General features: G+C 38.7%; 1 long non-coding RNA gene and 3 pseudogenes across 1 annotated transcript; 3 read left to right on the plus strand and 1 right to left on the minus strand.

Annotated features, from left to right (window-relative positions):
* Positions 1–8,150: 8,150 nt before the first annotated feature.
* LOC148001899 (vomeronasal type-2 receptor 116-like) lies at positions 8,151–26,420 on the minus strand (annotated as a pseudogene).
* Positions 26,421–41,299: 14,879 nt separating this feature from the next.
* On the plus strand, positions 41,300–41,490 carry LOC148001900 (thioredoxin-like protein 4A pseudogene; annotated as a pseudogene).
* A 101-nt stretch (positions 41,491–41,591) lies between these two features.
* LOC148001901 (N-alpha-acetyltransferase 11-like) lies at positions 41,592–42,249 on the plus strand (annotated as a pseudogene).
* Positions 42,250–49,929: 7,680 nt separating this feature from the next.
* LOC148001902 (uncharacterized) lies at positions 49,930–51,836 on the plus strand. The gene is made up of 2 exons (XR_015634180.1): positions 49,930–50,112; positions 50,307–51,836. It is a non-coding gene; the product is annotated as an uncharacterized LOC148001902 (long non-coding RNA).
* The last annotated feature ends 20,253 nt before the right edge of the window (positions 51,837–72,089 follow it).

Consider the following 72,089-nt stretch of genomic DNA (forward strand, 5'->3'; position numbering starts at 1 on the left):
CCACAGTTAAGAAGTCACGGGATTGTTGGACAGAGGCCTCTCCCATGTATTTACGGCACAGGAAGAAAAGACCAAGTAGTAAACACCCAGTGTCTCCACTGCATGACCTCTGCTGAGCCCGGCAGATGCATGTGGAACTGACACACCTGGACCACACCTGGGTGGTGGTCAATTTACTTCTGCCTTTTACTTCCAGAGCCTTTATCCTTGAGATTTAGGCTGGTCTTCTTGGATTTCTCCCTAATTAATTCAGGTCTCCTAGTCCGTCTTTTGTTACCAAAGTCATGAGCCAGGTAGTCACGAGCCAGGGTTTCCCACTGTGCTTCCCAGTTATTTTCTACCTGGAGACTTGGGTATATAAGTGGTGAATAAAGCTACAGGAGTCTCTCACTCTTCTTCCTCACTCTCTCTCTCTCTCTCTCTCTCTCTCTCTGTCTCTCTCTCTGTCTCTCTCTCTGTCTCTCTCTCTGTCTCTGTCTCTGTCTCTCTCTCTCTCTCTCTCTTTCCCTCTCTATTTTGTGACTGACTATATGGTGAATTTTGGAGAAGCTACCACGAGGTCCTAAGAAGAATGTGTGTGTGTGTTTGTGTGTATGTGTGTGTGTGTGTGTGTGTGTGTGTGTGTGTGTGTGTGTGTGTATGTGTATGTTTGTTTTAGGATGAAATGTTCTATAAATATTTGTTAAATCCATTTGGTGCTTGACTTTTGGTAGTTTCTCTATGTGTCTGTTTTGTTTCTGTTTCCATGATCTGTCCATTGATGAGAGTGTGGTGTGGAAATCTCTTACTATTATCGTGTGAGATGCAATGTGTTCTTTCATCTTTAGTAAGGTTTCTTTTATGAATATAGGTACCCTTGCATTTAGAGCATAGATATTGAGGATTGAGAGTTCATGGTCGTAGATTGTTCCTTTGATGAATGTGAAGTGTCCTTCCTAATTTTTATTGATATCTTTTGGTTGAGGGTTAATATTATTTGATATTAGAATGAATATTGTAGCCTCTTTCTTTGAACCATTTGATTGGAAAATTGTTTTCCATCCTTCCACTCTGAAGTACCGTCTGTCTTTCACACTGAGAAGAGTTTCCTGTATTCAGCAAAATGTTGGGTCCTCTTTACATATCTATTCTGTTGTTAGTCTATATCTTTTCACTGGGAAATTGAGTCCATTAATGTTGAGAGATATTGGAGAGCAATGATTGTTGTTTGCCATTATTTTTGTTGTTAGAGCTGGAGTTATGTTTGTGTAGCTATCTTATTTTGGGTCAGTCGAAATTACTTTCCTGAGGTTTTGGGTGTATTTTCTCACCTTGTGTTGGAGTTTTCCATCTACTATCCTTTGTAGAACGGTATTGTGTAAATTTTGTTTTGTCATGCAATATCTTTGTTTCTCCATCTATGGTATTTGAGAGTTTTGCTGAATAAAGTAGACTGATTTGGCATTTGTTTTCTCTCAGGGTTTTTTGTCATATCTGCACAGGATCCTCTGACTTTCATTTTTCTGGTACGAAATCCGTTGCCACACTGATAGTTCTCCCTTTATATTTTCCTTGACCCTTTTCTCTTACTGCTTTTAATATTTGTTCTTTGCTGTCTGTATTTGGTGTTTTGACTATTATATGAGAGGAGGACTTTGTTTTCTTCTCCAATCTATTTGGAGTTCTGTATAATTCTTTTAATATTTACAGGCCATTTCTTACTTTAGGGTCTGGAAGTTTTCTTCCATAATTTTGCTGAATATATTTACTGGCCCTTTAACTTGATAACCCTCCCTCTCTTCTATACTTACTATCCTTAGGTTTGATTCTGTCGTTGTACCTCAGATTTACTGGATGTTTTGGGTTAGGAGCCTTTTGTGTTTCACATTATCTTTCATGGTTGTTTCAATGTATTCTACGGTGTCTTCTGACCTTAACATTTACTCTTTAATCTCTTGTATTCTTTGGGTATTGCTTGTGTCTATGACTTTTCTTCTCTTCCCTAGATTTTCTATTTCTAGGGTTGTCTCCCTTTGTGCCTTTTTATTGTTTCAATTTCCATTTTTATGTCCTGGATTATTTTGTCCATTTCCTTCACCTGTTTCGTTTTGTTTTCCTGTAATTCTTTAAGGAATTATTGTGTTTCCTTTTAAAGGGCCTCTATTTGTTTTCCTGTGTTGTCTGTATTTCTCTAAGGGTATTATTTATGTCCTTAAAGACCTCTAACACCACCATGAGCTGTGATTTTAAATCAAAATCTTGCTTTTCCAGTGTGCTGATCCGCATCCAGGGTTCGTTGTGGTGTGGGAACTTGGTTCTGATTATGTCAAGTGTCCTTGGATTCTGCTTGTTACTTTCTTAACCTTGCCTCTCGCCATTGGTTTATCTGTGGTGTTAGCTTGTATTGCTGTCTCTGACAGTGGTTTGAGACTCCTGTAAGTCTGCCTGTGGGCACTCTGGAGACTGTTTTTTTCCCAGTGGGATTTGTGTGTGAGAGAGACCTGTGTCAGAGGGTCAGCTCTTGGCAAAGGCGGAAACCAGACAGATCCTGTCCTGGAGTGCTCATAGGTTCCTTTGTCCAGTGGGCTCCAGGCAGGTTTTTCTTGGGCTAGGATTGTGAGCAGAAGTGGTGGTCTCCACTGTGCTCTCAGGATTGTTTGCACTCTGGGAATCCCACTCTCCTGCCATGTGATGTTTTTCTTTTTTCATTCATTCTTTAAGTAACTAACTAACTAAATAAGTAATGTATGTATGTATGTATGTATGTATGTATGTATGTATGTATGTATGTATTGATTTATACACTTTACATCATAGTTGCTTCCCCCTCTTGGAGTTCTCCTTTCATATATTCCTTTTAAAAATATTTATTTATTTATTTATTTATTTATTTATTTATTTATTTTTACACTCCAGATTTTATACCCCTTCTGTTCTATTCCCATAGTGTCTAAACCCTATCCACCCCACCAGACCTCTAAACTTCCTGGAGTTTCCAGTGTCTTGAGGGTTAGGAGCATTTTCTGCTCTCCACATTTCCTCCATCATCTTACGAAATGGTAGAATGCCCTCCGAATATACAATCACTTTGATACATCAAAATTCTGTAGGGCTAGCCACTTCCTATCCCACTGAATACAAATAACATAGCCCAGTCAGGGGATGGTGCAAGGGTTGCAGCATTAGGAAGATTGAGAATCACTTCTTTTATTTAACCACAGATAGGTACAGCTACCAACATCCAAATACAGCTGCATCACAGCTACTTCATCTTTGACTCACGGAACCTAATTGAGGATGCAGTGGAAAAAATACCAGGTCATCTACTGTAAATCATCGTCCCCTAGAAAATGAAAAAAGAGACAAAAGCAAAAACTGTAATATCAATGTACTTATGAACATGAAAAGGGAGAAATTTTATGCAGCTCCATGTTCACACCCCCACATAAAGCAAAAAACTACTAAGAATTAGGGACAGTGGAAAATTGACCTATCCTTCAGAATCAGAGGGTTATTTACTGGCTGTAGAATGCAATGCGTTCAACCTTGAAATCAAACACACACCAATAAGTATTTGTCATTTTAGAGCAGTGGTTCTCCATCTTCCTAATGCATTAATATTTAATACAATTCCTATATTCTGATGAGTGCCACCAAGAAATTTTCAGTTTCTCCTTCAGAACTGTAATTTTGCCCTGAATGACCTGCCCAACATGGGATCCATCCAAAACGGCCACCAAAGCCTGACACTATTATTGATGCCTTGTTGTGCTTGCAGACAGGAGACTATCATGGCTGTCTCTTGTGAGTCTACATCCACAGCTGACTGAGATACTTATAGTCAATCATTGGACTGAGACACAGATCACTGCCAAAGAGTTAGAGAAAGGATTGAAGGAGATGAAGGGTATGGAAACCCCATAGGAAGAAAAACAGTGTCAACTAACCTAGATCACTGAGAGCTACCAAAAACTAATACACAATCCAAAGAAGATTAATGGGGTGGTCTGTTCCCCCAGCACACATGTTTCAGAGGAGGACATTGTTTGTCCCCAGTGAGAGAAGATGTGCCAAATTCTGTAGAGACTTTATGTTACAGGGAAAATTGTTGCGGGGGAGGGTGAGGAGTGTGTCATTGATGAGCGTCAGAAACATTTGGGGGAATACACTGTCAAGGCATATGCTAGAGGTGATGGTGAAAAACTCCAAAAAGGGGACCATGGAGAGCATAGTTTGGAATTTAAGTAAATGAAATAATTTAATGAAAAATTTCACCCTGGTGTCCTAGCCCCAGGTTGACAATTTTTCTTTTAAAGCCTTTTGTCAAAACTTAGAATCTAGTCTGACATTGTAGAAGAGAATTAACAATTTAGAGATATGCTATAAAGAAGAAAGATTGAAACAAAAAATATAGAAGTTAATTTTTTAAATGGAAACCTCTAGGGTTTTTTTTTATTTATTTAATTCCAATACAAGTGCACATGACTGGCGGAACAAGTGATGGTGTTGGTTCGAGAAGATTCCAGAAGCCACCAAACTTTCTAATCAATATTGACTATAGGAAAATGAAGTTTTCAAAGTTGAGAAAATCTTTGTTTTTACCTGTAAGATATTCTCTAATCTCTCATGTTAGTCATATGTTCACTGTTTAGCAGAAGATTTTTTTTTAAATTTTTTTTATTTATTCATTTATTATATATAAGTACACTGTAGCTGTCTTCAGATACACCAGAAGAGGGCATCAGATCTCCTTACAGATGGTTGTGAGCCACCATGTGGTTGCTGGGAATTGAACTCATGACCTCTGGAAGAGCAGTCGGGTGCTCTTAACCGCTGAGCCATCTCTCCAGCCCCAGAAGATTTTTTTTTTGATGAACTTGCAGGCCTCCAATATGCCTTGTTTTTACAGAGAATACAGGAATTTGGCAGCAACTCCACCCAGCTTCCTAGAGAACACTTATGTAGTTGTGGCTGCTGCTTTTTTCTTCTTATGTGATTTATATGTGGTATTGTTTGTTCACATTAGGAAGTACACCTGTGCAGTGTGCAGTTTCAGGCCAGAATCCCTTAGGGATGCTTGGGCAGAAAAATTGAATGTTCAAGATTAGTATGGGTTCTTGAATTTGAGCCTAAATTTGAATAGTAGAACTTCACTTTGGAGAAAAAAGAAGTAAATCAGAGAACTTATTCATAGAATTTTGGTTGTCTTTTTATTTGTTTTGTTTTCCCTATAGTTTTAAATCATGTATAAGTGCTGGAGAGAGACTCATATGTCCATGGGTGCATGAGGATAAAAGTGGGAAATGATAACTAAGAGGTGTACTAATAGAATCTTGTGAGCCCGCGAACACAATTCCCTTCATTGCCAAACTATCTCCCCAATCCAAAAAAAATATTTGAAAATATTTCTATTCATATTAAAAGTACAGATGCTCACAATTACTAAAGGGATCTAGCATCACTGAGCTCGATTTTGACTTTGTTTCTCATAACCCATCCTTGCCTCATTCTTCCAATTGAGAGAATTTTGATCAAGTACTGCCATGCCTCCAGTGATCATTAGGCTTCAATTAAAAAGAAACTACTTAAGAAAACACTTCAATCATATTATTTTGTGCTTAAGACTCAGTCCTTAATTTGAGTCAAATTTGCCAGCAAGTTTGAAATCAATTTCTGTCACTGTGCTAAAACACTAACCAAAGCAATTTGGGGAATTTTAGGGTTCATTTGGCTTCCTACTTATAATCTGATGTAGGGAAAAATTAAGCAGGAACTAAATAGTACTGTGGAGGAATAAAGTTACTGGCTTGCTCAGCCTGCTCTTCTATACTGTCCAGGGCTGATGGACTAAGGGGAGGGGGGCATTACTCACATTTGGTTGTTTCCTGCTGCATTGATCTTTGATCAAAGAAATACCCTAAAATCATGTTCCCATTCCCTCCTCTCAATTGACTCTAATTTGTATCAAGGTGAAAAAATTAACCAACATAATATTTTGTGTATGCTTTCTCAAAGGAACCTGTGTGGATACATGATGTGAAATTCATAAAGAAGAAATAAAAAGGTAAAAAGTTAAATTAAATTCAATGAAAAAAAAAGAACTTGGTGGAAAAGACCCCTGAGGAAGAGACATTTGGATAGACTTAAAAAACGGGCAAATGATTTGAAAATACTTGAATCCCGTGTGAATGTTCATCAAAAGTTGAATTTGGTGACAATATGCTCAATGATTAAGTACAATTCCCCAGGAAGTTATTTAACACTTTTGGATCAGACTAAGAAACTTACTTCACAGCCAGGGACATGTGACAGTGGGCAGAAAATGGGGACTACATGTTTTATATCTGTATTGTAGAAGTTGTGTTAGTCCCCAACTAGAAGCTTTAGCTCTAAAGACTAGAATTGAAGTTGCTAGAAATTATATTACATGCTACTAGAGGAAAGGTGAAGGGAATAAAGATGGATGTATCCTCTTAAAAGTTTTTCCCTCTCCCAAGGGACAGGGAAAAGTGCAAAAGTTAAAGGAAAAGATCTTGAAAATCAAAGGATGAGGAAGTTGGCTGTGAACACAAATATTCTGAAAGGAGCAAAGGTAAAACAAAAAGCTTTGGGAATATGTCTCTAAAAGTACAATCCGATGAATAAACATTACACTGTGTATGCCAGTATGGAAGGTAGTAAGCTTAAAAAACTTTTACCTTAAATAACAATTAACAGGATAGTATATATAGATGCATGGGAGTATTTGTCACTGCAAAGGAAAGGAACAAAGATTTTTTTCATGTAGTACCAAGTAATGAGTCATCAGAATATAAATGTATGCAAATTTAGATGGAATCTACAGTTTATATTTCAAAATGTATATGTATATAAAATACATATATGCATTCAGTAATATTGATATAAGAGCACATGTGCATTTCAGGAGTGCAGGGAGGGATACAAATGATTTGTTGGAATCAGGAAATATAACAAAAAAAGCAATTAAATTACAGTCTCAAAAATAAACTATCAAATCAGAGTGAAAAATAACGGAAGAAGCAATATTTTGTGAATATTTCACCAAATAATGTTGGCAAATAGCAATGAGTATGTGTTTGTATTTACTTCTTTGTGTATGTAATATTAAACTGAATAATATTTTGTTTCTCCTATTTTGACAAAATGTGTAATGAGATTCATCATCAAAAGTGATTTGTTCCTCGACTTTGGTGACCTAATTGTGAAAAGATATTGTGCTTTACATTATTTTCATTATTGTTTTTCTCACTGAAAGAAACACATTTCATAATGAAATGCTGTTTTCATATAACATTCAAGAGCCTTATAGAGCAGACATAATCTGAACCCCACAGTACTTTTCATATACTGTACTCTTCTTAGTATGTTATTGGATATTCTGAATATCTTCATACTACATTATAAGCCATTCCAGTATGTCAGGGCTCTGTGATATCCATAAAGAATATTCAATGCTGTAACTGTGCTCCACACTCTACTATGATTCAATCTTCTTTCTCTTTTCAAATCAATGCCTTTTATTGCATCAGTGATCTAAGATACTCCTATTCCCATATAAGCCAAATTATCAATTTGCTGATGTCTTAGGTTCTGATGCTGTAACAAAACACCACGGTTAAAAGGAATATATGAGACAAGTGTTATTTCCCTCTGTCTCTTGGTCACACATAATTGAATAATGCCAAGATAAGAACATGGATGCAAAGACTCAACAAGCGTCCATGGAATAATGCTGATTACTGGTTTTATGTCCATCCTATCTACGGTCTTCTTCCTTATAACCCCCAGAACAACTTGCTTAGAGTTGGCATTACCCAGAGGCAGCAGGGTCACCGTATACTAATACTTAATTAAGAACATTCCTTAAACACACACCTACAAGTCAAAGTGGTGGTAGTTCTTCCTCATTTGAGGTTTCCTGTTCTCAATATGTTTACATTTGTGAGAGATAATTTGCCACCAAAACTTACTAATTGGTATTATTTTAAGCAATACTGCCCTGCGGTGTAAATACTATCTGTAGGTATACTGCTTAAACTTTTTTTTTTTATGATTAAGGAATACCTTTGTTAAGACAAAGTAAAACAGATAAGTTGAGTATCATCTAATATTTTGAAAGTATCAAACTTTTAATAAAGCAATTTATCTTTTTATTTCTTTAGAAAATTTAAATCTGGTCGAACTAAAAGAACATAACATTTTGGGACAAAGATACACCCTAGTAACCCTGCACTAGAAGCCAAGATAGAGAAAACCTCCACAATTATCATAACCTTCCCCCTCGTGCATGGTAGACAGGGAGGAAGGTGATCCATACACTGTAGAACACCAACATACTGAACGTTAGGAACTTGGCTTCATTGAATCTGTCAGGAAGGTTCCTAGCCAAGAAAGCCACAGTGAAACTCCCCAGACCCAAGGAGCCCAAATATCCCAGGACAAAGTAGAAGGCAATGATTGAGCCTTTGTTGCAAATAATGATGACCTTCCCATGTTCTGATTGTATATCTCTGTCAATAAAGGGATGAGATGTCACCAACCAGATTCCACAGAGAACAAGTTGGATTAGAGTACAAATGGGAATGAGAAAGTTAATTGCGCCGTTTATCATCATCCTTCTTATCTTTCTCCCTGGAGTAGTGAGCTTGAAAGCTGTAACCACAGTTATGGTTTTGGCCAACATGGTAGAAATAACCACTGTGAAAAATACTCCAAATGTGGTCTGCTGCAGGACGCAGGTGGCCTGGTTGGGATGTCCAATGAAGAGCAATGAGCAGAGAAAACAGAAGGTTAGAGTGATGAGCAGGATGTAGCTGAGAATGCGGTTATTGGCTTTCACAATGGGAGTGTCCTTCTATTTCACAAAAGTGACTAGGACTAGAATTGTGATGGCTGAGAAGGACAGGGCCATGCAGCCTAGAGCCATGCCCAGTGGATCTTCATAAGCCAGAAATGACACAGTTCTTTGGAGGCACTGTGTTTGCTCTAAGTTGACATATGAATCATCTGGACATCTCACACACTGCTCCATATCTGCTGGCAAAGAACAATAAACCCTTATAAAATATCATATTTCTGTAGTTAATTTCTTATTTGTATTATTCAGAGGATATGTAAATAAATAATTTGATGTTCAGTATCTATTACATTTCTTATTGCTCTAGCGACCATTAACTTAAGATTGCTTTCTATTCACCTATGCTTTGAGATGGAAAAAATCATCATCACAGGGAATGGAACAAAAATAACTTATTAAACCAAGAAGAAAGAAAATGTGATTAATAATACTTATATTCTCAGGTTATTTTATTCCTCAAATCATAAATTTACTACAAACAGACAAAGGTAATGTGCAGATATAGTTGTTGATGCCATTGCATGAAAGACACTATATACTTTGTTTGCTTTGAGAGTTGTGCACTGTGTCTATACCTATACATAGGCACTAGAGCATATAATTAATTTTGCAAAGACCATTCACATAAGGGAATATTGTCCTTCTTGAAGAAATATGCCTCATAGATCTGTGCATATCCCTCTTGTTGTATAATCTCTTTTTTCCCAAGTACACATTCCAAGGTTATGGATATTGAAGGTTATGGCGTGAAGGTTATGGATATTGACATTCATCCTTCTTTGCTTAGGTAGACAGTGATTAGTGATAAGCACTGTCCCATCTGTTGCTGCATTCTTGAAATTTTCACCCTTGTTCAAACTTTTAGAAGAAACTCTTAATCCTTTAAGCCATGTAAGGCATTAACGTTCATTTCATTAAAGAACAACTGTTATCCTGAGCATCTGGTGTTTGTCAGGCACTAAGCTGTGTTATAGAGGGAAAGACTGTGGACTGATAATGTAGTCAAGATTCTTTGTACAAAGGATCAAAGAAGAATAAACATCTGCAAAGATTATGGTTAAAATTATTGTTTTTAAAAGTGTTACACATGTATGTTACTGTAAACATTTTCTGCATAATATAAAATCAGTAGCCACTATATTGTGAGAGACATGAGTTGTTTGTAGAAGAAATTACAGTTTATTTCCTTGAGTGCAAAAGATGTTGACATTATTCCATCATTAAATTCTGATACACGGAGATTTTAGGTCTTCAGTTTCCATCTAGGCCATATCATATTTCTAGTTTTGAAATAGAAGATATTTTTATTCAACAATTTTCTCCTTCATGCAATCATGTACCTGTATCGTTGGAAAACTCATTTTCTGGGCACTGGACACAATCAAAGCAGCAGTCTGCTGTTCCTTTCCAATGGATTTTCCTGAATCCAGCAGTACATGTCACACTACACATGGAGGAGGGAACCTGAGGTAATACACACACACACACACACACACACACACACACACGCACGCATGCACGCGGACACACACCCACACAAAAACGTGTGAGTCAGTGTAGTTCATGTATATATAATATATACAATGACCCATAGATTGATATATGTGACATTATCTGACTTGGCTATAAATATTCCCTTGATAATTTATTATTATATATCACCTTGCAGTGCACTGAAATTTACACAATATTTACTATATCATGTAATATTATATATGTAGCATGTCAGTTATAGCAATTTAAAATTTTTCTTCTTAAACTTATTGATCAAATGGGAAGGCTTATGTGGCATCAGTTTCTATCTCAAGATTTATAAGTGAAAAAAAAATTAGACCAGTGAGTTGCATGGAGAGGATACACCAAGTAAGAGCTGTTCAAATGAATAAGAACAAAGTATGTTATGTAAGACTCTCATACAATTAATGAACTTTTCCTAAGTTTATAAGAAAACCTTGAATCTCCACCCCATTCACCCTCCCTCTGCTTTTATGAGGGAGCTTCCCCACCAACCTTCCCACTTTGGCATCGCTACTCTAACATTCCCCTATGCTAGGGCATCCAACTTCCACAAGATCCCTCCCACTGATTACAGAAACGGCAATCTTGTGCAGAGGAGGAGAAACCGGGAGTGGGGATAACATTTAAAATATAATAAAATATAATAAATATTAAAAATATATAAATTAAAAAAGCATTTGGTCTTCATCTCATGGTTATTATTTCAGTGCCTCATGTTTTAAATTTATGTATATTGAAAAAAATAACACTTGTGGCATACCTCCAATGTTCCTCCTGTGGCCCATTCCAACTCTTCAGATATATGAAGTTGTTGACTCTGTGTGAAATAAGGAAAATAGCTTCCTATTTTGACTTTTAATCCAAGGCCTTGTGGAAAATTCCAAATGATGAAAATGTCATATTCTACACACTGATTTTCCCTGTGATTCATGTTTACCAGTTCTCCAACAGGGTTAGTAAATACCCTGGTTTTCACCAAAGAAGCCACCTAAATGAGATGCGTCATTAGATGATTACATATGCATATCAATGTAGGCAATGCTTAATTGAGAATGTACCATATTTTTAAATGTCTTTCCAACAAGACAGGTGTATGAAAGTTATCAAATGTAGTAAAATACATAATACCTCCTGAAAAACTAAAAATTAATATACTTCATATTAATGTTTGATTGTAAAACATGCTAGAAAAAATAATTACCAGAAAACAAGTAACATGGTGTCTGTTTGTATGTGTGTGTGTGTTTGTGTGTGTGTGTGTGTGCATGTTTGTCAAAATAGTATTTAAGAACTGAAGCCACATATGTAAGAATTAAGTAGAAGTCTAAAATTCGGGAAGCTGTGGACATAAAGAATGGTAGTAGGTATTTTATATACGTACTGTATACATATATGAAATAAACATAAACTTAATAAAATGCATAATCTTAATCATTTGTGATTTTATAAATAATCATTAATTTAAATGAATAATTATTAATCAAAGCACATGTACTGATTCTTGAGAAACTATTCTTGAGAAAAATTTTCTATCCTTGTCAACACTTAAGATTTTTTCCTCCTGGCTCCTTTTTTAAATTTGAAATCATGTGGCAAAACGTTGAAACACATTTTCACAAAATTCACTGATATTCATAAAAATATATTGTCTCCTATTAAAAGTTATCACTGTGCATGATATACATACATGTAAAAGATTTATTTGAGAGGTTTGCAGTGTAGAGATCTTTAGACTAATAGAATAATCTCTAAACTGTATGTGAGCGTCTCAGGGACATGAAAGATCACATTGATATATCTAAGTATAGTGAAATATATGAAGCTTTACCTGCTGACAGTCAATGAATACTCCTTTGGCTTTTGCCAGTTTCTGAGTCTCTACTTGTTGTAAAATGAGTTCATGGTAGGTGTGGGCCACAGCATACACAGCATTATACAAATTGTAACCTTCTTCGCTCTGGACCATGTCAAATGTGTGCTGTGCTAACCATTCCAATGGGTTGTTGAAAGTAAAAGAATCCATTTTGCTATTGTTCTTCGAGATTGAACAGTTAAAATGATTCCACCCAGCATAGACTGCGAAATGTCTACTGGATACTTAGAAGGGTTTATTGTTTGCATAAAATTTCTGAGTTCAGCAATTTCTCTGTGGTGGTGTTCAAAAGTGACAGTCCCGTGGAAGAAATCAAGGCTGAAATCTTTTATATTTGTGATAACATCCCATTGCGAGGTTGTGATCCAGATTCTCTGCACACCTAAGTTTCCCCATCTCCTAAAGCTGACTTCTAGAGTAGAGTTCATTTCACCATAAATGATAACAACTTTTGCTGTAGATGTCATAAGTTGTTGGTCATAAATCTTAACCCTTGACATGTATAGCTGCATGTTTTCTGGGATCGTATTCACAAAAGCTAAACAAATCGCATACCTTTGCATTTCTTCTCTCAAGTCTAAGAGAAACTGAATACCTTCGTCATCATCTGTAATGGCCAGTCCTATCCAAGTCCATTTAAAATGAAGCATCAAGGATGCCATGCCATGGGACAAACACGTGTCCTTGGATGCCACCTGATGGACATAGGGAAACTGGTCACGGTCACTCAGGTTAGGGTTAAATGGTCCAAAGAAGATCTGGAGAGTGTTTAAGAGAGGACGAAATATCCCCATGAGGAATATGATTGTTAGGATGTTTGGAGTCATATAGAAGTAATGTTACTCACCATTCATAACTCAGTTTAAGGATAGAATGATTATACTACAAATATTCTATATTTTCCTTTTATATTCTAGACTATTCTCTACAAGTCTGAGTATTCAGTTTTGCCTGTTAGACCAGTAATTTAAATATACATATATATATATACATATATATGTGTGTGTGTGTGTATGTGTGTGTGTGTTTATGTGTGTGTGTGTGTGTGTGTGTGTGTGTGTGTAACAGTATACTAAGAAATTATGGGTCTAAGTTTTCTTGTAGGCACATGTAAAGGTAGTTTAAACGTTGTTAATTCATACAGTGTCTCACATTCTTACCTTTGGACCTTTGGATTTAATTGCCAGTTTTAAGGATATTTTCCATAATGGTCCTGTAAGCTGTACATTACAAGTTGGCTCCATTCCACAGATAAAATTAGTAAAATCCAAACCTTTGCTTGATTGTGAATATTCTTCATCCACAATTCCCAATGTATCTTCACACATGCCAAAAATGATGGAAAATAGCAAAGACATGTTGGATAAAAGATAAGGATTCTTGTTGATCTCATCAGTTGCAAAAAACATAACCAGAAAAAACTCGAGTTTCCTTGCTGGTATTCTAAAACCAAGCATAGTGATGATTAAAGGAGGTGTTCAAAACATAAAATTTCAATTGCAGTTAAGTTTGTACTATAAGAAGTACATTTGTCCTCCTAGATTTTCTCTAATGTTACATTTATTCAAATAGTAAAAGGAAGAGTAAACATCAATCTCATACTGTCAATAAGTTTAATATGTGACTGGGTATTTGCATGACTAGACCAGAAAGTATTCTGGTAAAATAGTATGAAGCCCAGTAGGCTTTTTCCATATTCAGTGACAACTCCAGAATGGCAGGAGGGGCTCATTTAAAGAGTATTTTAAAAAGCAAAGATATATGTATATTCACAAGTGTGTATGCAATAATAATACTATGTGGAATAAAGTATAGTAGACCTCCCTCCCTTCTGCACATATATATTTCAGTATATGAATTTATGCACAACTTTTAGAGACCAAAATAAGATAAGCTTTTTAGAGGGGTCTTTGATGCACGCGCAGACAGGAATCATTGACAGACATTGGAGGATAGGCAGTGGTGCAGTCTCATCGCACTGAAATTTTGCCTAAAGTGGGAAATGCGATTTCAAGGCAAATGAGAACACATATTTCACCATATGTTATGTACAAAGAGTCAACAGATATCTCATTTTCCAGCTTTGTGAACTAGAACGCAGTGTAGTAAAGCTCAGCTAAACTGTGACATATTTGAAAGTATTAAAATAGTGATCGATGTTATAATTAATTTTCAGTTGTTCCTAAAGTTACAGGGAGAAAAACACAACTGAACCTGACAATTTTTGTCAGAGCTATATATTTCAAATTCATGACATTGAAAGAGAGAATAATGTTAATGACTTACCTAAAATTAATGTAATTAAGAAGTTTACTATAAAAATTTTCTTCAATAGGTCCCTCGATTGTACAAAGGATAAAACCACAGTCATTTTGCAAATGTCCATCATTATCTTCACTATTCTTTATCCTCCAAAAGCAACTGGGTTCAGTCAAACTGCACAAGATGAGAAAAAACAACAGGAAGCAAAAGGCAACAGTGAAAGCACACAGCTTCCTCCTGTCTGCCAGGATCTAGCCTGGAGCAGCTCTGAAACCTGTTTTTATTCAGACAAACATAACACACACGCATTTACACCTATGTGTATATTTTAAGACTTCTGCTGTCTGGAGATTCACTTAATTATATTCATCAGCTCCTTTCCATTCATCCTATGTTCTCCCTGGATACAATAGGAGAATTCTGGCCTCAAGCTCTACATCTGAGGTCTGAAAACTTTTGATCAAAACATTTCCAAAACATGTTTTGAAGATCATGTTCTCCATCTACAACTGCCATGACACAAATCCTCCAAGGGGCAATGTTCTTTTGGACATCTTGAACCAGATCACGTGTAAACAGCCATATGTGTGAACCCAGTAGATTTCAACAGAACTTCTATAGTAAGACTAGAGTTGAGAAGTTATAAATGATCCACATCATTCAGGCTTTGAGTTGAATCATGGGACATTTTGTCTTCCATTTTCTATTGAAGGGAAGCACAGTCTCACAGGCAACATTGAGTCAGGAGTTGAGCATTTTCTCTGTTCATATCCTATTGTATGAAAGTCATGTTTACAAAATCTCCTCAATCTTCCTATGATTCCTTTTATCTGGAGAAGGTGTAATTATGTTAAATCCAATGATGCATGGAATTATACAGATTCAATACCCATGCTGTCCGATATCTGTTCCAATGCAGACATTTAATGAGTTATAATGCTGATCGATTGCCTGATAATCAGTCCTTGGCAGTCAATGCCATTTGATAAAATATTTTTTGGTTGAGTTTGTTCATACCTCATTAAGATGAATGAGTACAATTGCATGTGTTCTATTTGAAGGAATGAAACAATTCATGTATCATTTATGAGAGAGAATTTTATTGCTAATGTTAATATATACTTTATATTATTTTTATTTTTTCTAGTTGGTATTTGTTTTGATATAGAACTGTCTCGGACTACATTGCAATGACACAGATGTATGTCTGATATGCTCATATATGTAACTTGTTTACATTACAATGAGTGACACGGAGGGAGCATTGAATGTGATTTATAATTTTTGAACTACCTTATTCTTATGTCCATAAGGGCCACACTGATTTCTATTCCAATAGAAATAAAGTGGAAATTTTCCTCTATTTTCAGGATAATTGGTACTTCCCTGGCTTATCATAAAATCTTGCTATGGGGTTTATGAGTTTTCCTACTTACTGTGGATTAGAATTTGTTCCATATTTTGGTTAAATTATGTCTTCGACAGTGTAAGTATGTTTTCAGTACTTTTGCACACCTAAAAATGGGTAGAGTGTCCTAAGGCGAATTCCTATCCTTTTCTATACTTTATGGTAATGCCATATCAAATGATTTGGGAACATGCATGGAGGCTGACTGTTCACTCTGTTGTGCCTGCAATTAAAATGCCATCCTGAGCTGTGTGAGTCTTTTGGAAGATATTTGGTGCTCATATGCATTGGACTGAGGTCCATACTGTACTCATTATTTCAAGCATACAGGTGAAACATGCAGATCCTTCAGTAATGTCGAATTTGCTTTTGTCAAGTTTGAGAGGTGAGGCTCCATATTGTTTTCACAAGAGACAATCACTATGTTATTTGGAACACAAATAGTACTTCGGAACTCTCTTTCTCTTTTTGCCTAAATCACATGTTATAGGCTTGATATGATGAAAAGAATGCACATCATGCACTACAGCGTCTCCCTTTAAGTTATTCTGTAGGATGGCCATCTTAACATTTGAACAGTAATATTCGATGGGTATATAAAATAAAAATTTGCTTTCATGTTTAACAGAGAATATTCCATTGTCTCCTAGTTTGTTGTCCCTTGTTTGTTGTGGAATTTTATATCTGATTTCTTGTTATGTTACATGAAACATGTGATAACTCTATTCCATTTCATTTCATAGAATAATATTACAAGTATTGGTGTTGTGCTTTCATTAAATGTTTGATATCATTCATTAGAAAGATGTTCTTTTGATGCATGTTGTCCATTAATCATATGCTGATTTTTGTTTCTTCAATCACTTAAAACTTAGTTTGATATATTTCTGACATAAGAGGTAGTCAAACATTGAAGTAGTTATGAATATCTGAACTAAATACTCTACATGGATGAAAAGGCTTCTTCTTTCATGACCAAAATATGAAATAACAAAGACCTCATTGATTAAGCACAGATATTTGCAAGGCACTGTGATGTCCCTTGTATATCCATGCATAAATACAACCTTGTATATCCATGTATAAATACAACCTCAGTATCTTCATTACAGTGGAATTAATTATAATTAATCTAATTTATGTAGGAAATAAACATTCCATTTAGTTTGATGAAACAAAATCTAACTGGTTATTACTTGATTATAAATAAGATTTTTAACACAATGGATCATAACTGACAGGACATATTACTTCTGTAAACTAAAAGTACATAGATAGGCAGATTTCTGCTGCTGATTTTCAAGTTGTCCCATTATAACCTTTCATTTTAAAATTTTTTTAATGATTTTTCCATTTCTTATTGGTTATATTATTTACTCATATTTTCCCTCCATCTTAATTAAATTGGGTATTTCCTAATTACATTTCAATTGTTATTCATTTTCCTGGATTCCAGGCCAACATCCCCCTAACACCTCACCCCTTCACCTTCCTTTCTCTATGGGTGTTCCCCTTCCCATCCTCCCCCAATTATCACCCTCCCCCCAACAATCCCGTTCACTGGGGGTTCAGCCTTAGCAGGACCAAGGGCTTCCCCTTCCACTGGTGCTCTTACTAGGATATTCATTGCTACCTATGGGGACAGAGTCCAGGGTCAGTCCATGTAAAGTCTTTGGTTAGTGGCTTAGTCCCTGGAAGCTCTGGTTGCTTGGCATTGTTGTTCATAAGGGGTCTCGAGCCCCTTCAAGCTCTTCCAGTTCTTTCTCTGATTCCTTCAACGGGGGTCCCGTTCTCAGTTCAGTGGTTTGCTGCTGGCATTCGCCTCTGTGTTTGCTGTATTCTGGCTGTGTCTCTCAGGAGCGATCTACATCCAGCTCCTGTCGGCCTGCACTTCTTTGTTTCATCCATCTTGTCTAATTGGGTGGCTGTATATGTATGGACCACATGTGGGGCAGGCTCTGAATGGGTGTTCCTTCAGTCTCTGTTTTAATCTTTGCCTCTCTATTTCCTGCCAAGGGTATTCTTGTTCCCCTTTTAAAGAAGGAGTGAAGGTATGCATATATTCTTAAACCACATACTCACAGGAACACACACACACACACACACACACAGAGAAAGGGGGAGAGAGTGAGAGAGACAGAGAGAGAGAGAGAGAGACAGAGAGAGAGACAGAATGTGAGCATAGAACATTCAAAGAAAAGTAAAGCTTCTGATATTATTTTGGATATTTGAAAACATCTGTGTAATTTTATGACAACAAAGTTTTATTATAAAAAATTCTGTACATGAGATATACTAATAAGTCACATAAGACTTTAATTCACATTATTGTTAAATATTTTGTTTTCAGGGCATTAGCAACATATTAATGCCTAATTAATGATTGGAAAGATCTGTCCATCTCTTCCTAATATTGATTTTGTTTATAAGACAGATTTCAAGACAATTCAAATTTTTAAATAAAATATTTCTACAAATAACTTTTCTAAAGCATGAAAATTAAAATAGAACTGGTAGTTTATTGTATATGTTAAAATATTTCTTGACTCTTGATGAACCACAGAAATATAAGCAATTCTTAATAGAGAAGATCAACCTTACAATAGCTCACATGTGCTTCTATGAGGAATAAAATGTTTTAATTGTTCAAAGATAAATAATAAAATGTTTAACGTAAATATATTTAACTATATCTTCAGATAGAAATAATAACTGTAAATATTGAAATTACATATTAATAGACTAAATGTGCAACAGTGAGGTGATACAATCACTAACCAGGTATTAATTTTAAAACAGATTACTAAAGTCATGGAGGCATGTAGTAAAATGCTGTCCCCCAGCCACGGCATAAACATTGACTCATGAGGACAGTGCAGTTGTTTTCTATACGATGCTAAGGCCAAAAGTCGATATTTTATACATTGGTAATTATTGAAGTCAATAGAAGGAAACAACATGAATTTAGTGAAAGGTTTGGGACTTCCTTTTTAAAAAATTGTTTAGTCTTCATGATGGCTGTGACTTTGAGTTTTATGATTATATTATTACTCTGGGAGACAGTGCAAGATACAAGCTTTTCTGGTTACAGACTTAGGAACACAGTATTTTGGGAGAAAGATTTTGTCTTTGTGTTTTTAAAAAGTGTGATTAGGCTCTGGAAACCTCGCAGAGTCATACTGATCAGATTTCATAGCGTTAGACCGCCTGAAAAATTTATACAGGAGAATCAGACAAAAAGATATCTCGATTTTAACTTTTGTCTTGAGAGTTGTATTTTACAGTGTGTGACTACTTGGATTCCTGGTCTCAAGCACTTTCAGCTGGGTCCAGTCAGGACACATTGGCTACAGCATTTCCTTCATTCTTCCTACCACCTACCACCAAGGATATCTCAACCCCCATGTGCAGCTTGAAGAAGTTATGGGGAGTCGTCGCCCCAGTTCCCTGGACTTTGGGGGGCTGAAATTGGTTATTCTAAGTTGTTTTTATCAGGAATTTAGAAATGGTTGTAATTTAACAGGGGGATATGAGTAGTATGAGTTATACAGTTGTAATCTCATTTGTTAACTAAGCTAAAATCATAACTCTGCTTTGATACAGAATTTATTTGTTAAAAAGAGTTTAAAAGTACAAGGTTTAGAGCCAGTCCTTCTATTGATGTCATTACAAACTTCTGAGTTGATTACACATGTGAGTTAAGGGCCAAGTAGCAAACATATTGTGGGAGTACGTTCAAGATATTAAGATATGGGAACAACAGTCCAGATTGTCTTACATAGATAGATGGTTTTCAAAAACATCAGAAATCCACAAAATTTGAGATTTAAAGTTATTTATCTTTTGTTGAGACATATCTGCTCCTACCATTTCCCCTTTGGTGGATTTAACGACGAATTTGAACATCTCTACATCCAGGTGAGGCAATACTTTGTGGCTAGGCAGACACTGGACAAAACTGCCTGTTTCATCTGCAGACTGATACTGTCCAGAAAAGGACAAATTTTGCAGAATACTTGACTGATAAACCCTGCCAAGACAGGGTGATCAGCCCTTCAAAATCTGCATTTTAAGAGTCTGGCAGTTGATTTTGGGCCAGAAGGCTGAAGACTTGAACTCACATGCTGCTAACAGGGGACTGTGCTAGTGGAGATTTGTCTCTACAACCTGTCAGTTCTGGAAGCCCTGTCAGGCTTCCTATGTGTATAAATATTTGGTCATTCCAAGATTTCTGACGGGGTTGAAGACTGATTATAGTCTCATAGCCTATCAGGCTGTATAACTCTGAATATACATATTTTATTGGATAGTTATCAGATACTATACAAGCTATGCAAGATATAATATAGATTTTAAGCCTTTCTTAGGTTGGAATGGATAACTAAATGTTCTGTTTAACTGATATAGTGATGGACTGGGTGTTGAGAATATCATATGCTTTATAAATTGTAGAATGGTAATAATTGTACTCAATTTATATATAAGTGAAAAGGCATTTTAACTGGACAAAAAGGGGGAAATGTTGTGGTTTGTCTTGAAGTTATCTGTATTTTGATGCTAATTCCAGTGCCGCAAGGACAGCTGCTTAGTCACATACTCAGGAATCAGGTGACTTCACCAGAACCTTGCCATTGAATTTGTAAAGTACAGGTGAGGGGCAGGTACAGGATAGAAGGAGACCTGTCATTGGAGGAGAAGGAAGGATGGGCGGGAGAGAAGTTTGAAGGAAGAGGAGAGAGAGGAGAAGACAGGAGACAGAGAGAAGGGAGAAGCCATGGCAGGGGATGTTAAGATTCTGCTCTGTGTATTTACAGGTTGTTGTCAATGTCCTTAAGGGATGGATGGTACCGGACTTTGTATGTTTAAGTGGGCAATTATATCTTATCAACTGGGTAAAAAAAAAGAAATATCCAATGTAAAAAAGCAATAACATTTGCTAAAAAATGCAAATAAATGAGAGAAATAAAAGAAAAGAAAACTGCCAGCTAATCTCATCTACTGACTCAGAAATCTAAAGGGTCACTGTCAGGGAATAGGAGTCAGAGTAATACTAGTGAAAAGACTGAAATGATGAAGTCTCAACTAGAAGCACCTCTCTCTCCCAGATATCCGTGTCAGACGCAAACTGCAGTATAGGAATCCAAAGCATGGAGGGGTTTACTCTGAGCTGAGGACACAATACTTGTCTTTCCCTTCATCCTAAGGAACTGTTTCTTCTGCGCAAAAAGAATAAAAGTCCTGAGCTCTCATGAAAACAGCTGTGCCCTTCCCAACATCTGGATTTGGAATAAAAAAATAATGATATAGACTCTCTGACTTCCAGGAACCATAACAAGCAGGGAAGGCCAGATGCTAGTGAGAGGCTCCCAGCTCCTGATTCCCAGATGTGGAAGGTTCAGATCAAGGCTATCTCTGCAGCGAACACACCCATCCCCTACTCAGGTTTCACTGAACTTTCCCATGTACCATGAAATTCTTCCTTTTTTAACACCAAGACAGAAGGCCAGCTTCCTTCTCCCCATCTCTGATCTCTTCATCCTCCTTTTCTCCTTCCAAAATGGTTTTCACTCTGAATTAGAGGCCACTTAGTAACCCCTAGAGGTACTGAAGGAATATCTGAGAGGCCGTTGCTGTCACAACAACACTTGTGACATCACAGAAGGAGCTAGGGCTCTCCAGGATACAACAGATTTATCAGGGAGGCCTAATGATGATGTCACTGTGAATGGCCATGGCCTACCTGCTGAACAGCTTTCCTTACATTGACCAGATTCAAGGGTGCCCTTTCCAGGAGTGTCTCCTGTGACATAGTGGAAACCTTTATGTCCTACATCTCTGTAAAGCTAGAGACTTCTCTTTTCTTCAGTAGTGGTTACATGCTCTGAATGGAGAAAGTTAGTCAGGGGATTGTCATGGGCAGAAAAGACCAAGGAACATGGAGTGGAGGAGATTCTTCTAGATAATAATTTTATTCTCAGGTCCATTCCTCTGACATACAGTTCAATTTCCTACATATTCTCGGTTTCCCAAAGGGAAGTATTTTCCCTACAGACCTTTAATTAGGTCAATATATTATTACATTTTCTTATTGTTCATTCCTTAATCGGGGTCTATATATATATTCCTGAATGTGTACTCAAAAATTCTGTTTTCCAATGCATTTTTTTGCAGTGATTTTGGCAACAAAGGGTGCCCAGCTATAGAGTGAATATAACAGTGTAACTATTGCTTACCTACTTCAAATGTTAAACTCCCAAATCCTTATTTTATCCAAATATTAACAGACATCAGTAAAGCAAAGAAAAACATGGAGTATAGAATGCGGTTTTGTAGTTCCATTAGATATCATTTCTCTAATATCTACCTTGCTCTGTTCCTAGGGACAGATTGAGGGTTTTGGATGTTTTTCCATGATTCTTTCTTCAGGCCAAACATAACATTCAGGAGGATGGGCAGGGAGAGGAGTGGATTGAGTTCCAGTGCATCCTCAGCTTCAATAATTTCATAAAAACAGGAGGGAGTCTATTTGGCATTTTCTTTTGTGGATTCTACATTCTTGACCTAGTTGCACAGAATACATGTTAAAAATCCACCTAACATAATAGCTGTAGGTGGCACCAATGCATATATATATATAGAGAGAAGAGTGAAGAAGCTAAGAAGTACATGCTGCCAGGAACCGGATATAGATCCTTCCTGAGAGACACAGCTAAGGCATATCAAAGACAGAGGTGAATGCTAGTGGCAAACCAGTGAACTGAAAATGGACCTCTTTTTGGTAGATTTTGAGAAAGGATTACAAGAGTTGAAGGTGCTTTCAACCCCATAAGTACAACAATGCCAACGAACCAGAGCTTTCACATACTCAACTAATATTCAAAGTCTGTACATGGACAGACCTATGGCTGCAACTGCATATGTAGTAGAGTATGGCCTTGTTGGGCATCAATCAAGGGAGAATAACGTGGTCCTCCTAGGTTTGACTCCCGGTTCAAGGGAATTTCAAGTGATGGTAAGGGGGTTATAGAAGAAGGGGAGGCAGACTGGCTAGGTATCCTATGAACAGGAACCTGTGAAAGGAAATAATATTTGAAATGTAAATATAGAAATATCCAATTATAAAAAGCAATAAAATTTGGTTTAAAAATAAAAAAATAGGGGTTGGGGATTTAGCTCAGTGGTAGAGCATTTGCCTAGCAAGTGCAAGGCCCTGGGTTCAGTCCCTAGCTCCAAAAAAAAGTAAAAAGAAAAAAATTAAAAAATGGAAGAAAAAAAAAAAAGAAAACTGCCAGCTAATCTCACCCATTGACTCAGAAATCTAAAGGGTCACTGTCAGGGAATGGTAGAGTCATACTAGTTGAAAGACAGAGATCATGAAGTTTCAACTAGAAGCACTTCTCTCTCCCAGATATCAGTGTCAGAAACAAAATGCATTATAGGAATCCAAAGCATGGAGGAGTTTACGCTGAGCGGAGGATACAATACTTGTCTTTCCCTTCTTTCTTAGGAACTTTTTCTTCTGGGCAAAAAGCATAAAAGCCATTAGCTCTCAGGAAAACAACTGTGCCCTTCCCAACACTTGGCTTTTGGAATAAAGAAATTAATGATATAAAGTCTCTGACTTACAGGAAACATAATAAGCAGGGAAGTCAAGATGCTTCTGAGAAGCTCTGAGCTCCTGATTCCCATATGTGGAAGGCTCAGATCAACGCTATCTTTTCAGCAAACCCACTCACCCACTACCAAGAACTCATTGAGTTTCTCATGGACCACATATTTCTTTGTTTTTAATACCAAGACAGAAGGCCAGCTTCATTCTCCTCATCTCTCACCTCTTCATCCCTTTTGTTCTCCCTCCCAAATGCCTGTTTACTCTGAATTAGAGGCCAATTAGTAAACCCTAGAGGTACTGAAGGAATATCCATGAGGCTGATGCTGTCACGACAACACTTGTGACTTCACAGAAGGAGCTAGGGCTCTCCAGGATACAAGAGATTTTTCAGGGAGAGGCTAATGATGATGTCACTGAGAACGGTCATGTCCTACCTGCTGAACAGATTTCCTTACATTGAGCAGATATGAGGGTGCCCTTTCCAAAAGTGTCTCCTGTGACACAGTGGAAACTGTTACATACTACATCTCTCTAAAGCTAGACACTTCTCTTTGATTCATTAGTGGTTACATGCTCTGAAGGGAGGTTACTCAGGGGCTGGCATGTGTAGAAAAGATCTAAGAACAAGGAGTGGAGGAGAGATTCTTTTGGATAATAATTCTAATCCAAGTTCCATTCCTGTGACATACAGTTCAATTTCCTAGGTTTTCTCTGTTTCCCAAAGGCCAGTATTTTCCCTTCAGACCTTTAATTGAGTGAATATTGTATTACTTTTTCTTATTGTACATTCCTTGATAGGATATATATATATATATATATATATATATATATATATTCCTGAATGTGTACTCAAAAATTTTGTTTTCTAATTCCATTTTTTTGGATTGATTTTGGCAACAAATGAGTCACAGCTAGAGAGTGAATATAACAGTGTAAATATTGTGTACCTACTTCAAATGATAAACTCCCAAATCCTTTTTTTAATCCAAAAAGTACCAGAGGTCAGTAACGCAAAGTAAAACAAGAACTATTGAATGTGGTTCTGTGGTTCCATTATAAATCAGTTTCCTTTTTTTTTTCTTTTTTTCTTTTTCTTCGGAGCTGGGGACCAAACCCAGGGCCTTGCGCTTGCTAGGCAAGCGCTCTACCACTGAGCTAAATCCCCAACCCCATAAATCAGTTTTCTAATATCTACCTTCCTGTGTTCCCAGGGCCATTGTTGAGGGTTTTTGAATGTTTTACCCTGATTCTTTCTTCAGAGCAAACATAAGATTCAGGAGGATGGGCAGGGAGTGGAATTGGTTGAGGTCCTGTGAAACCTCAACTTCAGTGGATTCATAAGAACCGGAGGGAGTCTATTTGGCATTGTCCTTTGTGTATTCTTCATTCCTGACCTAGTTGCCCAGAATCTGTGTTAAAATTCCACCTAACACCATAAGTGTAGGAGCCACAAAAAGTATATATATATATTTATTTATTTATTCAGCCACCAAAACTAGATAAGATTGATTAGGCTAAAAAGTGCATGCTGCAGGTACTGGTATAGGTCTTTCCTGAGAGACACAGCTAGAGCATGTCAAATACAGAAGTGAGTGCTAGTGGAAAACCAGTGAACTGAAAATTGACCTCTTGTTAGATATTGAGAAAGGATTACAAGAGCTAAAGGGGATTTCAACCCCATTAGAACAACAATGCAAATGAACCAGAGCTTTCTGGTAGTAAACCCATATTTAAAGACTGTACATGGACAGACCTATGGCTCCAACTACATATGTAGCAGAGGATGGCCTTGTTGGTCAAAAATGGAAGGAGGAGTCCTTGGTCCTCCTTAGGTTTGACAGCCGGTTCAAGTTAATGTCAAGGAGCAGTAAACGGGGTAATAGAAGAATGTGAGGGGGACCATTTAGGGATCTTATGAACAAGAACCTGGGAAAGGAAATAATAATTGAGATGAAAATATAGAAATATACAATAAAAAATCAATAAAAATTGCTGAAAAATAAAAAAAATTGGAAGAAATAAAAGAAAAGAGGATAGCCAGCTAATCACATCTATTGACTCAGAAGTATAAAGGTCAATGTCAGGGAATGTTAGTCAGAGTAATACTAGTTGGAAGACTGAGATGATGACGTCTCCACTAGATGCACTTCTCTCTCCCAGATATCAGTGTCAGACACAAACTGTACTATAGGAATGCAAAGCCTGTTTGAGATTCCTCTCAGTTGAGGACACAATATTGTCTTTCCCTTCTTCCTTAGCACCTTTTTCATCTGGGCAAAAAGAATAAAAGCCATGACCTCTCAGGAAAACAACTGTGCCCTTCCCAACACCTGACTTTTGGAATAAAGAAATTAATGATATAAACTCTCTGACTTACAGGAACCATAACATGCAGGGAAGTCCAGATGTTTCTGAGAGGCTGCCAGCTCCTGATTCGCATATGTGGAAGGCTCAGATCAAGGCTATCCCTTCAGGCAACTGACTCAACCCATACCCAGGACACACTGAGCTTTCCCATGGACCAGGTACTTCTTCATTTTTTATACCAAGACAGAAGGCCAGCTTCCTTCTCCCCATCTTTGATCTCTTCATCCTTTTTGTTCTCCCCCCCAAATGGTTCTTTCCTCTGAATTAGAGGCCAATTAGTAAACCCTAGAGGTACTGAAGGAATATCTGAAAGGCCGTTGCTGTCACGACAACACTTGTGACATCACAGAAGGAGCTAGGGCTCTCCAGGATACAAGAGATTTATCAGGGAGGCCTATTGATGATGTCACAGAGAACGGCCATGGCCTACCTGCTGAACAGCTTTCCTTATATTGACCAAATTCAAGGGAGCCTTTTCCAGGAGTGTCTCCTGTGACACAGTGGAAACCTTTACGTACTGCATCTCTCTAAAGCCAGAGACTTCTCTTTGCTTCACTAGTGGTTACATGCTCTGAATGGAGAAAGTTAGTCAGGGGCTTGGCATGGGTAAAAAAGATCAAGGAACATGGAGTGGAGGACATTCTCCTGGATCATAATTTTATTCCCAAGTCCATTCCTGTGACATACAGTTCAATTTCCTAGGTTTTCTCCTTTTCCCAAAGGGCAGTATTTCCCCTACAGACCTTTAATTAGGTGAATATTGTATTACATTTTCTTATTGTACATTATTTGATAGGAGACTTTATATATATTCCTGAATGTGTACTCAAAAATTCCGTTTAACAATTCAAGGTTTTTGCAATGATATTCGCAAAAAAGGGGGCCCAGCTGTAGAGTGAATATAACAGTGTAAATATTGTGTACCTACTTCAAATGATAAACACCCAAATCCTTATTTTATCCAAAACTTACCAGGCATCAGATAGAAAATGACAACATGGAGTATAGAATGTGCTTCTGTAGTCTCATTAGATATCAATTCTCTAATATCTATCTTCCTGTTTTACCAGGGCCAGACATGAGGGTTGTGGATATTTTACCATGATTCTTTCTGCAGGCCGAACATAAAATTCAGGAGAAGGGGCACGGAGAGGAGTGGCTTGACGTCCAGTGAATCCTCAACTTCAATAGGTTCATAAGAAGAGGAGGGAGTCTATTTGGCATTGTCATTTGTGGATTCTACATTCCTAGGTAGTTGTGCAGAATCCATGTTAAAATTCCTCCTAACCTCATAGCTTTAGGGGCCACCAAAATTTGATATATATATATATATATATATATATATATATATATACACACATATATATATATATATATACACATACCACCAAAATTAGATAAGAGTGATGAAGCTAAGTAGTACATGCTGCCAGGTCTGGATATAGATCTTTCCTGAGTGACACACCTAGAGCATGTCAAATACAGAAGTGAAATCTAGTGGCAAACTAGTGAACTGAAAACGGGTCTCTTTTTCGTAGATTTTCAGAAAGGATTACAAGTGCTGACGGGGCTTTCAAACCCATAAGAAAAACAATGCCAACGATCTAGATCTTTCTGGTACTAACCAAATATTCAAAGACTGTACGTGAACAGACCTATGGCTCATACTGCATATGTAGCAGAGGATGGTCTTGTTGTGCACCAATGGAATGAGAAGCCATTGGTCCAACCTTTTTTGACTCCCAGTTCAAGGGAATGTCAAGGTGCAGTAAGGGGGCTTATACAAGAAGGGTAGGGAGACCAGTTAGGGCTCTTATGGACTGGAAACTGGAAAAGGAAATAACATTTAAAATGTAAATATAGAAATGTCAATTAAAAAAAGCAATAAAATTTGCTAAAAAAATGAAAGAAATAAAAGAAAAAATCCTGCCAGCTAATCTCAGCTACTGACTCAGAAATTTAAAGGGTCACTGTCAGTAAATGGGAGTCAGAGTAATACTAGTGGAAAGACTGAGATGATGAAGTCTCAACTAGAAGCACTTCTCTCTCCCAGATATTAGTGTCAGACACAAAATGCATTATAGGAATCCAAAGCATGGAGGAGTTTACTCTGAGCTGAGGACACAATACTTGTCGTTCCCTACTTCCTTAGGACCTTTTTCTTCTGCGCAAAAAGAATAAAAGCCATGAGCTCCCAGGAAAACAACTGTGCCCTTCCCAACACCTGACTTCGGGTATAAAGAAATGAATGATATAAATTCTCTGACTTACAGGAACCATAACAAGTAGGGAAGTCCAGATGCTTCTGAGAGGCTCCCAGCTCCTGATTCGCATATGTGGAAGACTCAGATCAAGGCTATCTCTTCAATGAACCCACTCAAAACCTACCCAGGACTCAGAGCTTTCCCATTGACAACGTATTTCTTCCTTTTTTATACCAAGACAGAGGCCAGCTTCCTTCTCCCCATCTCTGATCTCTTCATCCTCTTTGTTGTCCCTCCCAAATAGCTCTTTATTCTGAATTAGGGGCCAATTAGTAACCCCTAGAGGTACTGAAGGTATATCTGAGAGGCAGTTGCAGTCACAACAACACTTGTGACATCACAGAAGAAGCTAGGGCTCTCCAGGATACAAGGGATTTTTCAGGGAGAGGCTAATGATGATGTCACTGAGAACGGCCATGGCCTACCTGCCGAACAGCTTTCCTTACATTGGCCAGATTCAAGCGTGCCCTTTCGAGGAGTGTCTCCTGTGACCCAGTGGAAACCTTTACGTACTGCATCTCTCTAAAGCTAGGGACTTCTATTTGCTTCATTAGTGGTTACAAGCTCGGAATGGAGAAAGTTAGTCGGGGGCTTGGCATGGACAGAAAAGATCTAGGAACATGGACTGGAGGAGATTCTTCTTGATAATAATTTTATTTCCAGGTCCATTCCTGTGGCCTACAGTTCAATTTCCTCAGATATCTCTGTTTCTCAAAGGCCAGTATTTTCCTTACGGAACTTTAATTGACTGAATATTTTATTACATTTTCTTATTGTACATTCCTAGATAGTGGACTTTATATATATTCCTGAATGTGTACTCAAAAATTCCATTATCCAATTCCATTTTTTCAATGATTTTAGCAACAAAGGAGTTCCAGCTATAGAATGAATATAACAGTGTAAATATTGTGTACCTACTTCAAATGATGAACTCCCAATTCCTTATTTTATCCAAAACTTACCAGACATCAATAAAGCAAAGGACAACATGGACTATAGAATGCTGTTCTGTATTCCCATTAGATATCAGTTCTCTAAGATCAACCTTCCTATATTCCCAGGACCAGGCTTGAGGGTTTTGGATGTTTTACCGTGATTCTTTCTTCAGGCAAAACATAAGATTCAGGAGGATGTGCAGGGAGAGGACTGGCTTGAGGTCCAGGGAAACCTCAACTTCGACAAGTTCATAAGAACAGGAGGGAGTCTATTTGGCATTGTCATTTGTGTATTCTACATTCTTGACCTAGTTTTGCACAATCCAAGTTATGATTCCACCTACCCTCATAGCTGTAGGAGTCCAAAAAATCATCACATAGGTTCATTGCAAATTGACTTCATTGTATTTTGAATGCCCATTTGGCTCATGCAGTTGGACTACCACTTGGCCCAAACAATGGGATATTGTTGGTGGATTTAGATGTTCACTGCCTTTCCCTGAAGGACAAAGTGTAGATTTCATGGAAAACTGGAAGGCCTGAATTTGAAGAATGAAATGGTTGAAGAGTTTTTCCAACTGCTAATCTCTGAACATTAGAAGCAATCTGGGGTGTATTCTAAACATAATATTATATGGATGAATCCCTCCCTCATGGAATGTAGCAGGCCCTATTAGAAAAAAAAACCTAACAAAAAATGCTTTCCATACTTCCCTGGAGTCTACTGAGAGTTTTCATAGTGTTTCCTTTAATGTCTTGTTCATCGTTTCCACCTGCCCAGAATTCTGAGTTATGTTTGCACAACAAAGATTGCACAATATTTATAAAACTTGACTACTAATTCAGAGGTTCTGGCTATAAATCTGGGCTATTTCACGACAGCATTCTTAGTGAAAGGGAAACTTAGGAGAAAAGTTCCTAGCAGAGCTTTTTAGTTTCTCTTTCAGCAGTTTCTCTCTGTTGGAGAAGCTTCTACTCACGCAGAAATGGTATCAATAAAAATAAGCACGTACTTTTATCCTATCCCAGCAGTCTATATGTCAGTTAAGTCAGGTTCCCATAATTCATCATAGTGTTGGCCACTCATATGGAATTCTCCTGTCAAACGAACTCTGTCTTGTATTTATATAAGTTTAAACTTAACATCTGGCTTAGACATCTCCTGCCATGCTGTCCAATGTAGGTCGGTATAACACACATTGGTGCTGGCAATTCATAGAGTTCTGTGGAACCAAGTCAAGTAGCCTGGTAAAGCTGAGTTACCAGAAAACTGCCAATTGTTTCTAGAAGAATGATCTTTCCTTCTGTTGTTTAGTAATAACCTGTGGCTTCAAGGTATCCGTTTGATACTTTTGAATACTCACATCTTATTTATACCATGAAGTCTCAGGTAGCAGTGGGTTGGGATTGTCACCAGAAGGTCAGTAGCATCACTGGTCTTAGGAACACTTGCTGTGCATCGAGGTCAGTGATCTAGTTACCTTTAGTCTCAATGTGGACATCTCTTTGATGTCCATATCAGTGAAGCATAACAAATCATACGGGAACCCAAATATCCTCTTGGAGAGCCAAGACTTTCTCTATGTTCATATGGGATCTGATGATACTACAAAGCTTCTGTAAGGCAAAGGACACTATACCTCTCTTGGGCATATACCCAAAAGATGCCCCAACATATAAAAAAGACACGTGCTCCACTATGTTCATAGCAGCCTTATTTATAATAGTCAGAACTGGAAAGAACCCAGATGCCCTTCAACAGAGGAATGGATACAGAAAATGTGGTACATCTGCGCAATGGACTATTACTCAGCTATCAAAACAATGACTTTATGAAATTCATAGGCAAATGGATGGAACTGGAAAATATCATCCTGAGTGAGGTAACCCAATCACAGAAAAACACACATGGTATGCACTCATTGATAAGTGGCTATTAGCCCAAATGCTTGAATTATCCTAGATGCACAGAACACATGAAACTCAAGAAGGATGACCAAAATGTGAATGCTTCACTCCTTTAAAAGGCGAACAAGAATACCCTTGGCAGGGAATAGGGAGGCAAAGTTTAGAACAGAGGCAGAAGGAACACCCATTCAGAGCCTGCCCCACATGTGGTCCATACATATACAGCCACCAAATTAGATAAGATGGATGAAGCAAAGAAGTGCAGGCCGACAGGAGCCGGATGTAGATCTCTCCTGAGAGACACAGCCAGAATACAGCAAATACATAGGCGAATGCCAGCAGCAAACCACTGAACTGAGAATGGGACCCCCGTCGAAAGAATCAGAGAAAGGACTGGAAGAGCTTGAAGTGGCTTTTGACACCATATGAACAACAATGCCAAGCAACCAGAGCTTCCAGGGACTAAGCCACTACCCAAAGACTATACATGGACTGGCCCTGGTATCAACCTCATAGGTAGCAATGAATATCCTAGTAAGAGCACCAGTGGAAGGGGAAGTTCTTGGTCCTGCCAAGAGTGAATCCCCAGTGAACGTGATTGTTGGGGGGAAGGTGGTAATGTGGGGGAGGATGGGGAGGAGAACACTCATAGAGAAGGGAAGGGGAAGGCATTAGGGGGATGTTGGCCCAGAAACTGGGAAGGGGAATAACAATTGAAATGTAAATAAGAAATACTCAAGTTAAGAAAGATAATAAAAAAAAATAGAAGCCAGGTTCTTGTGTTCCTTGTAGAAAAGCTTCAACTCTCTGGGATGTTAGGAGTATAAAATGCTGACCCAGAATTAACTTCTTTGCTTCTTTCACAGAATAGGGGCAGCTAACGTAGCTTTTAGACAAGTGATCCATCCTGAGGCTACAGGGTCCAGTTGTTTGGACAGTTGCACTACAAGGTATTTTCATGATCCTAAAGTGTTTTTGTAAATACCTCATGCAGTGTCTTTTCATCTGTTTCATGGATAAAGAGATGAAAACATTCTGAGGAACATTGAAATGTTGGGCTGTAACCAAAATGAACTATCAAGTATCAAATTCCATAACTTCCGTCTCAACTCAGATTCGGTCCTAGTATCCTCATGTGTTTTGGGGTATTGAGGCTTTGTTATTTCTCCAAAACCATGATATCCAGGCAGAGCAATACCCACTCATACCAAGAATCTCTCAAACCTGTCTATCAACCTTTCCAGTTGGGACCAGTGGGACAACAGCAACCATTCTCTGATACAGGTTTCTTTTGCCTCCCCCAGATTTTTGCCAAGATGGGTGTCCTCTTAATATAAAAAGGTGAACTTTCCTAGCTCACCCTTGCTAGCTCAGTGATTATAACTCTTGGAGCAGTGCCTCAGTGGTCCTTGTTCAATTATACTGAGTTTCAGGAGAGAGGAGGAGGTTATCTATCTGTTGTAAGAGTGTCGACCTGGGAAACTTCTGAGGCCAGCAACAGAGAGGACTGGAGGATTTTGAAAACCTTGGGTAAATAGGGTCTAAGTTATTTGTCCACTTTACCTTCCTCTGTAACTGTCATTCAAAATTTAAATTTATCTCCTCTGCCAAAGAGAACCTGAAGAATGCATCTTTCAAGTACCAGACAGTCTATATATTTTTCTCTGGAGGATTCAGACTTCTGAGTGTATATGAGATTGGAACTATGGGGTGGGTAGTCTCTACCCTCTAGTGCAAGTCCCTCAGATCTTAGATAGTTATATAATCAATGGTCCCAGTTTCTTCTCAAGTAATGACAACATACTCCAGTGAGACTGGCAGGATATCAGGATTCTCAACTTTTATGTCTGGGTAATATAGACTGTAACTCTCCCATTGTTTCCAGACTGTGAATTATTTAATCTACATATACACAAATGAACTGGTCAGTTGAAAAATTATGGGACTATGTTTTAGGGCCACGTCTGGGAGGATAGTGTCTGCCAATACACATAGGATTCTTCACTACAAATCTGAATGATAATCCAACTATCTTTTGAATAGGGAGCAGGACTTTCAGAAAGAAGATATTCTTTTGGTAAACAGAAACAGTGTTTTCTTTCTTAGTGTCTGGAAGTCTAACTGTGTCTCATTCTTAGGAAAGATGATGGTTGCTTTCAGTTTATGAGAAGGTCTCATGCCAGAATTAAACAGGAAGAAGTGGGGCAATCTGGCGTGATCAATTCATCTGTTGGTGAGTTATTATCCCCTTGCCTATGTCAATGGAATGTTTGCTGCTTCAGAGGCATTAAGGGAGTTTTCCTTTTGCTACTTTGAATGCTCTTTTGATCAGGTAATTATCATAGTGGATTATTGAGGACTGAATGTGTCGATCCAGTGACAAGTAAGAACTCAATTGCTTTTCCACAATTTTAAGTTTTACCATAGGCTCCTGGAGTATTGTAGCCTGCACCCCAACACTCACTTTAGTGTAGTACTCACTTTACTTTTACTTCCAATTACAGGACTTATTTTTCCAGGTAGCATGTTTGTCTTTCTCCAATGGTTGGTTGGTAGTTTCCTGGCCCTTTTCTTGTTTGTTTCACCAAACTTGTTTATCATTCAGATTTACTGTTAGGATTGCCACTAATGGTCTCTTGTCCTCCTGGCTCTCAATCAAATCTCTATTTTCACACTCATTTTAAGCTACCACTAACCACTGAGACTCATCCATACCCGCACATCCCTTTAATCTTTTTACATCAAATATCTGGTGCCAACTGAGTGACAAAAGCACTCTTGAACATCTGCCTTGTCTCCAGGGCATATGGGACTATTGGTATAGGGATATGATATGTGCATAGGAACTACTTTATAAAAGTAGAAGGTTGTTCTGAGGTACCCTGTGTGAACTCACTTACTTTTGACATGTTTTCTGGTCTCCGAGGTGCTGCTTGGAGCCCAGCCAGAAAGTCTGGAAATAGATGTCCAGCACCCAGTACCTTGATCAAGGTCAGACTCGTAAGGAGGGTAAGTTGAATGGAAACAGACTCTCAATACAATTGTGTTATCAGTCAGAGATCCATATATGGACCCTGAACCACGTTTTTCCTTTCCAACATTTTTCAGTCCCTCTCTTCTGATATGAACAGGGTGGCCAGTAACTGTTGGCAATAATTGTCGTTGTGCTGATGAACATAAAAAACATTTTCTAAGATAGAGATGAGTGTCTGGGTTTTCTCAGAGAAAGAGGGTTTCTGTAGTATTTGGACACTGGTCCAGAAGGAAACACATATAATAACTCGGTATAGGGGCTCCTCACTCAGATCTTTTGATCCCAAAAAGAGTAAAATCAGAGGATAACTGGAGGCAAATAATGGCAGGAACTGGACAGATTTAAGGCATATTGGGGGTGTTCAGGCAACAAGGAGCATAATTGGATCAACTGTAGTTTTTCAAGGAGACAATAAACGAGGAGGAAAGGTCACTTGGAGCATGGCTGATGCCCAGGATGAGGGCACCAATCCTAAAGAGAAAGAGGATAGGTGTAATGCTTCCTCATCTTAATAAATGTGTAGAATTTTACTGCTTTTTCCCCTTCAGGCTTGGTTACTGGAAGACTGATAAAATTTATTTATTTTTATTTACATTTTAATTGTTATTCCCTTTCCCTGTTTCACCTCCAGGAACCAACTATCGCACTCCCCTTCCCCTGCTTCATTGAGGGTTCTCCTTTAAACTCCTACCCAGCCACTCCACTCCCTGACATCCCCTACCCTGGATCATTGAGCCTTGTCAGGACAAAGGACCTCTCCTTCCAGTGATTCCTGACAAATCCATCCTCTGCTACATATGTGGCAAAAGTGATAGGTCCATCCATGTGTACTCTTGTGATGGTGGTTTGGTCCCTGTTATTTTTTGGAGGAAGGTTATTTCTAAAGTTGTCACAGATATACTTGTAAGGAAACAGGTCCAAGCCAGAGAGGAACCTGTCAATATAAACCTAAGCACACATCTATGTAAGGAAACTAATTAGAATGGCCAGGAGTTCTTATGACACCCAGCCGTACTTCTCCAGATTTCCAGTGGTTTTATGTCCCTGCACTCAGCCATTTAACATCAAAAGAAGACCATTCTAACTTGTAGAATCCACACACATCTCCTTGTCTTTATCAGTCTTCGAGAATTAGTAAAGACAATATCCCAAAGAAGTGAGCTGCTTATTAGTTTAAATACCTAATTCTCAAATCACAATGACATGCAACAGAATGATCAGAAGGGACAGAGATAAACAACACATAAACAAATAAATTAATATAAGGAGACAAATTAATGGTGGCTACAATACAACCAAACAGTTGAGTAAAGGGTCATTTGGTGACATCTCACTAGAACCTTGATTTCTGTTACCAGTATCAAAAAATGACCATTATGAGTTCAAAGAGAAGGTGCTATGTCCAGTATTACTTCTAGAAGTGACAAAATAGATGACAATTTGTATAGGAAATTTAGACAAGGGTATCACAGGGGCCTCAAATGTGGTGTTGAGTTTCTTTGTCTTGGTTCCCTGTAGAATGCCTCAGGTTACAGGCTTGAAAGAAATCTACACACATCAGGGTCATAGTCCATGATGAAATGTAGAAGTTGCTCAAACTTGTTAGGATTTGAAAAAGGTAAAGCTGTGGCTTCATGATATTATAGGGTAAAATGGAAAGACTACTCAGAATCATCAAGGCTTGGAAGGAAACATTTTCAATAGACTAACTCTAAATGCAAATCATCAGATTTCTTTTTAAAAACAAAGTATGCAAGAAAAAAAAAACACATCCTGGTTGGCTGATGCAGGGAGAAACAAGAAAGCAGTTTAACAAGTGTCAAGAATATGCAGTCAGCTAAGTCATTTTGACTCTGAGTTTCTAGAAGAGAGTTGGGTGCTCTCCCACAAAAATTTTCAGAACAGGGAGTGGACACCAGAGACAGCTTCAGCTGGGAAAAGATGAAGAAATCTTTGCGGTCATACTCAAGGGAAAATAGCCAAACCCATGCAGAATGACAAAGGGTGCAAACCCATCAGGCATGGAGATTGGTATCTAATGAGGTGCTTCTTATGGGTGAAGAAAATAAGACAGGGTAGTGAAGAAGGTATTTATAAATACAACCTAAGTTTGTATTTACACATGGATGTCTTTACAACCATAACCAGTTGTTGAAAAAAGATTAATAATTGAAATCAATAATTCTTCGTATTTTGTTAACAAAGTGTTTCTATAGATTTTGTGTTTTCTTTCATCCATTTCGTTATCATGCAATATAATAGTAATTAAGACAATATCAATGGTTTTCATATTTATTTCAAATTTGAGATAGTAAAAGAATGTTTCGTAAAAACCATTTCCACCTATTCTAAATGTATTATGCGCTTGAGATTGTAGAATTGATAATTATATCTCATTCAGTATACCTATGACTTGGCTAAATATATAGTGTATTTCTAACTGTATGTAGGATCATTCTATTTTCTCAAGGCACCATTATAATATGGTTATTATTTTCATTTACAAATTATTTACAATATAAGGAAATATGATGTTGTTTCAAGTTGACAAGATGTAGACTCGTGATGGCTATTTTTGGTTGCCTACTGGACTACAACTGGAATTATCTAAAACCATAAAATAATGGGCATACTTTTGAAGGACTTCCACTTTCATTCAAAGTTAGAAGATCTACTTTTTGTCTGAATTTGTAAAATACAAAAACACACCTTGAATCCAGGTATTTAATCCAGCTACAATGTAGGCAATTCCTTCTATCAGAAGACTATATATGGACATGGAAGAAAGAAGTTTTTGCTCTTATCCTGCTCGCTCTCTCTTACTAGCAAGTCTATTACATGACTGGCATTAAATCTTTTTTTTTTTTTTGATCTTTATTAACTTGAGTATTTCTTATTTACATTTCGATTATTATTCCCCTTCTTGGTCTCTGGACCAACATTCCCCTAACCCCTACCCCTCCACATCTACATGGACTTCCCCTACCCATCCTCCCCCATTACCACCCTACCCCCAACAATTACGTTCACTGGGGTTCAGTCTTGGCAGGTCCAAGGGCTTCCCCTTCCACTGGTGCTCTTACTAGGATATTCATTGCTACCTATGAGGTTGGAGCCCAGGCTCAGTCCATGTATAATCTTTGGGTATTGGCTTAGTCCCTGGAAGCTCTGGTTGGTTGACATTGTTGTTCATATGGGGTCTCGAACCCCTTCAAGCTCTTCCAGTCCTTTCTCTGATTCCTTCAATGGGGGTCCCATTCTCAGTTTCAGTGGTTAGCTGCTGGCATTCGCCTATGTATGTGCTGTATTCTGGCTGTGTCTCTCAGGAGAGATCTACATCTGGTTCCTGTCGGCCTGCACTTCTTTGCTTCATCCATCTTATCTAGTTTGGTGGCTATATATATATATATATATATATATATATATATATATATATATATATGGGGCACATGTGGGGCAGGCTCTGAATGGGTGTTCCTTCTGTCTCTGTTCTAAACTTTGCCTCCATATTCCCTGCCAAGGGTTTTCTTGTTCCCCTTTTAAAGAAGGAGTGAAGCATCCACATTTTGGTCATCCTTCTTGAGTTTCATGTGTTCTGTGCATCTAGGGTTATTCAAGCATTTGGGCTAATATCCACTTATCAATGAGTGCATACCATGTGTGTTTTTCTGTGATTGGGTTACCTCACTTAGGATGATATTTTCTAGTTCCATCCATTTGCCTATGAATTTCATAAAGTCATTGTTTTTGATAGCTGAGTAATATTCCATTGTGTAGATGTACCACATTTTCTGTATCCATTCCTCTGTTGAAGGACATCTGGGTTCTTTCCTTCTTCTGGCTATTGTAAATAAGGCTGCTATGAACATAGTGGAGCACGTGTCTTTTTTATATGTTGGGGCATCTTGTGGGTATATGCCCAAGAGAGGTATAGCTGAATCCTTAGGTAGTTCAATGTCCAATTTTCTGAGGAACCTCCAGACTGATTTCCAGAATGGTTGTACCAGTCTGCAATCCCACCAACAATGGAGGAGTGTTCCTCTTTCTCTGCATCCTCGCCAGCATCTGCTGTCACCTGAGTTTTTGATCTTAGCCATTCTCACTGGTGTGAGGTGAAATCTCAGGGTTGTTTTGATTTGCATCCTTTATGACTGAAGATGTTGAACACGTCTTTAGGTGTTTCTCAGCCATTCGGCATTCCTCAGCTGTGAATTCTTTGTTTAGCTCTGAACCCCATTTTTAATAGTGTTATGTCTCCCAGCAGTCTAACTTCTTGAGTTCTTTGTATATTTTGGATATAAGGCCTCTATCTGTTGTAGGATTGGTAAAGATCTTTTCCCAATCTGTTGGTTGCCATTTTGTCCCAACCACAGTGTCCTTTACCTTACAGAAGCTTTGCAGTTTTATGAGATCCCATTTGTCGATTCTTGATCTTAGAGCATAAGCCATTGGTGTTTTGTTCAGGAAATTTTCTCCAGTGCCCATGTGTTCGAGATGCTTCCCTAGTTTTTCTTCTATTAGTTTGAGTGTATCTGGTTTGACGTGGAGGTCCTTGATCCACTTCGACTTAAGCTTTGTACAGGGTGATAAGCATGGATCGATCTGCATTCTTCTACATGTTGACCTCCAGTTGAACCAGCACCATTTGCTGAAAATGCTATGTTTTTTCCATTGGATGGTTTTGGCTCCTTTGTCAAAAATCAAGTGCCCATAGGTGTGTGGGTTCATTTCTCGGTCTTCAATTCTGTTCCATTGGTCTATCTGTCTGTCTCTGTACCAATACCATACAGTTTTTATCACTATTGCTCTGTAATATTGCTTGAGTTCAGGGATAGTGATTCCCCCTGAAGTCCTTTTATTGTTGAGGATAGTTTTAGCTATCCTGGGTTTTTTGTTATTCCAGATGAATTTGCAAATTGTTCTGTCTAACTCTTTGAAGAATTGGATTGGTATTTTGATGGGGATTGCATTGAATCTGTAGATCGCTTTTGGTAAAATGGCCATTTTTACTATATTAATCCTGCCTATCCATGAGCATGGGCGATCTTTCCATCTTCTGAGGTCTTCTTCAATTTCTTTCTTCAGAGGCTTGAAGTTCTTATTGTACAGATCTTTTACTTGCTTGGTTAAAGTCACACCGAGGTACTTTATATTGTTTGGGTCTATTATGAAGGGTGTCGTTTCCCTAATCTCTTTCTCAGCTTGTTTCTCTTTTGTGTAGATGAAGGCTACTGATTTATTTGAGTTAATTTTATACCCAGCCACTTTGCTGAAGTTGTTTATCAGCTTTAGTAGTTCTCTGGTGGAACTTTTGGGATCACTTAAATATACTATCATAGCATCTGCAAAAAGTGATATTTTGACTTCTTCTTTACCAATCTGTATCCCCTTGATCTCCTTTTGTTGTCTGATTCCTCTGGCTAGAACTTCAAGAACTATATTGAATAAGTAGGGAGAGAGTGGGCAGCCTTGTTTAGTCCCTGATTTTAGTGGGATTGCTTCAAGTTTCTCTCCATTTAATTTAATGTTAGCAACTGGTTTGCTGTATATGACTTTTACTGTGTTTAGGTATGGGCCTTGAATTCCTATTCTTTCCAGCTAATATATCACTGAACACTTAGGTATGGAGAGAAATGTAATGATTTATGTTAATGTTATATAATAATAATTGTTTAGTACACATATTTTTAAATGAATAAGGAATAGTGGAAACAACACAGAAGTCTATATATAAGCAATAAGGCCTCAGGAATAGACAGTTTAATTGTAGTAATAATACTTCCCTTGGAAATATATGCTGTTGGGACTATTTGGTTCAAATTTCAGTGACATAACGAAAAGTATTTACTCCTTTTGCATCTATAGTACATGAATCAGTCTTGTTTCATGTTGTTTTCTGTCGCGCCCACCTTGGCCAGCAAGGAAGATGCAACACCGTCGGATTCTTCTCAACAGCCTTTATTGCAGGACCACCTCATTGTTGATACGGGGATCCCGAGCAGCAAAGGCGCTCGCCTTTTATACATAACAGGCTACGGTTGTATACTTGTCCTCCAGGGATTGGTGGAGCATGAAGCACCTCATTAGTATGAATATCGCCCTGGCCTGAAGGCTTTGTAGAAAGAAATGCAACCAAGTGGTCTTTTCCATGAAACTGTAAAATTGAAAATATTAGAGTCATGATAAATGGTAAGATTTTTAAGGTTATTATACATAAAAAAATCTTACATCCGTGGCCATCAATTACGGTATAAGTATATTTGGTAGTGTCAACATGTCTCCACTTCCAAACGACCTAATTTTTTGTATACTTATGCTGTTATGAGACACTTTACCATCCCTAAATATAATACATATCATATTTGATAAGAGAGAAACACTAAGCATTAAATAACAATCTTTAGAGATTTTACCAGAGGAGTAGAAAATATTCAGAGAACAAAAGGTCATCTTCTCTTTTGTCAGAGTCCATGACAAATTCTTTTCCCCATAAAGAGCACAGTCACAGAGCCTAGCATGGTCATAAACCTTATGTTTATGTTATTTGAGTCAACTGTGAGATGACACTAAGAGTTTGGATAGAAGAATGAAAAGAGCTCAAATTTGGGGTAGGCATGAATTTTTCATGGGGAAAAATTTGATTGTTGTTGTATGCTTGTTTAGAGCAGAAGGCATATGCTACACAATCCCTACAACTACACTCAATATAATTTCAATATGCCATGAGCACATCTTTTCATGAAAGATTTGAATGCAAATTTGAAATTTTCTTGAACTCTGAAAATTATACCTGACTCTGATGATCTAAAGACACTAGTCTTCTTTAATCGACTATAAACACCAGTGATATTCTGCTACAGAGACATTCAAATACTTGAATATTTCATGAGCATCATCATTCAATTAAACACTAATTTTTAAGAAAATGTGGGAGTGTAGAAAATATTTGTCAAATAAAATTATACTACACAATATTATTGGAAAGAGTTAAATCTGTGTACTTTTAGAATACAAATAAAATCAGATCATTTGGGGAGAAGAATGTCTAGGATAAGTAGGATCTTGTCCTGTCCACATTCTTCTCAGAAGACAATGCACCTCTGTCCTGCCCCATGGATCTTGTGCAGTCTTGATGAACATCGCAGATCAAAACATGAAGGGTGCTGGTGCTGGGTGGAGGACCCCGTTGGTCCGGCCCTGTGGGCTCACACGAGGTTAGAGGAAGCTCGTTGCGTTCAACGGCCCATGCGCGTTCAAGATGTCCTCCATGCTTCCCCGTCTACATAATGGCTGGCAGGTAGACCAGGCCATCCTTTCTGAGGAGGACTGTGTGGTCGTCATTCGCTTCGGACATGACTGTGGCCCCATGTGCATGAAGATGGACAAGTTCTGTATGGCATCGCCGAAACGAAATGGAAGATAGTGAGAGACCTTCCTCATCTTGTGTGAGTTGTGTTTGGATAATCCAGCTGTCTTAAAGCAAATGGCGCTGGTGTAGGTTGTGCTCTGTGGCATCCTCTCTGACTCTCCGGAGTCTGATAGGCCTTCCTGCCACCAATATGAACATCCACTGGGCTCGACCATATGACATGATGGACATGCAACACTGCAACCTGCTCTGCCTGCCCGAGAACTCCCAGATGAAGCACTGCTATCATGGCCTCTCGTGGGTCCAGCTCCCTACATTGCTGAGGATGAGGTTGGGAAGATTGTGGGTTATGTTCTGGCCAAAATGGAAGAGGACCTGATGATGTCCCTCATGGAGACATCACCTCACTGGCTGTGAAGCACTCCCACCGGTGCCTTGGCCTGGCCCAGTAGCTAATGGACCAGGCCTCTCAGGCCAGCGCTCAGTATGTCTCCCTGCAGGCCAGGAAGAGCAACCGAGCAGCTTTGCACCTCTATTCCAACACCCTGAACTTCCAGGTTAGTGAGGTGGAGCCCAAGTACTATGCAGACGGCGAAGATGCATATGCTATGGAGTGAGATCTCTCACAGTTGGCAGATGAGCTGAGAAGGCAGCTGGCGTTGCAGAAAGTCAGATACGTGGTTTTGGGTTTCAAGGAGAATCAGGGTAGCAAACTTCCTGGTTCCAAAGAGGCCTGTGAGCAGGAGAACCTGGCTGGAGGTGACAGTGGCAGTGATGGCAAAGATGGCACTCCAAGACAGCTTGCAGGCCTTGGGTTCCGCCTCTTAGAGCCTGCCTGAGCACTACATGTCCTTGTATTTTAGTCATATTGTTCTTGGGAACCTTGTTCTGTAGTCTTGTGACCCGAATGGCTCTCCTTTCGATGCTTAGCAAACTTCTGCACAACCTGTGTGATCTTGGAGGCACGCCTGACACAGAACCTGTTATGCGGGAGTCAAGCAAGCCTGAGGACTGCCGTGCAGCACCTTTCTTGGCTTCTTCATGCTGCCATAAGATTCTGTTCAGTGCTGTACTGGTTCTGTGTATCCTGCAGGTTTCCAAACCCTGGATGCTAAACAGGAAGTGGCACTACTGAGAATACCCCAGCGTTCTTCCTTTGCCATTGTTTATCTGGGTTTTCCTTGGAGTAGAACTGTCAAGCTCATCCTCCTGGCCTCTGCCTTGTGAGGAGTTACCCACTCTTGCATTCTGCGGGAACTTCCTGGACTTCCCCTCCCTCCTTTTGAAGGACAATGTTCCCTTTCCTGGTGGGAGACAGTGATAGGTTCTGGACTAATATGAGAGCAGAATTTGTAGATCTTAAGAAAAGGACAAGCATAAGTTGCAATCTGTAACCTGATCAATTAAAAATGTAAGGAGAACAAAATAACAAAACAAAACAAAAACAAAAAAAAGAGAAAACAAAACAAAAAACCATAAAAAACCTACCTACATGTTGAAATGGATATGGTGAAGAGAATAGAAAATCTAGGATCTTCATAGAAGGGGAAAGGTTGAGTTGGCATCCCGTATACAATCAGACTAAAATTGATTCTATTTTTCTGACATTTTGGGTTAATGAAGCCTTTGGTGAAAGAAGTTATTAGATAGATACACACTCTTCAATGGTCACCGATAGCCGTAGCCTGATTATTGTTTTCTAATTGTAGAATTTTAGAATGAGCAAACTCATTCACTGGTAAGTGAATTACACTCCATTAATTTGACCCACAATTTCTGAAGTTATTCTCTTGTGATCAGTGGACCAAATTACAGCTGATACTGAAAGGTGGCAGCAACATGTCCCATCGGCCACTATAGGTAAATGGACTTGGAAGCAGTAATGTTGTCTGACCTGAACACGTCCACTTCATCACCAATCCACAGGTGATCCAATGGAATGACATGTTTTATCTTAAATTTCTTCTTATTCCTATAAAGAGAATCAAATATCTGTTAGTTTAATTTGCATTGTACTTGGTATTGTGGTAAAACCAAGTTCTTCCTGCCTCAGACCAAAAAAGGACACATCCATTGCTAAATTGAAGCACATCTGTGTTTATAGAAAGCCACCTATTTCAATATTTCTTACCTGGATTTAGTTAAGGAGTAAGTATTTTGCTTTGATTTTTTTTGCATAATACACAAAGGAAATTATTTCAAGATATTTTATTTTAATTAATTGCATTTAACAATCTTTTCAGAATAAAAACAAAAATATTGTTTGACTTAATAAAATTCATTTTCTGTTGTCTATCTCCCTGTACTAAAATATTCAATAATCTCATTCCAGGAGCTCCTGTAGAAAATCTGCAAAGTACATATCACACAAGTAACCAAAAAGGCAATCCTTTTTTCCAATAATTAAGACAAATAATTATAATCATGTCTTCCTATCAAGCATTCTGATACTATTAGAAATGATTTTAAGAAACAATAATCTTTGAAGCATAAATTTTCTTCTTTTGTCATTCTTTTTCTGAGTAATTTGCTCTCTGAGAATTCTACATTAATAAAATGCATTTCATGATTTTTTTGTCACTTTCTCCTTTCCATTCTATCTCCTGACAGATCTCCTGACACTCATGATTTTTTTGTGTGTTTTTTTAATGATGGACCTAATATTATCTGTTTCATTTGCTGTGTAAACCTAGGTATGAAACTTTCCTTCAGATACTCGTGAGCTAATATGTGGCTTCATAACTGAAGATAATGACCCCCTCTCAACTTCCAGGGACAGACAATCACAAGAATAAATCATGGTTCAAAAATCCTGTATATAAACCTTTAATATTCAAAACATGGGAAGACTAATTGCAGTACAGAAAAAGATTCCTCATATAATCTAATGTAACATGCTATACTCAAAGTACAAGCCATCATGGAACATTTACTTCAAGATATTCATACACATGTGTCTCAATAATGACACGTTTATATTTTATATTTTACATTCACCATTTAAATATCTAAATGTATATATATATGCATATATAAAAACCAAAATTCTCACGAAATCCTTGAACCTGAAACCTCTAATTCCAATGTCTGATGAGAGATAACCATCCATGAAAGTGGAAATAATGATAATCACTTCTTATAACCTTGATAACCTTCTTCCCATAATGTGAACGAGAATCTAAAAATAGTTTTAATTACTATTGCAACACGACAGAATGGACCATATGTACTGCTTTTAAGAAACCAAGCATTTCCATTTCCTTTTTTCTCAATACAAAGTTAAGTTCACTTCCTTCCATCAACTACACTTATATGGCAAATGATCAGTTTGCTTCTTTTTACATTTCAGATGAGTTGATTACTATCTTTTAAAATAAAATGTGAAGATTTTCCACCGTGGAAAGGAAGAGAGCTGAGTAGAAAAAAACAAGAAAGATGGACAGATTGACAGACACCCAGTCCATTCTCTTATTTTCAGCCTGCCTCAGGCACTAATGACCATTTCCTGTGAAGGAGCATACATGACTGGTAAGGGTTACAAGGAAAATGTGCCCAGTTGGTGTATTTATAATGTATAGAAGAACTCTCACCTGAATATTTTATTTTTCTCACAATCTGTGAAATGGATCTTCTCGAACATGTTTCACTGATGATCAGAAAATTTAACCCCTGCCCCCCAAAATGGAATAGATGATTTTATTGATGTCTGTCTGATAAATTTATGTACTTATGAGAACAGCACTTAAGATATTTACTGGATAATATTTTTTTTACCTTTTTTTTTGGTTCTTTATTTTTCAGAGCTGGGGACCGAACCCAGGGCCTTGAGCTTCCTAGGCAAGCGCTCTACCACTGAGCTAAATCCCAAACCCCTACTGGATAATATTAATACCAGCATCATATCTTCTAGAATAATATGAAGGCTATGATCATGACTACTGGAGAGTATATATGATGTGGTCCCAGAAAACATGTCTATGGTCATAAATTCTAATATAACCAAGTACACAGTTTCATTCAATCACATCAGATTTCTCTAGTGTCTGCAGTATCACCCAGCAAGACTTAGTGCCAGCAGCTTCCCTGGGTAGTGGAGGGATAGGAGCTGCTTCCTGTCTCTTCATGCTAATGTGGAAGCTATGAGGGCAGGAGGCTCACATGTAGCCCCTTATGACCAACCATCTTGCTTCTGTAATCAATCTGTAAACACCGAGCAAGAGGACTCCTGCTTATGATGAATTTAATATTTTATGTAGATAAATGTGTCATTGAAAGTTCACAGGGCTGTCATTATGAGTTGTAATCCTCCTAAGTTAGTTTTGAAAAATGCTAGAACTGTGGGCTCATGCTAGCTTAACTGTCTCCTTGGTGTCTTGTCGCTAATCTTTCACCAGATTCAAACAGAAGAGTAGGACCTTAATTAATTTTTTAAATGTGCCCAAAGAATGTGACAAAATGAATTGAGAAATATATAGGGGTAATCCAGTAAGCATCAACCCTACTCAAAGAAGCATATGCCACTAAGGAAACCTGAGAGTAAGAGAAATCCCCCCCAGGATTGTCAGTTGGATTGTTTATCTAATACCAAATACACATTCCTGAAAACACAAATACAAGCAATATTATAGGGACTGAGCAGGTTATATTTAAGTACTTAGAAACTATATATATATATATATATATATATATATATATATATTATCCATGCATATCTATTATATATGTGTATCTTATGTTAGCTTACATATAAAATAATGGGTAAGAATAAGTAATAAAAAACTCAACAAAGCCATGATTTTAAAAAAGTACAAGGAAGTGTATATGGAAGGACATGGATTAGGAAAAAGAAGAATAGTGAAGTAATTATAATCTCAAAAATATTATAAATAGTTTTGTACCTTAAGGCCTTTCCAATGTGTAGTCTCTTATAGTAAGGAAGGCATGATGCGTATACTTACAGTTTACTGGATACAACCGAAATATCACTGAATAGCGTCTGGTATCGTTATATTTTTTTCCAGCCTCTTCAGATAACCGCAGCGCCTTTGCAAACCACGGTTCGATTTTTTTCTCCTACATCTTCCTCCTTAGTCATGTCCATGTTGAAAAAAAAGAATTCTCCTGATGCAGAACTCCATCTAGCAGAACAAGTATTCAGTGGATAAGTTAGGAAACTGACGTTCATACTGTATTTCAAAGGGTGAATGGTATTAAAATGCGGACTCAGTTTTCCAAGCATGATTCTGTTGAGCTATAGACAGCCTTAAAATGTAACAGAGAATATGTCATGTATGAAGGGAACTATTGGGAACGAATGGAAGGAATAGGGCCTTTTCAGAAGTGTCATGGGAAGAAGTGTAGTTGGTAGGATATAGAGCAATGGTTCTCAAACTGTAAGTGCTACAACACTTTAATGCAGTTCCTAAAGTGGTGGTGATACCCTCCAATAAAATTATTGCGTTGCTATTTTATAACTGATATTTGAAACATTTATAAATCCTAATGTAGATATATATTATGTCAGATATCAAATATGATACTCTGAGAAAACGCCATAACTAAACCTTTGTAAGCTAACATTGTAGATGTGCTGAAAATAATCAGGTTATCTTGATTTAAACCAGTTAGGTCTGTGGGAAAGTCTCAGAGATGCCAGGCTTGGTCCAGCTCAAAATATAGTAAAGAAAGATTAGTGATAGTTACAAACAAACAGACAAACAAGAACAACAGCAATAGCAAAAATGAAAAAAACAAAGCATTATTCAAAAATTTGTAAAATTGGTCTTGTCCAGCAAAGGTAGACATTTCCCTTGACTGTGGCAAAAGGGACATATGGCTCTCCACTGACTTGTTCCTATTAGGATATCAATTCCCATTCTGACCTTCTTTATTCCTGAAGGGGGTAATCATACATGTTATAAATTTAAAATCCCACATCTAGTTTATAGACATTTTCCAACATCCCTGTCCCCTTCTTCATTATACTAACTGCTAACCTGTGCTAGAACCCCCTCCTGTCTTTGTGAGTCCTTTTCTGTGACCAAGATATCTAAATTTCTCTCTTATGATAGTTGATAGTCTTCCTTGTCTTATGCCAGATGTGGTCATATCAAGCCTGTTTCTTTTCTCTATATTTTGAAAGTATCCATATGCCTCTGAACATTTTTCTCTCTTACCCATAATAAAATTGTTCTCTGTAATAAGGGAGTGGCTTCTGTTTTGGTGATTTCTTTATTGTGCCCTGCTCTTTCAGTTTGAAGATATATAAATATATATTTACTCAAGTGACTATAATTCATCCTACAATATATGTTACATTTTTCAAACATTATGTACAGAAATTTCATAGCTTACACTTAGAAGGGGCTTAAGACTCACATGAATCAAAGTGAGAACACCCAATAGTTGAAATCTCACACATCAAGCAATAAAGTAAAGGTATGTTTGAAAAATAGGACTACCTTAGCTTCATGCACAAAATTTTAAGCAAATGACCATGTGATGAAAGTTGTGCATGGCTAATCTGAGTGAATTTTAAATTCTGAGCATTAGATTTCAAAGGGCACAATCTGTGTTGGAAACAATAACATTTTCTTGAAATCCAGAGAATTCCTACATTGTGGGTTATATTTACCAGTTGCTTAAAAAAATAATCTGCAGTCATGGGGGTAAAGTAAGTGGATTGGGCATAAAATAATCCTCACTTCTAACTTGTACAGTTTTTAAAATTTACAGAAATTATTCTCCTGTGTAGCTAAAAATGTACCCCTTTCCATGTGATAACTTTGTTTCTGTAGAACATTGGTACTGAATATTGCTACAATGATTACCCTATCAAGAAACCACTGCTGAGTTGAGAGTTATTTCAAATGATCTTGAATTATCAAGACAGAACACATCGTAATACCAGAATTCTATCATGAGAGTCAAATTATATAAATATATACCTTTTTATAGTGCCTGGGATGAAGAACTTATCAAACAATGTGAAATTTTCGTTTACCTTCCTCCCTCTAGACACCAAACTGGTGACTGCAGTGGCTAGAAAACCACTGAAGTCTGAGGATTCTGTAGCTGTCAAGATGAATAACCATTGTGATGTCAATGTTCTAAGGCTCATGTCATCTAACAAAGTGACATGTGCATTGCGTTTTCTCTCCCTGTGCCTTTAAAACATAATTTTTGTACACAGGTGGAACCACAAGTGTTTGTAATGAACAACGTTTTCACACACACACACACATGTATATATATATACATATATATACATATATATATGTATATATATGTAGATATACCAATATGATATACATGAGATAGGAGCCATATACATGGATATATAGAAACATAGATAGGTAGGTAGATGGATGGATAGATAGATGGATGGATGGATGGATGGATGGATGGATGGATGAGTGCATGAATGTATAGACAGACAAATCTACAGATGGAAAGACAGAGAGATAGATAGATAAACACATGCATAAGTGGATATTTGTGTAAAATATGGTGAAATGCATGTGAAACTTCAAATATTTTCAATTCTTACTTTTTTCAACATAAGGTTCCTTATGAAAAAGATAGCATGGAAACTTATTTTAACAATTTGAAACTTAGAGCTGAATAGACACAAAATCACAAGGAATTTTGAATTGTAATGTTCTTTAATGACATGGAATCTGAAACCTTCACACACTTCTGTGAAGCCAGACAGCTTTGAAGGATACAGAGGAGGACACACCGCTATCAATACATAGTAAATTTTATAGACTAAAGCCTAGAGACTAAGAACTGTGATTGAAACGATCTGGCAGATACTCTATAAACCTCAGAGTTAATTATGTAGTGTACCAGGGCAATGTAATGATCCTAGAAAGAACATGTTAGATTAGAATGTCTGTATCTTTAAAAAGTTGGAATTTTGATGAGAGTAATAAATTACTCATTCTGCTCACTACACAGACTCACTGATATATGTAATATCTCAGTACATAATAATAGTAAAATTCTATCAAATTAAAGTTTTTTATAAAGATTTGCTGCTGCTTAATTCTGATTTCAAATGACTGATTCATTGAAGTGCAGTAAAGAAGAGAAAATCATAAGGAAATTTTTGTATTCAAATGCCACAAATAACAATTTGTAAGCTTACATATATAGATGTTAAGAAAATAATTAGTTATAATTAATTATTTAACCAGTTAAGTGTCAATGATTTTAGATATCGAGATGTCAGAAACAATTTCCCCTATAGTTATCTGTCCCTTTCCAAACCTCCTGTCTTGTTCTACAGTTGGGAAACTCTCAAAAAGTTCTAGAACTTTATTCTTGATGAAGACAAATTTGATTCTGGCCCAACTTCTTTCAATTTATCTCTTGATTTTCTCCCTTCTCTACTGGATAGCGATGGCCTGAGCATGGGCGTGGCGCCTTTGTGCGGGGTCTCCTGCCAGGAGGAGCCTCAGGGAATGGGCGGAACTGACTTGATTGATGGGCGGGGCTGATCCAGGCGGGGCCTCAGGTGGTGGGCGGTGCTAGAAGGGGCTTGGTCATGAGTCCATGATTGTGGGAAGGAGCTGGGGTAGCACAAGTGTCACTCAGGGTCACCGTCAGGCCACGCCCATTCTCTCAGGCCCTGGACCCGGACCCGGCCCTTTCCGACTGGCTGGGGAGCTACATGATGATGACGTGCGGGAGGAGGGGTGAGTGGGGCGGGGCGTGGGCAGTGAGGGGGGCTGGGCGTGGAGAGCATGTCCCTCACCGTGGACATTTTACTGACAGTAGACACGAAATGTAGTTGATTTTCAGACGTTTCCTTTCCTTCGTATAAATAATTTAAAAGTGTGTGGCCAAGGTTTTCACATTGACTCGGCCACATTTTATCTCGTTATTTCAGACTCTGGTTACATCGTGGCATGACCTTCCCCGATGAATAAAGATCTCGGGACCAATCACCGGAAGTGGGGTAGGCGGGACTTCCAGGTCACAGAAGGAAAGAGAAGAGGCTGGAAAATGTGACCCGATTTTGCACAAGGGGAGCTCGGAGGAAGACGTAGCAAACACAAGGCCCCCGAGATTCACCCCCAGTGGACTTAACTCAGAACGACTCACAAATTAGGATGATGGGTGCGGTGCCCAGTGATTGTGTGTCCTGTTGATTCTAAACTGAGACTGTGTGGGGTTCTCCTTCACGAGGCGACTCGGCTGGGGTTCAGAGAGAAAGCCAAAGTGGCAGAGCACGGATTTGGGAGGAGCGCACCCCAGCTAGTCACGTGACTTTGGATGCATGGGGCCGTGTAGCAGCGACCTGCCCTGGTAGCACAGTGAGCAGCGACCTGCCCTGGGAGCATAGTGAGTAGCGACCTACAAATGTGGCATCAGCGGGTATCTAGAGTGACGTCATGCTGTGCTACCCCACCTACTCTCTGGTCGCAGTAGTCTCTCAGCCCCCATTGCTAGCTGCACCCTGCCACTGTCTCTGTGACAGCTGGGAACATCTGTCTCTCTCAGCAACCCAGTAACATCAGGACTCTAGAGGTCCCAGCGGTGGCCGGACCTCGTGGCTCTGTGTCCTGCTCTGGTCCCAGAGGCAGCCACCTTATCATGGCTCCCTGCTGTGGACTCAGCCCACACTCCCAACACCTGCTCCCTGGTCCCAGCACCTGTCCCCTGGTCACAGGAGTGGATACCCTCTCCCAGTTCTCTGCTGCTGCTCTGTTTGTGCCCCAGCATCTGCCCCCTAATGGTTATAGCATCCACCCCCAGGAACCAGTTAAAATAAAAAATCCAGATGCTCGTGATTTAACAATCAGATTTACCTACGTGATTTATCTCAGTGAGTTTACATTCCACAAAATGTCCACACGATGAACTCAGAGCCGACAGATAAACCGCCCACCTAGATAAGATAAATTGACCCATAGAAATCCATCCCTTAAGATGGGTATAACCGGTCATTAAAATCCTCCCGACCAAAAAAATCCAGATGCTTTTCATGCAGAATTGTGCCATAAAAGAAAAACAGAACGAACACTGCCTGATTCACTCTGTGAAGGCACAGCTACTCTGACACCTAAGGCACAAAAAGATCCAAAGAATAAAGAGGATTCACGGCCCATCCGTAAACATACTTCATACCTGCAAGTTCATTTCTCTTCTCAAAGTAGGCGTAGATTCCAGCATAGTAAACCCGACGTGTGTCCGTGTGAGCCGACGGTGCTGCCTTTTTACAACATATGAGATAAACTCAAGTTCCGTGGCTTTGATCAAGTGGTCGACAACTATTTATTCAACGATTTGTATTGTCAGTTTCTCTATTTTGTTTTTTGTTGTTTCTTTGTCTTACTCAACCCTAATTTTGGGGCGATTTGGGCTGGAAAATGTCTTTAGCACCAGGTCTGAGTTACTTCCTATAAAGACTATAAACTTTATTTTGCTTCTGGGTCATCAGGGTGGAGGTAAAGATGGATATAGAAGCACCGAATCACACATCACTATTAATGTCACTCTCGTGGGACTGAACGGAGGGATTGGTCCCTAAGAACATTGGCTTCTCAGGCACAGGGCCTGATTTTCAGGCCCTGAGAGATGGCTCGACATCGTCTGTATCTTTAGTCACTGGGGATCAGACTGTCTCTTGGCCTAGTCTGACACTAACCCTCTGTGATTGGACTCTCCACATTGCTTATTTTTATTATTAACACAGTCCTGTTAATTTGAGTAGAGATAACAAAAGTTTGTGTTGAAGCTAGTCAGACCCCAGTTGTTACAGTAAATATTAAAAATGTCTGAACCTTTTACCCGGTGCTAGTGCCACATACGTAGCACACAAATCTACCTAGGGCCATTCAAGACCACCCAGGTCTGGGTCATCCTTCAACTTGATTCTGCCCTTCCTTTCTCTTCTCTCCCACCTTACAAGAGCTTTTTCCCTGCCTTACTTTTTTACTGTCCAATCAAGACCTTGATCTAACTTGTGCCAGCTGTCACCGACATTTAGCCATCTAGCTACACCCAGTCATATTAAATTAGAAAAATTCCCATAATTTGATATTTTCCTGTATGGAATCCTTTTGAGACAGGCGATCTTCACGTAGCCTGCACAGTCTCAGAACTTACTATCTTGGACCAAGTTGGCCTCAAATTGGCCTCCCACTGTCCTCCAGGTACTGGGATTACAGGACCATAACTCTAAGGCCAGCTATGATGTATTTGTAAAATGAACTATCTGTGAATCAGAGAATGAAAGGATAAGATTCACAAAGGAAACTTCATTGTTTTGATGAACAGTGATACTTTTTGAAATTCTCTAATAATAATTTAAACTGGCAAATCGAGTCAAGACAGTGAGTACAATTTTTTTACCATATGAATTGAATTTAGTCGTCTGCCTCTTTTTGTAAGCACAGACAATTAATAAGCTGGGAGGGATCCTGCCCTGAAGCTACCATCCCCATAATAACTGTGACACCACAGCTGTGCCCAAACTTGATCTGTCCCAGGCTGACCTTGAACTCAGGAATCTCCCTATATCTGTATCTCTCTGAAAATATGGCTTATTGTTGCACCGGCCTTTGTATTGTAAGGTGAAGTCCCTTATACAAGGCATACTGCATCCTTATATTTTGCATAGGTAAATGATATATTTTTCATGACATGTTTTGTGAGTTCATTCCCACAGACTTAAGGGCTGTCCTGAAGGTCACAACAGTTAACAGTTTTCCTGAGCAACTTAGACATACCCTTGACTCCTGGACACATGCTGATTCTAATTATCATGGGGTCGTTCTCCTTGATAAGAAGAACAGATCCCAATAACCTTGGGAATGAAAATATTTGCCAAAACAGGAACATGGAATAAATTATGTACATTATTATACAAACAAGCCCTAGACACAGAGCAAAGGTCAACAGTCCTGGAGGTCAACATTTTCCTAGTTGTGCTGTAGGGGTGGGAACCATGTCAAGTCATCCCTTCCACGGCCATGTAGAACTTGACAATCGGTGATCTCCATTACACTTGAGTGACCATGGTAAATGATTTGCTTCCTTCATGGCTATGATGAGAAGTGATAAAAGGATTTTTTTTTTTTGAAACTGAAGAGAACTTTGAGGTCTAAAACTTGTATCAAAATGTTCACATGAGTAAGGTTTTTCTGTTGCATGAGTTCTTTCCTACTTCCTGGTATTAAGATAATATATAAAGTCTTTAAAGTATTTTCAGGGCAAGAAACATGGCTGAGCAGTTAAGTTCATCTTGAGGACCAATGTCAGATATTTTACATTCCTTTAACTCCTCCCTCAAAATTAAAGGGTCTGATATTCATGGGAACCAGCATGCACATCACACATAGAAACACAGGGATATCACATGATTTTTTTGTTGTTGTTGTTAAGGTTTCATCCCAGTAACTCACATGTTAAGGCTCCTGGAATCTTACCTACAGAGTTTTTCTTCATCATGCACTGGTTCATGGAACAGACAACAAGCAAGTAGGCTTCCCATCAGAGAAATCAGTCCTTCTGCGTCAGTCATTTCATTGAGAGAGACTTAGAAAACACTGCTCTGCTGGTGGAAATATGTCACTGGGAGTGGGCTTGAGAGTTTACACCAACACCTCATTCCTAGTTCCCACTCTCTGCTTCATGCTTCAGCTCTGACCTTCCTGCCTTAGCTGCCATATGACACTTGTTGCATTGCCATTGTCACCCTGATCGCATTTCCCTCTAGAAACATGAGCCAAATTAAACTACTCTGGAAGTTGTCTTAGATGGTTTATTTTATAGCAGCAAAAGAAAAAGGCACTAAGCCAGAGCTAAAAAGCTTTACACCTAGATGCATTTTTCATATAATGGGAGGGAACTGTGAAATCTAAAATGGTTACCTTTTTATTTAAATTCGTAGGGCTTTTGTCCATATGAGCTTGCAAGAGCAAACAAAATAAGAAGGGACATCATCATGCTTGAATACATTGTTGACACTTGTCATAGTTTTTCCCCAGAATAAATAATCTTGTGTAAGTGAAAGTATGTGTGTTGACTAAAGATCTTACCAAACCTTTTATGGTTAGAAATTCCATTCAGTGTGAGTTCTTTCAGGTCCTCAGAGACAACTGTGATGTACAAAGTCTTTACAGATTGATTACACACTGAAGGTTTTCACTCCTGTATAAAGATACCAAGGAGTGCAAAATTTTACGGGACGTTTCTCTGCATTTTTCTCCTAATTTAAATGACTAGTGGTACGTGAGAGGCTTTCTTTTCCCACATGGCTTCTCAGTGGTCACACACAACTTCAGTATGTGTTCTGTTATTATATTTGTAAGGTTTGTAATAAGTATGTGTTCTTTTTTTATACTTAGAGTCTTCAATGAAATGCAAAGTGTTTAACACATAGGTTACATAGCTAGAGCTTCTCTCCAGTGTGTATATGACGGTGGTGGGGGATATATGGGGGAGGAAACACACACTTTTCACGTTGTCCTCAGTAGCAGGTATGGAAAACAAGAAAATTAGCTACAGAAGGAAGCTGGGTGTTTGCCTGATACATTTTTTATTGGATATATTTCTTTATTTACATTTCAAATGTTATTCCCTTTCCCAATTTTCTGTCCATCAGTCCCCGATCCCCTTCCCATCCCCCAAAATGGTGTTGCCCCCATCCACCCGGCTTACCACCCCCTGACATTCCCCTGTACTGGGGGTCCAACCTTGACAGGACCAAGCGCTTCCCCTTCCACTGGTGACCAACAAGGCCATCCTCTGCTACATATGCAGTTGGAGCCCAGGGTCAGTCCATGTATAGTCTTTGGGTAGTGGTTTAGTCCCTGGAAGCTCCAGTTGGTTGCCATTGCTGTTCTTATGTGGTCTGAAGCCCCTTCCTCTTTCAATCCTTTCTCTAATTCCCCCAAAGGGGCTGCTGCTGTTCTCATTGCCTGATATATTTTAATGATTTTGAATCCAGCAGATCGTCAAGTGCCTTTCCCAGAATAGGTCAATAAAGACAAGTCCAGGTTGTTGTCTAAGTTCCCTGGCCAGCAACTCATGCACAGATAGTGTCAAGGGAGTACACACAGTCTTTCCTGTCCTGTCATAGCACTTGGGGCCACTAGTGAGAGAAAATAGCTGTATTTGATTGTTTGGGGGTCTGCTTCTTGATCATGAAGGTCCCTAGGTCCTCGGCCAGATTAATGGTGAGACCACCCCCAAAGGGGACGTGATAATCCTCAGGGTTATAGGGCTTGTCTCTAAGGTCTTCAGAGATCTCTGTTAGGGGATCCAGCATCTCTTCTGCAAGCCATTCAAATTGTGTCTCATCTAGAGAGTGGGTTGTCCAGTGTTCCTAAGTTCCTCAAATGCACCATGTCTGGCTCTGTTATCCATAGATTGGTAAAATAAATTCTTGTCATGTGCATTGATCTGGTATTTGAATAGTGTTGAATCTCAGTGGATCCCACAACACAAAGGCCCTACAACATTGCTTATATGCATACAATTGCCAGTTGTGGTGGCACACACCTGTAGGATTTGCTGAAGGAGGCAGAGGCAGTAGGATCACGAGTATGAGGCCAGTCTGGGCTACACATTAAAAGAAACCTATCCATACAATTTCTCTCTAGTGTGAATTTTTCACAACGATGAAGAACACATAAATGTACAAAAGTTTCACCATAATTAAACACATTCACAGGCTTCCTTTCTGGTGTGAATTCTTTCATGCCTCTAGAGACGATAATGACATGAAAAGGATTTACCACACTCATTAAACTCACAAGTTCTCTCCAGTGTGTGTTCTCATATGTCTAAGAGACAACTCTGACTTATAAAGTCCTTACCACATGATCACAGTTGTAGGTTTTTTATTCTAATTTTTCTGGAAGACAGACATGGCTTTTGTCCATTGTTACATATGATAAACATATTAAAAGAAAAAAGCAAATGAAAGGGTTCTACATTGCATTTTACACAGTGACATTTTCTTCCAAATAGCGTGTGGTATAGGATTAGGATTTCTCCAAAAGAACATTCCTGAGTCTCATATGCATCCACACTCAGGGGTAGCCATGTTGTGACACATGTATGGGTATCTCCAGCTTTACAATGGACTATTCACCTACTAGAAGGTTTTGCACTCACACTTAAGACCTATTTGATGTGTGCACACTTTGCAATATCTGAGTGGTATGGAATTAAACAGATAGCCATTTCTAACCCATAATTCAATGGGGCTATGAGAAAAATGCCGGTGATGGTTGAGGCCTTGTATCCTTCCTTCATTCACAGTGCATCGAATTTTATTTATTTATTTATCTATTTATTTATTTTTTACTTTTTGTTACAATGAATTTTAAACACAGATCACAGAGATTGAGGAACGCGGTTTGGGAAGAGTTTATTGATCACTGATAAACTTAAATCCGTCCTTTTTCACATGGTTGCTTTCCTTTAAAATTTCTAGAGAACATTAAAATTTCCCAAAAGGTGTATCCAAACCCACATGAGCGTGAAAATTACCTTCCACGTCTTCTAGAACTTGGAAAGTGTTCTTCAGTATTTTCATCTTCCCAAGTGTAGCCTCAAATATTGTGAGAGAAAATTCGTGACAGATTATTGGAAATCAGGCACACTTTAAGTTCCTGTCTTCCGTGCACCTCATAACCACGCCTGATTTGTTCACCTCATGCTTACTCATTCTCAACTAGAATTTGCGAACAAAAGAATGACTGTTCCTTTATTTTAAGAAGTAAAAAGATATTCCCCGGCTTACCTGTAGCAGTGAGGTTCCTCATGTCTCCAGCATCGCATGTTTATTTTTTATTTTTTATATTTATTATTATTATTACTATTATTATTATTTATTTTAATGAGTCATATTGGATTTGGGCCTGGCCGCTTTGTAACTGCATGGCCACAGTTAAGAAGTCATGGGATTGTTGGACAGAGGCCTCTCCCATGTATTTACAGCACAGAAAGAAAAGACCAAGTAGTAAACACCTGTGTCTCCACTGCACGACCTCTGCTGAGCCGGCTGATGCATTTGGAACCGACACACCTGGACCACATCTGGGTGGTGGTCAATTTACTTCTGCCTTTTGCTTCCTCAGCCTTTATCCTTGAGATTTAGGCTGGTCTTCTCAGATTTCTCCCTAATTAATTCAGGTCTCTTAGTTGGTCTTTTGTTACCAAAGTCACGAGCCAGGTTGTCATGAGCCAGGGTTTCCCACTTTGCTTCCCAGTTATTTTCTACCTGGAGACTTGGGTATATAAGTGGTGAATAAAGCTACAGGAGACTCTCACTCTTCCTTCCGCTCTTCCACTCTTCCTCTCTCTCTCTCTCTCTCTCTCTCTCTCTCTCTCTCCCTCTCTTCCTCTCTTCCTCTCCTGGCTTGACACGATAACCTGTGTGTGTGTGTGTGTGTGCGTGTTTCTTTCATCCCATAGGCTTTCTCCCGATTCTCGGTACCGTGTCGGTGCTGGTGCCGACAATTTATATTATTTTTGTTTTTATTTTTATCTTTTATTTTTTTACTCCATTTTTATTAAATTGAATATTTCTTATTTACATTTCAATTGTCTGTAGAGATTCTTCTGTGAAGGATCCGGTGAAACCCATTCTTCCCACGTGAGGTTCACACGCCCATCATAGTAGGTAACCGCACTCTAAAATACCTCACACAGGTGTGCAATACAAAGCACGATGTCAACATCACTTTAAATGTATGCCTCGGCGTTGGGGATTTAGCTCAGTGGTAGAGCACTTGCCTAGTAAGCACAAGGCACTGGGTTCGATACTCAGCCCCGAAAAAAAGAAAAAAAAATGTACACCTCACTAACAATATATTTGTGTAAATCTTGTCAGTCCACCGCCGATTTCTTGACCCAGAAGTGCTGATTTAATCACCAAATTCTGTCTGAAGGAACCTGAATGCCAGGAGCCGAGCACACTCAGTCTCAGGAATTCTTCTCACGAATTTTCTGCTCATTGCACTGTACAGCCTCTATCTCCAGGAAAATTAAGCCAGTTAGAGCCTCCGGCCTTGGGACACCCAGCCAGTCATCTGTTCTCCTCAGTGTATACCTGCAATGTATGGTTTCGGGCTATAGGAAAGGTGGTGGCAGTGACAGATCATTCCGTGTGACCTTCCCGCCTGCTTGTCTTTATTCTACTTTTTTTTTTAAGATTTATTTATTTATTTTATGGATATGTGTACACTGCCGCTGTCTTCAGACACACCACAAGAGGGCATCGGATCCCATTACAGATGGTTGTGAGCCACAGTGTGGTTGCTGGGAATTGATCTCAGGACCTCTGGGAGAGCAGTCAGCGCTCTAACCACTGAGCCACCTCTCCAGCACCCCCTGCTTGTCTTTCCGAGCTGCTGTCTTTTTGAAATAAACTCTGAGAGCTTGATCAGAACGCAGACTCGCTCTCCTTCTTTGAGCCCCTTGGCCCCCATTCTTTCACCCCCTTCCAGGTCGATTCTGAACCCTCGCTGGCCGGGGCACCTGAATTAGAGGTTCACATCTGTCATTTCTGTGTCATTTCTATAGGATATAGCCTTGGCACAGAAATGCCAATTAACAGGGTGGCAGGGGAGAGAGGGAGAGAGAGAAGGGGAGAGAGGGGGAGGGAGAGAGAGAGAGAGAACTCAACACACATTAGAGAAAGGTATGAACAATTACTAAGAAGGAAAAAAAGATGGTCAAATTGGGCGTGTTGGCTAATTTTTTATCCCAGAATTATGGAGGCAGAGGCAGGTGTTAACTCAGTGAGTTTGTTGCCAGCTTGGTGTACGACATAAGTTAATTCTGTGAAACCCATAGGAATATAGTGAGACCTTAAGTCCCCAGCAAAAATAAATCAGATGAATATAAAAGACAAAAAGAAGTTAGAGGTCATTATTGAAGTTCCTACAAAGAATTTTACATTCGCTTCAGTCTGGTACTCATCTTACAGAAAGTTCAAGCAGCCCATTTTAAATCTGACACTAATAATACCTTACTAAAAGGAAATGCACGCTCAAACCATTGTCAGCACACGGATGAAAATATTACCAATGCTGGTTCTAAAAAAATGAACGTAGAGCAGAAGGCTCAGCAGAGAAGAGGTCTCACTCGTTTGCGAATAATTGAGCTCCATTGCCAATACTTTCACACGGGCTCACAAGTATCCATTCTCCCTACTTCGGGGTTTCGAAGGCCATCTTCGGACTAAGTTGAGGGCCAAGCGGACACATAAGGAATATTTTAATGAGTATAGGCAAGATACTCATATAAATGAAAAAATTTCTTAACAAACAAAACAGGTAGGTGACAAGGCACACACCTGCAATCCAATCAGTCAGAGGGCTCAGGTAGTAATAATGACAGATTATAATCCGTCCTGAGAAAAGGAATATACTTTCTGCCAAATTCCAAAATTCAAGATGTACGAGAAGGTGAGGATGACAACAAATGTTTCACGTGTGCAAAAACACACTTCGGGCCCATGAGCCAATGATAGAAAGCAAAAGAAAAAAACAAAAAACAAAACAACAAAAACGTCAAGTTGACAGCTAAAGAACAACCTTGAACAGCTTTGGTTTCCAGAGTGATTTGGAGTAAAGGGTGTTTGAGATCAGTGTGTGTGTGTGTGTGTGTGTGTGTGTGTGTGTGTGTGTGTGTCTGTGTATGTGTCTGTGTGTGTGTGTGTGTGTCTGTGTGTGTGTGTGTGTGTGTCTGTGTGTGTGTGTGTGTGTGTGTGTGTGTGTCTGTGTGTGTGGTGAGGTGCTGGGGATTTGAAGCCAAATCATGGGTGGCACCTGACAGCCTGTGTTTGGCTGGACAAAACTTTATGAAGATCACACAGCTCACATCTTGCATAACAAAGCCTTTTCTTTCATTTGCATTTCAATTCAACTGTTCACCCCAGGTTCCTCTTTTATTATTCCTCTGGTCAGCTTCCTCTGGTGACCACACCTGCACAATAAGAAAAAATACAGTAAGTAATTCTTTTTTTTTTTTGAGGTGATACTATTTTTTTAAACAATCATCTATCTTTATTATATTTCTTTTCCTTTTTCTTTTTTATTGGATATATTTCTATATTTACATTTCAAATGTTATGCCCTTCCCCAGTTTCCTGTACATAAACACCCTATACCCTCAACCTTCTCCTTCCCATAAGAGTGTCCCCCCAACCACCGCCATCTACCCCCCTTTACCACCCACCCCCAACATTCCCCTGCACTGGGGGTCCAACCTTGACAGGACCAAGGGCTTCCCCTTCCACTGGTGCCCCAACAAGGCCATCCTCTGCATATGCAGTTGGAGCCCAGGGTCAGTCCACGTATAGTCTTTGGTAGTGGTTTAATCCCTGGGAGCTCTTGTTGGTTTGCATAATTCTTTTCCTTTTGTTCCTAGCATTGGAAATGAATTTAGAGCTCTGCCTATCTTTGTAAGTAAGGACAGTAAGTTCAGCTGGGTGGGATCAGCCCTGAAATATCAGCTCAGTCAATTTTTTTCTCTCCTTTCTTCGTGTCTTTCTGGCAGTCTGATTCACAGTGCAGCTTCCTCTGTTCTTCTACATCTCCGAAGTGCCTTATACCATTCACATTGCACTTTTGCCTCGTTGAGAAATTATGTATTTTTGAAGTCATGATTTCAGAGTTCTTTCCCCCAGCCTTAAGGATTTCCCTTAAGATCACAACATTTACCATTTATGCTGAGGAACATAGATGCACCTTCCACTCCTGCAAGCCTGCTGTTCCTAATTACCACAGACACATTATCCTCAACAGGGAGAGATTTCCCTGGAGGAAAACAAATTCGTGTGTATGTCTGTGGGTGTGTGTATGTCTCTGTGTGTGTGTGTGTTTCTGTGTCTGTGTCTGTGTGTCTGTGTGTGTGTCTTTGTCTGTGTCTGTGTGTGTGTCTGCCTCTGTGTGTGTGTGTGTGTGTGTGTGTGTGTGTGTGTGTGTGCATGTGTACCATATGCATAGCAATGAGAAACTCTTGGGGCCCATGTCCTGCTGGCTCTGCCCCAGGAGTGCAATCCTGTCACACAGTACTCTCTTCAGTACTACATCTTGTAAAATCAGAAATGTGTTACATCTTTCCAACACACCAGGGCCCAGAATACTCCTTCCCATTTCAGTAGGGAGGAATGTGTACAAAGTGAGGGAAGATAGGATCCAAGCATGAAACCCAGCATGGCTCTAAGACCCATGGGGCTTGGTTTTCAAAGGGTTTAGATGGTGCTATCTTTGCAACTTCTCATACATCTATCAGTTTGGGTAATCCCATTGCCTATATCCATCTCTCCATGTTAGATTTGTTTAAAATCTGAATTTGTTATAACCTGAGTGGATATAGCTTAGGTTACTCAAATCACTCTGTTCTCAGAATTCAACTCAGGCTTCATATTGATAGCTTCAATGCAGTGAACTCAATTTTTTTACTGGGACTCTGACTTTGACAAACATAGGTGGTTGGAATAGTACTGAACTCAAACCACAGACAAAGAACTTCAACTTTGAATTTTTCACCTCCCTTGCTTCCAAAATTATTACAACATGGACAATTTTTCAAAGTTCTGGGTCTAAAAGGACTATACCATGCTTGGACCACAGTCAAGTAGGTTTTATATGAAACCTACTTCTGGGAATAGGAGTCACTTTGCTTACTCATTCTACTAATTTCAAGCATAGCAGGAGGGCGTGTTCCCCATAGGATACTTCTTGGGTTACTTCAGATTGTATCTGGAGTTACATAATGTTATTTTTCTCAACAAATCACAGACTTTGTAATTGTTTCTACCATTGCTGTGATGCTTTTCACTGTAGTCCTGAATGAGTGACTAACAAGAGCCACCACACAGATTTAATATTGCATCTAAGAATTCAGTCCATCATTTTTTAATTCTGCTTTACTCAGTTTCTCACAGCATGGGAAGAATAAGGAAGATTTTATGCAACAATATCACAGAAATGACCCCTCGGTAAAGTTTTCATGATTCCCAGTACTCACTGACATTGTATAACATCAATTTCCCCTGTATGTATTACTTTCAAAACTCTCATTTCAGGTCATAAAAGAATGGCCGATTGAGCAGTTTTTACAGCTCTAGGCCCTTTGCCTTCTCAAGTTCTGATACTTTCTGCATTCCTCCAAGACAGACAATTTACAGGTTCTGGAAAGCAGCAAAATCACTTTTGTGTACTGTTTGTTGTTGCTGTTGTTGTTGTTGTTGTTGTCATTCTAACTTGCTTCTCTGCTGCTGTGAGTAAATCTTCTAACCAAAAGTGTCTCAGGTTATGGATGGTTTTTTTGGATGGTTCTGTCAGATCTCAGTCCATCATTTTGAGAGCTTAGGGTAGGAACTCAAGGTAGAAAATCAAGACAAAAAGAATAGACCAACATTGTTTTCTTTTTGTGCTCTTGGCCGGTCACTGTCTCATGCTCAGATAGCTCTCTAATCCAATCCTGGCCTACTTGTTAGGGATATTGCCATCCTCTGTGGAACAGACTTACCATATCAATGATCAATCAACACAATCTCTCAGACATAGTAAACCGGTCATTCTGACGGGGGCACTCCCTGAATTGACCATCTTCCCCATAACACGGAGAACTGAAGTTAATTAGGACACAGTGACAATAATTTAAGAAAGGTTTTAAAAACCCCAAAACAATGCGTTAACCATAACCACTTAGGTACCCAAAACACAATGATGAGTGAAAAAACTGGAAAACACAGATCTGTCAAGAAATGAGAAGAGGCAAGACTTTAACATCAGAAAGAGAAAACTTAAGATGTTTCTTCACAGAAAGTGGCCAAACCAACCAACTCTCAAGGAACGATAAGGCAATACACTAAATTTTCAGAAGGTAAAAAAAGGTAAAGGTCTACAATGTTTTAGAGAAACAAGGATAAAATAGGAGTATAATTTATAAAATTACAAAATATAGATGGTACCCCTGTTCTAAGAAAACACAGAGACAAGCTTATGAATATAACATAGTTTTGGTATAACATACAGGATTTCAGACAAAATTATAATCAAAGAAATCACTGGCCAGCACTCAAACTATGCTCTCCGGTTTATTCCTTTATGAATAATGAAAAATGGATTGATGCTGGAAGGTATTCCAGTTAGAGAGATTTGCGTAAAGCATACAAAATGATTCAACATTAAAGAAACAATTTGGATTAGCAAAAGTGTGTCATTCTCTTATGATACAGAACAGAATATGTACTAGGAAAGCTTAGAAACCATTTTTTTTAATGATGCATGATGGGATATGAGTCTGTGTCAGTGTAAAGAATGCAAATGATTACAAACCAAATGCAACAAAGCAGATTTTTTTTAAAAAAAACAGTGTATTTGTATTGTACACGTAAAGATCTTGTTTTCACACTAATAGATTTATAACTCATCAGTACTCTCTCTGTTTTTAACATGGGTTTGTGTGTGTGTGTGTGTGTGTGTGTGTGTGTGTGTGTGTGTCACCTCTTTCCATTTGAGTACAGGTGATACATAAGAGAAGAGGACATTAGATCCCCAGGATCTGGAGTCCAGGTGGTTATGAGCCCTCAACTTGGGTAGTATGTTGGTATCTGAGGTCAGGTCAACCTCAAAAAGTATGTTTACTGAGTGACCTGCCCAGCCCACATAGTACATTTTTTCCCTAAGAAACAAAGTCTTTCACAGACTACTAACAACAAAAACCTAAATAAATATAGAAGTAAAGACAGGATTCCTGAGATCCTGATGCCTAAGTCTTAAAATGTTGGGTATGAAATGAGGTAGGATGCCTCCAGACATCCTTTGCCTTACTGATTCTCTGTTACCTGAAACCCATTATTTCGGGTTGCTCTTAGTGAGCAGCTTCAGTTCCCTCTGTTCACGCATCCTGTAGCTAACAAAGACCATTCCATCTGGTCTTCCTTTCTAGACTCATATGTGCCTTAGTCCTCAACTACAGGTAAATATCCCCTCCTCAACCAGCAGGCCATGCCTGCCCGCAGACTAAGTTGGCTGCTCTAAGACCTACCCCACTACCTGCTACCTCAGACCCAATTTTCACTATGGATCCTAGAATGAACTAGAACACCAGAGGCAGCTTCACACCTCCCTTCCTTTGTACCTCTAAGATCATCTTTTCCTGGCTTTCTCTTACTCCAGCGTCCAATACCAGCAATCATTCTTCCTTGAACACATCTGCCATGTGGATTGGTAAAAATGACAACACTCAGAAAATGGACTCTTTGAAAACCCAGAGAGTAATGAGAAACCCAGAAAGAAAACTAACCAAAACAAGGCAAACCCCAAAAATCAGCACATTGACCTCTACTCACTTCAAACACAGTTGTCTACACACCAGTATAGGAGCATAATAATAGCCAGAGAAATATGGTACCAAAAGTACCAAGCTATGCTACCACAGCAGGTCCTGAATATTCGAACAAAGCTGTAAACAAAGTAAAAGATAAATGCAACTATATGAAGATGATAGAGGTCCCTAAAGGGCAAATGAATTAATTACTTAAGGAAATCCAGGAAAACGAAATCAAACAATGTGAGAAAACCAATGAAAACAAAAGAAAACAGTTGAAATAAATACATAAAGTCGTTCAAGGTGTAAAAGTGGAAGTAGAAGCAATAAAGAAAGCAGAAACTAACAGAATCCTGAAAATGGAAATTGTAAGACTGCAACAATGAATTACAGACACAAGGTTCAACCACAGAATAGAGATGGAACCATCCCAAGAATTGAGAATACAACCGAAGAAATGGATACACCAGTCAAAGAATGTTAAATCTCAAAACTTGCTGCCATAAAATATCCAAGAACTCTGCACAAAAACTATAAAGAAGAGGAAAAGAAGAAAGAGAAATGCCCAGCTCAAATACCCAGAAAAAAATTCATGACATTCATCAAAGGAAATTTTTGTAACCTAAAGAAGACGAGACCTGTGAATGTGGAAGAAGGATGCAAAATACTGCATGGATTGGTCCAGAAAAGAAAGTGCAATGCCACGTAATAATTAAAATTCTAAGTTCTCAGAATGAAGAAAAAGTATGAAAAACTGAAAGGGGAAAACAAAGCAAACAAACCAAGTAACATGTAAACGCAGAACTATTAGAATTATACCTGTCTTCTCCATATTCAACAAGCCATCAGGACTTGGACACACATGCTGCAGACTCTAAGAAACTACTGATGAGAGACGAGATTACTATACCCAGAAATGTTTCAATCAGCATAAATGGGGAGAATAAGATATTCCATGATAAATCAGATGTAAACAGTATCTGTCTATAAATACAACTCTACACATGGTACCATAGGGAAGAATTGTAACCCAAGGAGGTTATCCACACACATGAAACTCAGGAAATAAGTCATCTCACCTCATTAGCAAAACAAAACAAAAGGAAGCACACACACGCACACATGTAAAACCGTCACCACAACTACCACCACACAAAATACCAGGAAATAAAAATCAGTGTCAATTGATAGCTCTAAATATCAATAACCCCGATTTACCAATAAATCGACATAATAAGGGCGAACAGAAGGGATACTGAGGCAGAATCAAATTTTCTATTGCATGCAAAAAATACACTTCAACATCAAGCTTATTCATTACCTCAAGGTAAAAGTTTGGGAAAAGATATTCTGAGCAAATGGACCTAAGAATCAAGCTGGTATAGCCATTTTAGTGTCTAACAAAATAGACTTGAAATCAAAATTAATCAAAAGAGATGAAGAAGTATTCTCTATAGTAAAATTAAAAGTTTACCAAGATAATATATCATAATTATTAAAATCTATATAATGTAAAATGCAAATGCCTTCACCATTGTAAAAGAAACACTTCTGACATACACTGATGATCCTCACACCCTGACAGTTGCAGACTTCAATCTCTCACCCTCTCACCCATGAACAGGTCCTTCAGACAAAACTAAACAGAGAAAAGTTCTGGCTAATTAACACTAAAAGGCATTGAGCTCAACAGATATTTCCATAACATTGTACCCAAACACAAAGGGATATACACTATCCTCAGCAACCAATGGAACCTTCTCCAAAAGCAATGACATACTTGAGTACAGTCCAGATCGCAAAGGATGCTGAAATAACCCCCGTGTCCTTTCAGATCAGCATGGATGGAAGCTGCACAGCATCAACAACAGAAACAACAGGAAGCTTAGAAACTCATGGAAAGTAAGCAATTCTGCAGAAATGAACAATGAGTGAAGATGAAAATAAGGAAAGAATGGTAAAGGCTTTCTAGAATTCAATGAAAATGAATATCCAACCTATTAAAACTTATGGGGCACCAGGAAAGTAATAGTAAGAGGACAGTTGATAGCACCGAGTATACATAAAAAAAATAAGAGAGATCTCTTTCTAGCATATTAATAGTATACCTAAAGACTGTAGAATCAAAGGAAGAAAGCACAGCTAAAAGATGTGGTCAGCTCAAGACAAAAGGAAATTATTGAATTGAAGTCTGAATTCAATGTCACAGAATGAGAACACAAAGAGAATCAAAGAAACTGGAGTGATTCTTTGAGTAAAAAATGACAGAGTCTTATGTAAACTAAATAAAAGAAACAATACTCAAATTTTACAAATCAAAAACAAAAAGGATCCTATAATAAGAAACAATGAGGAAATCCTGAGAATCATGAGGACGTACCTTAAAAACCTATATACAACCAAGGTTGAAAATTGAAAGGAAAGGGATAATTCTCTTGATAGGTACCACTTACCAAAGTTATATCAAGAAGCTCTGTAATTCCTAAAATCATAGAGGAATTAATTACAAGGCTTCCAACCAAAGAAACCAAAGGCTGCTAGGTTTTAGGGCAGAATTCAACCAGACTTTCAAAGGAGACTGAATGCCAATACAGCTCAAGGTATTCTAGAATACAGAATGGAAAGAAACAATACCCAACTCATTTCATGGAGCCATGATTACCCTGACACCCAAGCACATAAAGAATCAACACAGAGTGTAAAAAAGCAAATGTCTCTCATAAGCATAGATGCAAAATTACTCAATAAAATACTTGGAGAATTAAAGAGCAAATCAAGAAGATATTCGAAGAAGTATCACCCCAGAGATTCAGGAATTGTTGAACATATGAAAATCAGGAACTATAATCTACAATATAAAAAAAAAAAACAGAAAAAATACATGATCATCTAAAGACAGAGAGACGTAAAGAAACTTCACAAAAACCAGGAACAAGACACATCTGTTCACTCCGTATGTATTCAATATAGTACTCAATGTTCTAGCTGGAATAATAAAAATGCTGGGAAAGGGTCAAGTGATGTGATTTAGAAGGGAGGGCTTGAAGTATCCTAATTGTCAGATGATATGATAGAATGTAGGGAGTGGCGCGGCAAAACAAAGATGGCGCCGACATTCAGCCCCGTCTGAATGTAAACAACTTACCGCGCATGCGCCGGCTTGTCCCCTCGTCAGGGCAGCTGTATGATCCGGCGCCCTCCTGTGGTGAACAATAGTACTGCGCATGCGCGGGTTTTGCACCTGGTGTCAGTTGGCCGGTAATATGCTAATGAGGGGGCGGTACCATTTTGGTGAGTTGATTTGTTCTTCGCCAATCCCTGGAGGACAAGTAGTGGGGTGATAGTGGGATGACAGTGGGGTGACCCGTGCCCCACCAATCACTGAGAGATTATTAGCATACTGTTGTGTATATAAGGCGAGCGACTTTGCCGCTCGAGGTCCCCGTATCAGCAATGAAGGTGCCCTGCTTAAAGGCTGTTGACAAGGATCCGGCGGTGTTGCGTCTTCCTTGCCGGCTGAGGTGGGCATGACAATAGAATACAGAAGTGACCCCAAAAATTCCACTATCAAACTCCCATAGCCGATAAAAACTTCCAGAGAAGTGGCTGCATGTAAGATTAACTAACAAGATTAGTAGCCATCTTATACAAAAATGACAAATGGACTGAAAAATCAGGCAAACAATACCTTCCACAATACCATCAAATAATATAAAATATGCTTAAGTAATCTAAAAAAAGCAAGTGGAAGGAATGTATCATAAACATGTCGAGTCTTTCAAGGACATGATTAAAAGTTTCTCAAAAGATATAAATATTTCTCACATTCACCAATCAGTAGGATGAGCACAGTAAAAGTGGGCTCACTACAAAAACCAATCTGTAGATCCAACATTGCCTCTTCAAAAGTCCAAAATGAATTATTTACTCACATTCAAAGAGTCTTTACCACGTCCTATGGAATGACAAAAATGAGGAAAGCTAAAACAAACTTGAAGAATAAAAGAACTGCATGACATTGGTCTAAAAATAGTCAAGTTGATCAACGGATTGAATCTGAAGTCCCAGATGTGATCCTATCCACAAAATGATGTCTGATTTTTATAAGGAATCCAGGAATGCGCAATGGAATAATGACAGCACCTTCAACGAAGGGTGCTGGTTACACAGAAACTCCGAATGTGGAAGATCCATACCTATAACTCTCCACAGAACTGAAGTACAGCTGGATCAAGGCCTCACTAAATATTACACACTGAGACTGATATAAGAGAAAGAGGAGAGCAACCCACTTTCAGAACAACACACCCATCGTGCATGCACCGTGATCACCAATTAATAAAAGGGACCTCATGAAACTAAAAAGCTTCTGTAAGACAAAGGACAGAGGCAGTGGGACAGACAGACAGCTTAAGGAAAGGGAAAAGATATTTTTTTACCAACTCCTCAGTTCAGAATGGTGTAATTATAAAATATATGAAGAACTCATAAACTAGATATTTTGGAGCAAAAACACAAATAAAAAACGGGGCCTAGATATAAATGGAATTTTTCAACAAAGGAATGACAAATGTGCAAGATACGTTTAAAAAATATCCAATGTCCTTAGCTACCATGGAAAAACAGATGAAAACCACGTCGAGATTATACCTTACTCTTGTCTCAGTGGCTGAGGAAAATAATAAAAGTGACAGGTCATGCTGGCAAGGATGTGAAAAAAGGAATGCTTCACTGCTGGTGGCAGGGCAAAGTGATGCAACTGTGGAACTCCTAGCAACTACGAAAATCAATGTGCTTCCTCAGAAAACTGGGAACTGTTCTACTTTGAGTCCCTGCTATACCACTCTTGGGTGTATAACTAAAATACATTCATTTCGGCCACAAGAACACTTGCCCAACTATGTTGATAGGGGCTTCAATCATACTAGACAGAAACCGAAAACAAGAGAGATTTCTTTCAACTGAAGAATGGATAAAGAAAATGTGGTACATTTACACAATGGAGTACTATTCACTTGTGAAAAAGATGACACTGATTCCACGCTCTGCAGTCCACTCCCTGGGCCACAGGTCAGGCTGCCTCCATGAAGGCCAGCTGACACCAGAAAATAACCAGAAAAACTAGCTCTGCTCATTCCCTTGGAGGCCTGTCACCACAAAAGACAGCTAGAGGCCTGCTACCAATAGGAATTACCAGCTATACCTGCAGTCTCAGAGGCCTGGTACCACCAGGGAATACCAGCCCAGGCAACACCAGAGACAACCAGGTCGCTAGAGTCCAACATGGGAACACAATCAACACAAGTCAGGGCACTAAAGCATCATAAGAACCCAGCTTCCCTTTCACAGTAAGCCCTGGGTATCCTGACAAGCCCAAAGAACAAGAAAATGACCTTTACTCTTATGTGCATATATACATACATACAGTTTTGAAGGAAGGAATGAGGTTCCAACAACTTTGTTGTTTCTCCCATAGCTTTGATATCCTAGCGAAATCTTTCAAGCTGTGTAAAATTGCAAATGTGATCATGTCCTAGTTTTATTCTCTTGCTTGATGCTGAAAAAAGTGATACGCAATACTGTATGAGAACAAATATTACATAGTACACATAAAGAAAACAAATTACTTTCAAGGCCAATGTCACTTCATAACTAAGCAATTTGTTATAGATTAACAAAGAGCAAGCAAAGTAGTTTTCTCAGTCAGTTTCCCTTCACTGTAGGCAGCAATTTGAATTTACAGAGAAATGGTTAAGTATTGTATTCTTTATCTTTAAAAGTATTTATAAGAAGCTTTTAAAAAGCACAAATCTAAACATCGGTATAAAAATGTCATGTCTGCTTTAAATGATCAGAATGCACATCTGTGATTGGCAATCCTTATTAAATCCTATCAGGAAACTGTGGGTAAAACTGAGTCAGAAATTAGTCATCAACAGTCCAGCCTCAGTGACAGTCACACCATTAGCCAGTGCTGCCATTGTTCTTGATCCCAGACCTTAAAAAGTCCCAGCCTTTCTGAACTTCAAATTGTTCTCTAAATTTTTTTTTGCATCAGAACCAGTAGTGAAAACATCTTAGCCAGCTTCATGAACAATTTTATTTTTCCAAATGCTTTTTAAGGGTGGTAGTCATCGCTGACCATTCTACATTTCCTCGGGCGCTGATGGAAGCATCTATCTGCCTCAGAGGCAACTCCTAAACGACCTCGAACACTATTATTGCAAATGCCAATGACGCTGCCCTCTGAGTGGTGGGAAGCTCCTTGAGGATTTTCATGTACTTCTTAGATTAAGAGAGATATGAGGGCAACAACCGAGTGAAATTCTGCATGAAGTCCTCGGTACACTTGGTCCTTGGGGCCATGATTCACCAAGGGGCAACGAGGCTGTGCTAAAGAGTGGGCCGTACCCCAGGAGTTCTAAAGCTCTGTGCCATTCCTCCTCCACAGCCCTTGGCAATACTCCATGTCAGAACCAAATTTAAACGATGCTTTTACCCTGGATAGAATTCCAAATACTATACTGAATAGGGAGAGTGGGCAGCCTTATCTTGTCCTTGACTTTAATGGAATTGCTTCAAGTTTCTTTCCATTTAGGTTGATTTTGGGTACCATCTTGATGTCTATTGCTTCTATTATGTTTCTGCATAGGACTGGTCTCCCTGATCGCTCTCATGCTTTTAACATGAAGGAGGGTTGGAATTTTTTTTTGCAAGCTTTTTCAGCATCTAATGAGATTATCATGTGATTTTTTTCTTTCAGTTTCATTATATAGTAGATTATATTGGTGAATTTTCAAAAATTGAACCATCCCTGCCTCCCACTATAAATTAATAATTACACAGCATAACCTACAGAAGGGATCTCATATTCACACGCATACTTTAACAGCCCCCCAAAAAAACAAAAACAAAAAACATGCAAACAAAAAAACCATGCACCCTACAGAACAGATCTTATACTCACATACACACTCAAACATCCCACCCAAAAAACCAAAAACCAAAAACATGCAAGCAAAATACCCTGCACCACCAACATCAAAATAGCATGAACTAAATATCACTGCTCATTAATACCTTTAAGCATTAATGGCCTCTACTGAACAGTAAAAGGACACAGGCTAACACAATGGATTTAAAAACAGGATCCATCCTTCTGTTGCACTCAAGAAACACACTCCAGCAACCGATATAGACACAACCTCAGACTAAGGGGTTCGAAAAGGTTTTCCAAGCAAATGGACACAAGAAACAAGTTGGTGTAGCCATCCTAACATCCAGCAAATCAGACTTTCAACAAAACATAATCAAAAGAGATGGGAAAGACACTTCATATTCATCAGAGGAAAAAACCACCAAA

The sequence above is a fragment of the Rattus norvegicus genome, chromosome 12 (genome assembly GCF_021556685.1).
Source record: "Rattus norvegicus strain SHRSP/BbbUtx chromosome 12, alternate assembly SHRSP_T2T, whole genome shotgun sequence".
In the NCBI taxonomy this organism is placed as follows: Eukaryota; Metazoa; Chordata; class Mammalia; order Rodentia; family Muridae; genus Rattus; species Rattus norvegicus.